This window comes from Notechis scutatus, chromosome 2 (genome assembly GCF_049901735.1).
Source record: "Notechis scutatus isolate UNSWTSFEM ecotype Mainland chromosome 2, rNotScu1.2, whole genome shotgun sequence".
Taxonomy (NCBI): Eukaryota; Metazoa; Chordata; class Lepidosauria; order Squamata; family Elapidae; genus Notechis; species Notechis scutatus.
The window spans coordinates 212,328,364-212,400,452 of record NC_142010.1 but is presented as its reverse complement, the minus strand read 5'-3'; the positions used below and the strand labels follow the sequence as shown (position 1 = coordinate 212,400,452).

General features: G+C 36.9%; 1 protein-coding gene across 2 annotated transcripts; it reads left to right on the top strand.

The window, feature by feature from the left end:
• The first annotated feature begins 18,083 nt into the window (after nt 1-18,083).
• GRAMD2B (GRAM domain containing 2B) lies at nt 18,084-68,014 on the top strand. Of its 2 annotated transcripts, none has more exons than XM_087958000.1 (14): nt 18,084-18,320; nt 45,960-46,082; nt 49,415-49,502; nt 51,733-51,799; nt 52,846-52,949; nt 54,931-55,026; nt 55,542-55,613; nt 56,271-56,351; nt 57,921-58,032; nt 58,781-58,903; nt 59,956-60,043; nt 60,806-60,916; nt 64,333-64,426; nt 65,700-68,014. In XM_087958000.1, the coding sequence occupies exons 1-14, from the start codon at nt 18,193-18,195 to the stop codon at nt 65,739-65,741; spliced, it is 1,329 nt and encodes a 442-aa protein (XP_087814126.1). In that variant the 5' UTR covers nt 18,084-18,192; the 3' UTR covers nt 65,742-68,014. The 2 variants fall into 2 exon arrangements, with proteins under 2 accessions (XP_087814126.1, XP_026529557.2); XM_026673772.2 differs by lacking the exon at nt 18,084-18,320 and adding an exon at nt 33,484-33,785.
• Nucleotides 68,015-72,089: the final 4,075 nt, after the last annotated feature.

The window sequence follows — 72,089 nt, the reverse complement described above, 5'->3', positions numbered from 1 at the left end:
GAAGAGGTAGAACAAGGGAGAGGGGGTTCAGAGGAAGACTACCCTCTCTTCATCCTAGGGCATTCAGGGAAGGACAGAGAAGAGAGCAATGTGGGTTGCATGGCTTATGAGGGAGGAAAGGGCCCTGATCCCTTCAAAAGGCACACCTGGGAAGGGAGTTTAAAGGAGAGGCAGGGCATTTGGGAGAGGCGTTTGTCAGAAATAAACGTTGAATTTATCTCATGTTGGCTGCTATTATGTGAGTTCCTGGCATCCTTCCAGAGGTGGTATTCAGCAGGTTCTGACCAATTCTGGAGAACTGGTAGTGGAAATTTTGAGTAGTTTGGAAAACCAGCAAATACCTCTTCTGACTGCAGATTTCACAGTATCCTTCCTCTGCCACGCCTACCAAGCCATGACCACAGAACCGGTAGTAAAAATATTTGAATCCCACCACTGCATCCTACCAACTGGTTTGATTTACTGCCATGTTACTTCACTTCTGGAATTCCTTATCTTGCCCTGCCAGATTTATTACCTTATTTTGTCTTACTGAATTCATAGTTTAAAGTTCTCTGTTTATAACATTTTGGATTGAAATATCTGTACTCAAAGGCTGTTGCAGGTTCCTGGGAGAGTTTTTCTCCAGACCAGAAGGTAACCGGAACATTGGGGGCAAAGTTGGAGCTAATAAAGAGACCCCTACTTATTATTCTGGCTGTGTTGCCTTTGTGCCATGCCCAGGCCATCACAATTTTTAAAATAGCATTCTGATCTGAAACATAGCTTCACATTTGATATATAATATTTTGAACCATAAATCCTTGTTAGAAACAATTGTGAACAATCAGGTTACACATTTACTTGCCCACAACAGCACATTAGTTGATCTTATTTATTGATCACTGAAGCAATATTGTGGAAAAAGTAAAGAAGTATTTACAGTATTTTGCCAAGTTCATATATCCGACTGTTGGACAGCTAAATAAATATTCTCTGAGACTCTGATCAAAGGCAGGGACTTTCTTTTCTCAATCTTACATTCCCCTTAGTCTCAGGCAAAACTAACCCAGAACACATCCAGTATAAAATTAAACCTCATTTTAATTATCGAGCTGCCTGTTTCCTCAGCTTAATTAACTTTTCTGAGTGCTTTATTCCATCACATAGCAGACTGGATCTATTTTGCCTTATTCAGCATTTCATCCTATTCTCCTTTCTCTTGGTTCCTAGGACAACGAAAGCTTTTTAAAGTCCTAATTGCTATGCCAAAAACAGAGATACGAGATTTGAAAGACAAGTTAGAACAAAAATTGGAGAACTATAGCCATGCATGCTGATGAAAGAACTCTCCTGTTCTGAACAATAATCCCTTCCAGATTGTAAATGAACTGACTTGAAATATTTAATTATCTTGTTAAATAAATTCAGATTACAGAACTCAAATCCCAATCATTACAGGTCATCAGACAGTTTTTGATGATGTACAAACTGATTACTAACAATAGTTATCCAATAAATGTAGACCAAATTACACCAGGTTTATGCACTCCTGTTTTTTATTCCCATAGATCTACTGTGATTTTGAAAGTCATGAATTACATCTTGGAACACCAGATTCATTGAATAAATTAGAAATGCATATAATGCATATATATGCAAGAAAATAGATCTGCATTAACCCTGAATTTCAATGAATTGTAGGTATCTGATGGCTTGTCAGCAAGTCTTTAAAAATATAAGTTAAATTTTATACTGGATGTCTGTGATGAATAAATGTTATGTCAAATCATCATTATGTCAGCAAGATGTTTTGCCATAAAAAAATAGAGTGATAAGTATTTAATACATTTTCTAAACTGTCTTTTAAATTCCACTTTTCCTAAGGTGATCCTGAAGTTTGGTTCAGATATCATACTGAGTTAGGGGTTTGTTTACCAAAATTTTGCTGGTATCTTCAGTTGCATTACTAATGTATTTCATAAGAGAAAAGTCTACGGATGTGAGTGAAGGGGGTTTCAATACTAGAAAATAAAGTAAAGTAGTAAAATGTGTCTCATTACTGAGTAGCAATACATATGGAAAGGATTCTGTATGTGTGTGAGAGAATATATATTTGAGAATGTGTGTTTGGTCTTCATTGCATGTTTGTTGTATGTTTTAATGTAATAATCAACCTGAATAATTAAATAGTACAAATAAGTAGGATTCCCTTTTATGGCAAACACAAATCTAAGTGTTTTCATTATGGTAAAACACATATGTTTTCATTATGGTAAAAAACTAATATTGCATTTACTCTATTACCCAAAAGAAAGGCAAAGGCTTTTCCAAAATAATTTACTTTTAAAATATGTCAGCTTAGCTGAAAGTAACCTAAGAAAGGCAGATAGATTGATGATGATGATGGCTGGTCACACATAGTCAAACATTTAGATTGGATTTGGCATTTGTATCCAACTATCGTAGTAATAGTAGTACTAGCAGTAGTAGTAATCTGCCCTTTGAAATATGGGGAAGGGGTCATGTAAAATTCCAAGCTTTCTTCGTTACTGATAAATATGGTAATGGGTTAGAAAACCCACAATTATTACTTTCTTACTCCACTGTCATTTAGGAATGATATACAGTACTACAAAGGGGCATAAGGATAATTCCTCAGACTGACCACTCTTCTGGTTGGATGGACAGAACTCTGTTTGAAAGAAGAAAAGAGTTGTCACATTTCCTTTCTAAGCAATAACCTTTTTTTTTTGCTTTTTAAACCTTGTAAGTGTCTAGAAAATGACCCACATTTTATTTCACCTCTTATTAATGCTATGCAGTACTCCATTTCCAAGTCAATTATTGGTACTTTCCTGCCCGCCCACTCCCCCCAGCCCCATTGCAGATTGCAAGTCAACACTCTTGCCGAAAAACAATCCATTTCTCTCACACAAAGCGGCAATAGCTGCCTGGCCCGCTGCTTTGTTTGATTACTAGACAATATTAAATTAGCCTCTTGGTATTGTGCATCAATTAGAAGGAGCTATTGACATCACCCGGCAAAAAGTGCCGTGACAGAGTGAAAAGGCAAGTACTTTTGTGTTTTCCTACAGTGACCTCTGTCTGAAATTCCACTAACATCTGGTTATTTACAATTCAATCTGCTTGGAATCATTCTGTTGGCTGCCGAAGCCTTCTCTCAGCATCCCAGAATCAATTAAGGATCCCATAAATAAGAACATCACAGAGCAAAGAGGAGGAACGTTGAATTATTTGTGAGACTTGTCCAGCAGCATTCGATTTGTCCAAAGTAAACATTAACAGCACCAGTACCTAATTGTCTCCAGCTGCCTGAAACAATTCTCTATCCCTGCCAAAAATCGCTATTTGAATAAAATGGAATAAAAATCAAATGGGAGGGGGTGGTATTAAAATACAGAAGGAGGGGCTTTTGATCTTTTTCTCCTTCCCTTTGGAGCTTCTGTAACACCAAGTGGACCATCGCAACTATATCCTTAATCAGCAGAGGAGCAAGCATTATTGAGTGGACTAAATCAGTAAGGATGAACCTCAGCAAAAGCAGCTGTCACAATGTGTGCTTCAGTGCACAGGGTTGCAGATTCACTGGGAAAAGCTCTGATTATCAATTAACTAACAGTTATAAGAAATAAGCCTTGTCAAACTAAGAGATAGAAGGGGGTGGGAAAAGAATAGCCAAGTGTTTTTTAGCCAAGCTGTTTATAAGCATTTTTGAGAGGGAGGATCCATTTGTTCTGACGAATGCAATTAAATGTCATTTAGTTTAAGAACTTCCCAAATAAATTATGAACTTTCTGTGTTTCAGCTGATGTTCAGTGACTGATTTTCTTTTGGGGGGGTAGTTTCCCACATTGACTATAGCCACCTAATAGAAAAATCCATTGAGTTTCCTTTGTCTAAATTCAACAGCATCATCTGCTGATGCTATTAACAGCTTACTGAATATGTTCACTTAAGCCTGCTTTATATCCATTCTGTCCATATTAGCAGTGAAAATACAATAAAACCTCAAAATTTGAGAAAATAAGAAAAAAGCAAAGAGGCTGAGAAAAATAAATCAGTCCTCAAAAACACCTAAATTTGTTTTTTTACTGCTATTAGACAGCTGTGTTCTATTTAGTGAACAATTTTATAGCCAATTTATTTACATTTATACTGTAACATCATGTTCAGTGGGGAATCTGAACTTGCTAATTGTGGAAACATTGGTGCTCTCTGAGCTAAGTTGTTTCCTGCAGAAATTTTGTTACTGACTATAAAAAAGTTCTAGAAGGAAGTGGGTTTGCCCTCTGTTTGTATACAGTAGCTTATCCCACCTGTATTGGGTTTTTTTTAGTGTGTTTTGTGTGTGTGTTTGTAACACTTTGGTACACTTGGGGTATGTACCCAAAAGCAAAGGTAAGCAGGTAGAACTGAATGTTAGAGTGTTCGCCCAGTTATAAATATCTAGTGGTCCTCTAAAATTAGGTGACAAAATTATATATACTGTACATTCGACAACATCAGTGACAAGACCTGCAGTTTTTATTCAGAATAAGTTTAATTCCAAATTTTGGGGACTGTCAAGTACATGTCAATGTTTTTTTTTTAAAGTGCAACAGGTTTCTTCAAAAAACCAACCACCCCTCCCCCCACAGGATGCATAAATACAAAATGGCTGTCATTGTAAGTCAGGTCAAACATTTCATAGAAATACAAAGCGATAAGACAAATGAGTTGCCCAAGAACCTGACTACAAGGCAGAGATATATAGAAGCTGGAGTCATAGCAAAACATGATCACTCTTTGTTAATCACACACATTTTCCCTAACATTCTTTTCTCTGTCTTTCAGGTTTATCTGCCCCCACAGTTTACATCTGAACCCCTTATCCAAGTTTAATTCTCCCAATTTCCTATTTCTGTTGGATTGCCTTCAGGCACTTCCTACCACATTTTTTTTTACAGGGCAGGCAAATGGGAATGTTTAAAAGTGAAACATTGGCCTCTAGTTGCTAACTTTCTGGCATCAGAAGTACTCATTTTTAACACTGGCATTTTTCCCAACAAGCTGAGATGCAATATTCTTTGCCAAAGGACTATGAAATTTAAGAGCTCAGACAGTTTTATAAAGATTAATACGCAGGTGAATTACATGTCTATACCAACAAGCTTGATATAGACAGCAGAGAGGCTGAATCACGAACTAAGCCATTTTACCCGCCTAGTTTTTATTGTTAGTTTTACTATTACTTTTTTTAGCCACTCTCTGCAGACACTGGAAGTTCTATTCCATCAATAATTCACTCAGCTCAGACCCTTTGGGTCTTCAGCAAGGCTCTGAAAATTTGGCTTTTCTCTTTGGCACATGGCCAGGGAGACAAATGAGTTGGTGTGCTGAAATTGTCATTCTGATTTTGTTCCTGTCGATGTTGGTGGTTTTAATTGTAATATTGTTTTTCTTTGGTTTTATTGATGTATGCTGCCCAGGGTCATGATCATTTGAACTGAGCAACTATATACTAAAAAAAATTATTCTAAATAAATAGGTTTGTTCATCTTTTCGAAGATGAATAAAAATAGGAGAATCTCATCTCCATTCTTTCGTTTATTTATTTAGGTATGAATTCGACAATAATATTCTTGACCTTTAGTGGTTAGTATATTTAGAATGATATATGAAGTAAGGAAAAAGCAAATAAAAAGAGAATTGATGTTTGAAGATAATAAGAGAATTTAATAATAACCTGCTTCCATATATAAGATGTGTACAATCAGACTCACTAATAGCAATGGCACTTAGACTTATATACTGCTTCACAGTGCTTTATTGCCCTCTCTAAGCAATTTTACAGAGTCAGCATATTGCCCCCAATAATCTGGGTCCTCATTTTACCAACCTCAGAAGGATGGAAGGCTGAGTCAACCTTGAGCCAGTGAGGATCAAACTGCTGGCACTTGGCATAATTAATCTGCAATACTGTATTTTAACCACTGCACCACCATGGTTCTTATCTAATACATTTTATAGGTACACTTTTCTTAGTAGAGGATAGTCCATGAGTCCTGATCTTGTACAGACACAGAGATACCTATAAACCACTTCAACACCATTTTTAAAGACTCTTTGCCTATCAGATTATTACTCAAATCATACCATCTATGATTGTATCAAATGCCATATAAATGATTTGCCAGTTTTATATAGTAAACCAATATGCATGTTGCACAATGATTATTCCAAAACTTTAAGAATTGTGGTTAAAAATTTTCAGCAATTAGATTATAAAATTAAAACTTCAAAAATTAGACTAACTCTTAAATCCTAGGACTATGTTTATAGACATATTAGGCCTTAAATGTGACCAATTTTAATTCATACATCTTAGGTGTGTATAACATGGATTAACATGGGCACATCTGGACTATTTAGAGCATCTTGTGGTAAAGCTATCATAAAATGTGTTATTAGGCAATTTGCCTATTCAGAAAATGCCAGTTGTCATAACCAATCTTGGTCTCACACATAAACACACATGCACGGACATAGACACATACATAAATAACAAGATAAATACTGGTAGTCCTTGATTTACAACTGGTTGCTTAGCAATTTAGCAACTTACAACTTACAATGGACATTCCCAGAGTTACTTCCTGCCTGGATTCAAAGTTCCAATGGCCACCCCTCCTCCCCTGCCATAGTCACCTGATCATATTTTGGGTACTTGTCCACCAGCCTCTATTTGCAGCATCCTGTAATCATGTGACCATGATTTATGATATATTTTTGTCCATTGCAAACAATAGGTTCACTCAACAGCAATGGTGTTTCACTTAATGACAGCTGCAAAAAAAGGTCGTAAAATCAGGTACCATCTCATGGTGACCCATTTGACAACTGCCACAATTTACAACTGTAATTCCAAGGTCAATTGCAGTCATAAATCAAGGATGACCTGTTGGCTTGCCTCAACCTTAATCCCTGCCCCTGATCTTTGTAGGATCTTGCTTTTTGGGGTAGAAAAAAGCATTGTGTTTTATTTGTTTTATTGTTCCTGGATCTATCTATGGCTCAGAAGTATTTTTGTATATAAAGATGATTCTAGGGACTGATGTTATAGATGAAAAAGTGCCAGTTTTTCATATCCTTTTTTAATTACATGGTACAGAGTAGAAAGCCTGAGATGTGCCAAGGAAAATGTCCATGGACCCCACACTACTTGTTCCTGAAATAAAACAATTTGGAGTATCCATCAGTATAAGCACAACTATTCTAATTAATCTTTTGATTTTAATCAAAATTGGCTGGAATTAAATAATTTATCAGATTAAATGACCCCAAGATTCCTTGTAATTCTATAATCTGCTTTTCTCCCTCAGTTACTGACTTGTCATGCAGATCAATGCTATACTTCATACCTCATATGTAACCAGTTATATGTCACTGAATTAGCTTTCTTTATATACTTACATGATTCCATTCACATCACCTTTTTTCATAGTTCGAGGTATAAAGACTGTTCTTAAATTGATGCTAAGTAAAATTATGGGATTACATAGTAAATGTAGCAGTCCAAATTAAATGTGATTCTTGAAGTAGGACAGTAGATGGCATAATTACCCTGTGGTGCTACAGAAATTTCAGGTGGCTCCCTACTTTCAGCTAGAATCAAAAGAACTTACATTGTCCAGCCAAAGCTAAACAATTTAGAGTTCTAATGGAGAAAAAAATAAGTAGAGCTTTAGCTCTCTTGCCAAAAACTATAAGAGTTAAATAATTTCTGGAGAGTGTGCAATATAGTATTATTTTACTTTTGACTAAAAAAAACCAGGAATCAAAACCTCTGTGAGGATTCTCTGTCATTGAGGTCATAGTTGTCTCAAAGATGCTTTTTCAAAAGGCAACTGGACTGTTTTTTTCCTTGAGGAAGAAGAACAAAATGTTTCATTTCTCATCCAAGAAACTTCATTAGTTGTGATGGCAGGGAAGATGGGAGGGACATGAGGGATCAGAACAATCTGCAGAATTGTGGGAAGTTGCTGTGGTGGTGTGACAAATTCACTACCAGTAAACTACAGGGGCTCAAAGTAGAGTTTAACATTTGAAACAATCAGCTGGATCAGTATTGTTCATCAATGACAGGCAAGCTAAAGAATTAATATAGCAAGGAGAGCTATACACAGATCTACATTATATTCAAAGGGAAGAAGATAATTTGGCCTGCAGAGGGAGGGGGTGTACAATCCACTTGTGGCACTCCTGAAGTCAACTGCATCATTTCCTACGGTAGTTTTGCACACTTGCAACTGCATGAGCCCAGGTTAAAAAAAAAAATCAGCTTTTTAAAGTGCAACATGCAAGTTTTCTTCCACATGGCATAATATTAGGGTATTGCATCAGTAGATGAAAAATATTGCGGGGGGGAGGAGAAACAGCATAAAAATGGTGAAGGGATGTTCAAATGAACAGTTTGATTCTAGGCCTCTTGGAGTCGTATAAAAAATTTGTAGTCTCAGGGTAAATCCTGGCTGAAACTGAAAAGGAGGCTGAGTAAAGTCATGAAATATAAAGGCAATAAAGTTGTAGGAAGTTTTTAAAAATATGTGGATGTTCAATTTGAACCAAAAGGGTTTACATCCTTTCAAAAAATTCATTTGGGGGCAATCTTCAGATTTTAGGAGGAAAGCCCTTGAATAATTAAAAGAGAAATGCCAGCCAGGCCCCTTTCTGGCACCTCATTGAAAAATGAATTTCTCTCATACCTAAGAACACCAGTATTTTTCAGAGAACCTTGTGGCCTCTTGCTTTTATGGGCTGCTTCATTTTTGTAGCTGAGTAAAACAAATAAAACTATTCCTTCAATCAACATTTGTGTATATGGTTTCATACTTCACAAGCAATTTACATATCAAGAAACAGTAAAATCATGTTTGCATTTCCTAAGGGAGGTGGAACTGTTTTCATCTTAGTTGTGAGCTTTTTAGTGCTAAGCTTAAATTGTTTGTGTTCTTCTTAATGTGATTTGGTAAGCAAATCATACTTAAATTATCAGGCTTCATCATAATGTACTAAATGAATCTTTAGCTACTAGGTTTAGAGTGAAAAAATCTGGATTATTGCAGCTTAGATCTTATAGACTGTGTCAAAGACTTGTGTTGGATAACCATGGTTTCAGAATATATGGCATCCCTACCTTATATCAATAATGGTGCCACCTCCTACTGATATGAAGATTTGTTTTTTTTTTAATTATTTGAAAGAAGGGGAAACATTCGTGCTCCCTAATTTTACCCTCCTAGACCAGTGCCTACTTGGTCTTAACCTAGAGCTGAGCCACAGATGCCAAAACTAAAGAATTTTTTTAAAGAAGGATATGAAGGAGGACCTGACTTATATATGCATTAGCTTTCATGGAGTGTACTAATGCCATGTCTTACCTTAAGGATCTGACATAAGCACTTAACAGCAATCAGCTACAGATCTGAACTGGTATATTACATGCAAGTGACATACAGACCAAATGAAATCCATAATAATGAGTTTTTTTCTCCTTTCCTCTACATTGTTACCTTTCATAACCCCCAGAACTTCTGAAGGGCATTCACCAACTTTGGAGAGATGAAAGTCAGTAGAGTGTAGTCATTAATATACTAGGTTAGGAGTTGAAGCAGTCTACCTTTAAGCATGGAAGCTCATTGGGAGCCTTTGATTCAGTCGCTCTCTCCACCCAACATGTCTTATGGTGGTACTGTTGGGGGGAAAAAATAAGAGACAGACGTGCAAGATAAACCAACTCGAGGTTCTAAATCAGAGGTGTCAAACTGATGGCCCATGGGCCAAATGTGTCATATGTAGGACACACCCACCCCAGCTCCGCAAAACATTATGAAACATCATGTGATGGTAATGTGATGCCATAAGTTTGATACCCGTGTCCTAAATGGAAGGCAGGATATAAATGTAGTAAAAGAATATGTTCATATACCTAATTCCAAATGTATCATTCTTTATAAGAAAGAAAAATCCACTAGACATTATTTTAAAGGAAAGAATTAAAAACTATGTAGCATTAGCTATAATGATACAAAGACAATGCATACGTATTCTGCTAAGCCATAATGCAGTTAGTCTGATTTTGACTTAGCTGTAGAGTGTGAACTCAGTCTTTTAGGCTCTTAAATCAATATTTACAGCTTAGCAAATTGCATGAAATAAATCCATTAATGTTTATATAATAATCAATTATTAAGAAAATTACGACTTTAGTTCAAAATGTAAATGTAGTCTAAAACTAGCTTACCTGACCAGCCAAATGGCACTGATTTAAGACATTCAGCAATCTGGATTCAATTTTTCTACAATGCAAATTGAAATTTCATTTATAACATTCTTTCCTCCTCCATACAAATAGTAAAATGGCTGTATTAAAGTGTAATGAATATAAGCCATATAGTATTTGTCAAGATCCATTGCAAAATCCCTTTATTAATTTTTCTGGGACACATCCTTCTCCAAATAGTGCTTGATAACTCTCAGCATGACATAAGCATTAGATCTGATGGATAAATATTGTGCTATGTCAGCTTCTCTTCAACAGTATTCAGTTACCAGGCTGATAGATTGATGCAGGCAGACTGTTCACTTCACACATTCCTTTGCAGTTCAATGGAGACCTTGCCCTCTTATGAAGCATTCTTTGATCTTGGAGACCTTGAAACTGTGCTGATACATTTTCTGTGTCACCATCTCACTTCCAATAGAGACATAAATTTCACAGGTTTTAAGTACTATGAATTCTTCTTGGTGGAAAAAGAGAAAACATTGCATTTTGGAGTTAATTTAGAATATTTATTTCCGAGCTATGCCTACATATTGGAAGATCTTTCTCTATAGGCTGGGAAACCATAATCTGATAAGTTAAATCTTAAAGTTAAAACACAGGACATTTTCTTTCTCATTTTAATTAGATATTTTCACATGAGCAAATGGTAACCATGAAACGACATAAAATAAGATCAAGAGAAAGAAAAGGAGAAAAGAAAAAATACAAAAAGTAGCACAGGTAATCCTTGACTTACAACCTGAATTAAGTCCAAAATTTCTGTTGTTAAGCAAGACATATGTTGTGAATTTTACTATATTTTATGTCCTTTCTTGCCACTGTTGAACACAGTTATTAAGTGAATCTGGTTTTCCCATTGACTTTACTTGTCAGAAGGTCACAAAAAAATATCAAATAATCAGAATAGAGCTGAAAGTGACCTTGAAGATCTTCTAGTTCAGCCCTCTGGTCAAGCAGGAAATCCTATACCATTTCAGACAAGTGGCTATCTTCTTAAAAATCTCCAGTGATGAAGCAGCCACAATGTCTGAAGGCATTGTTCCATTGGTTAATTGTCCTCACTGTTAGGAAGTTCATCCTTAATTCCAGGTTGCTTCTCTCCTTGATCAGTTTCCATCCATTGTTTCTTGTCCTGCCCTCTGGTGCTTTGGAAAATAAATTAATCTCCTCTTCTTTGTGGCAGCCTCTCAAATACTGGAATATTGTTATCATGTTCCCCCCGCCCCCCAGTCCTTCTTTTCTCTAGACTAGCCAAACCCAAATCCTCCAATTGGTCTTCATATATTTTAGCCTCCATACCTTTAATCATCTTAGTTGCTCTTCTTTGGACTTTTTCCAAAGTCTCAACATCTTTTTTGTAATGTGGTGACCAAAACTGGATGCAAATATTCCAGATGTGGAAGGCTTTGTAAAGTGGTACTAATACTTCATGTGATTTTGATTCTATGCCTCTGTTTGTACAACCAAGGATTTGTATTCGCTTTTTTGGCGGTGGTTGCACACTGCTGACTCATGTTTAAGTGATCATCCAAGACTCCAAGGTCCCCCAGGACATTGCAACCCTCATAAATATGAGTCAGTTGCCAAATATCTGAATTCTGATCACTTGACCATGGGGATGCCACAACGGTCGTAAGTGTGCCGTAAAAACGGTAAGGTCACTTTTTCCAGTGCTGTTGTAACTTCAGACAATCACTAAATGAATTATTGTAAGTTAACAACTACCTGTATAGATTGAAAGGAAACAAGTTCCAATCCTGTTAGAGAAGTTAAAATACATGTTATTTATTGCCCAAGAAATCACAACTTTTCAAATAATGATTTTGGGGCGGGGGGGGCATTTGAGGTAATAAGTTGATCTAAAGTATTAATATCACTGTTTGCCTGCGACTTCAAAGAAATCTATTTATCTGCTGTTTTCAGACTGGCATTGTGCCAGTATGTCACTATGTGAATAAGGACCAAGTTATGTTTTGTCTCAACAATGTCCTATTATGCTTTACACCCTTTAATCTAAGAAATACAATGGAAGATTGGCGAAAAACAGAGGCAGAACTCTAGCCTGATGTCAAAAGGCTCACATGGATCTATTTGTGTCCCCAAAGTTTTTTTTAGCATGATCATGCATGTTATTATGATAACACATCCCATACAGAAATTGAAATCATAATATATATCCAATGACAAAACTGAAAGTTAGGGAAATTAAAAATCCCACCATTTTAAGACAGCTATAAGTTAGTTTGAGAAAATCTAGATGTTAATCATTCCGTAATATCATAGTGATCTGTTTAAAATAATGTGTTCATGTGTGTTGGCATGACATATCTCTAAACAAATATACTGATCTTGAAGTTATATTCATGTTTACAAGACTGTTTCTCAAAAAATTTATAAGACTTTTAATCAGTTTATGCCAATTTTAATGTAAGATTTTATAGATAGATAGATAGATAGATAGATAGATAGATAGATAGATAGATAGATAGATAGATAGATCGATCTTTGGTTATTCAGGTTTTCTCCCGTGTAGGATTGGAAGTATCTAGGCAACGTTTCGATGAAATCTCATTCATCATCTTCAGGCTTGTGTCTTCGGCTCTGTGCTTCTCAGAGTGATGTGAGCTTGCAGCTGCTTCTTCCTTTTAACTGCTAGTGGGGGTGTGACTTGATTGGGTGGGGGCTTGGCTGTGTTCTGATTGGGTGGGGGTGTGTTCTCATTGGTTGGGGGTTTGGCTGCATTCTGATTGGTTGGAGGGTTGGCCGTGTTCTGATTGGCTGGAGGCGTGTTCTGTTCAGGTGGGGGCTTGGTTGTGCTCAGGTTAGTCTTAGTTGCTGGGCGATTTGAGCTGGTGAGCTGTGATCCTGCTGTTTGGCTTCGAGTTCGTGGTCGTGCCACATCTTCATGGTGGGTGTCAGTTCGCTTCATGTATGGCTCGAGCAGAACACGACCAACCCCCCAACCAATCAGAACACAGTCAAGCCCCCACCCAATCAAGTCACACCCCCACTAGCAGTTAAAAGGAAGAAGCAGCTGCAAGCTCACATCACTCTGAGAAGCACAGAGCCGAAGACACAAGCCTGAAGATGATGAATGAGACTTCATCGAAACGTTGCCTAGATACTTCCAATCCTACACGGGAGAAAACCCGAATAACCAAAGATCCACATACAAATACCCTCGAGAACCTCAGAATATATATACATACATACATACACATAGATTAAGAATATTCTCTAAATATAACTATTCCAGATACTTAAAATATTCATAAAACAATTATAAATAGAGAAGCCTTAGAAGGTATATGATATTATTTCTACTTAAAGGTAGTTAAATTACCTGAAAATTTTTCAGAATGTTGTTCAACTGTTTGTTATAGAAAATGCATAATGAGACAGTATATATCATTACAGGATACCGTAGCTTAAAATCACAACATAGAAATATAGAACAGGTCAACCTATTCCCATTTGAAAAGTACAGTTGGAGTGGGAAATTAAAAGCATTTTAAAAACTACTTGTTTTAATTTGGTTGATCCCGTGGCAATATTTTTAGCAGCTGAATCATCAAAATTTTCATACCTGCATCCAGAGATCATAATTCTTTTTAGCAACCCAATAGTCTAAAACATAATTAAGGAAGAGAAACTACATATTTCAATGCTGCTGACAGCCACAGATTCCTTCTCCATGATTTAGATCAGAGTTGAGCAATCATTTCATGATCAGGGACTTCCCTTAGTTCTTATTTGTAGGACAAAGGGCAATAGAAGAAGCAAGAGGTGTAGTGTAAACAAGGCATATTGCCCATATGGGTATATATGGAATTTTCCATTTTTTGGAAACGGAGTTCAGGAATAAAAATTAGGCTACTTTGCATTTTTATTTATTTACATACATATACATGGCATTACAATTTTTTTAAAGGAGATTATAGCATTTCATTCATATAGTAGTAAGAAACAACATCTTAGTCAAAGATAGATGCTAGGATGCAAAACATGTGGTGGGGAGTATAAACACATGCAACCCTGGGATTGCAAATATTGTGTGTGTGTCCCCAATTACCAATCCTTTCCAAAGCTATCTGTAAGAGCCAGTTTTAATGGCTCTCCAGAACCCAACTGAATGGGAGCCAACCTTATCTGAGGAGGACTGCTGTTCCAAAGAAAAGGGCAAAGTCTTCTCAAACTTCCAGCTTCACGGATATTGTTATTTTCAGAATTACCCTGGTTTTCAACATAATGAAAATGTTCAATGAGTCTCTCTCTTGTTTCACTGTATGTATCATATGAATGTAGATATTCTACAGTACTCTGCATTTGACAGTTGTCTAGGGCATTTATCTTATCTGAAAAAGATAAAAAGAAAATTCTACAGGAATAACTTCAGCAGAAAACAAAAGATGAGGGAATTACCTGTTCTATGAAAATATACTTCCTCTTCCCAATGTTTCAGCTGGTCTCAGTACACATGGCCCAGTAAAAATTTGACCAATAAAAGAAGTTTCATTTGAACGCATATCCAAGAGCCTACTTTATTTTCCACTGTTAGGCTTAATGCAATTGATTGAAAATTACTTTTGCTTTAAATCTGTATTGATCATTTAGAACTCAGTAGTTTATATGGGACTCTGTCCAAAATGGACGAAGACAATACAGAAGCCAGTTTGACTCTCCTAGCAATGAGAAATTAGATCATTTGCCTATATGTGTTCTACCTATAATCTCCTGATCTCTTCCTCTTGACTCATTATTCAGACATGAATAATAAGCAGCAATTGAGGTTATACAGTTTGTTTAATTGGTGCAAATAAATATTTACTTATCTTGTTAGTTTTTTTTTTCTTGGAGTCCCTGTCAATTTGGCCTGAAGTGCAACTTCACTTTACCTTTATCATACTACCTCTATGTTAAAAATCAAATCAAATTCAGGCCATCTCATTTTCCTACCAGTAAGAGTAGTTCTGCTAGTTCAAGTGGGAGGACACTTTTTCTGCTGGTTCTGATTTTGGAAACTGGGGTCGGGGGAGAGAAATTATCTGATATTCTTTGCAGACCATTTGGAAATTTCTGAGAAAATATCACTTGCTGTGAATGATGTTACTCAAATTGTATTGAGGTAGTTAGTCCACTGCTGCTTCCTCAACATCGAAAGGCAAACAGACACAAGGAAAGCTCTGCTGTTTCTGGCTCCTGACACCATTAGATATGTTGTTACTCCTGTCAGCTATCTTAGCCCGTTGGAGTTAGCAAATCACCGGAAAGCATTTTCACTCGCACAGTGCCATGCGCTTCCATCGGCCATTCTGTATGGCAAGTATAAAAAGATACCATTGACTGAAAGACTCTGTTCCTGTGGCTCAGGAGAGGTGGATACCAGAGGTGGTATTCAGCAGGTTCTGACCAGTTCTGGAGAACTGGTAGCAGAAATTTTGCGTAGTTCGGACAACCGGCAAATACCACCTCTGACTGGACATTTTCCCCTGCCATGCCCACCAAGCCACGCCCACAGAACCGGTAGTAAAAAAAAATTGAATCCCACCACTCGTGGAGACTGTGGGTCTATGTTCCTTTTATACAGAGATTCGGGAAAAACATATTCTGCCAATAATTGCTAGGTATCCTGGCCGTGCCAACACTGCTTATCTCCAGTGGCTGCTTAAGGATGAACAGTGCATAACTACAGCACAGGTGGCTAGATTCTGCACGGCACCACTGGGGATTCATTGGAAACATGTGTCTAATTCCACCATAGTTACGTTATATAACAAATGTGGCAAACCCTTTGCACTACTTATTCCTTTCCTTTTTAGTATTGAATTGACAACGGGCCACACCGTTTATGGATTGTAATTTTAGTATAGTTAGACCATGTATAATTGACAGACTGGATTTTATCATAGATTTTTATTATTTTATACTAGAATGTTTAATTGTATATTTATTGAGTGTTTTTATTTGTTCTGGTCTCTGGTCTATAACTGTGATAAACTGAATGGCTCCTTCCTCAGTTTATATTATTCTAAAGCTGGAGAGTAAATTCCTTACTGGAGAAAATAAGTAAGTATTTGCAATTTGCAACTTTGGAGAGAGTGCTTGAATTTGGAGCATTGGTAAGCTATTGGAAGATACAGAGCCCTACAACTGTAGACCCATTGGGGATACAAGCTACTATGTTTGGGGTGTAACAATACAGATGGTGGTTCTTCAGAAAACTCAAAACTGTTTGATATTTTATTTATTTATTTATTTGATTTGATTTGTCAATCGCTTACAAGATAATAGATATAAGTATAAACATGAGTAAGAATCCAGGAAATAGGTACGAATAAATGGGGACAATAGGACAGGGAGGGTAGGCACGATGGTGCACTTATACACGCCCCTTACAGACCTCTTAGGAATGGGGTGAGGTCAATAGTGGTTAGTTTAAAGTTGAAGGAGTAGGGGTTAGAGGATGTAACAACAGAGTCTGGTAGTGCATTCCAGACATTGACCACTCTGTTGCTGAAGTCGTACTTTCTGCAATCAAGTTTGAAGCGGTTTACATTGAATTTGTATCTGTTGTGTGCTCTTGTATTGTTGTGGTTGAAGCTGAAGTAGTTATTGACTGGTAGGACATTGTAGCAGATAATTTTGTGTGCTAAGTCTAACTGTAGGCAGCGTAGTTCAAGGTTGTCCAAGCCCAAAATCTCAAGCCTGGTGATATGGGGTATTCTGCTGCGAGCAGAGGAGTGTAGTACTCTTCTCGTGAAATACTTCTAGGACTCGCTTGATTGTATTAATGTCTGATATGCAGTGCGGATTCCAGACTGATGAGCTGTATTCGAGTATTTGTCTGGCAAAAGTTTTATATGCTCTAGTTAGCAATTCAATATTTCCGGAGGAGATATCATAGTGACACATAATGCCTCTCCATATACTTATATAGCTCAGATATGATCATCCTACCAATGTTTGGAAAATCTGACCACCCTCTCCTGCTGCCAATTATGATGCATTGGTTGGGAAGCAGTCAGTCTCCCTAGTTGAAAACTAGAGGGCACCTTCCTCTTTCAGTAGAGGTGTAGAGGAGTGGAGGAAATCTCTTTCTCTGTGCTTTTGGAGCAACCTGTGCTGTGCTACCACTATATGCTATCAGAGGTCTCAGGATATAACCTGGGCAGAGGTGTAATTTCCCCCAAGTTTAATAGCCTTTTATCTTGCCCTACTCTAACCAGGCATAATCATAGGTTTCATCATTATAATTAAGAAAAATACTGAAACAATAGGATATTCCACCCACCAATCTCATTACCTTATCAATTCTCTTCCTTAGTTCTAGAAATTTTCTGAAGCCAAAATGATATTTTTCTCCTATCCTAGGCAAATATGATAAGTAAGAAATATCTGCCCTGCTGTATAGCTTTGATCCCACTGAAATCAATGAGTTTTGCAGTGTCCAGTATTAAATAAAACTTACTATTGCTTAAAACAAAACTGAGACATCATTTAGTGGCTAAGGGCTACATGTTTAATCTTTTGGAGAACCGATGACTACAAAGTGGGTGCAAAATTTTGTCCTAAATTCATTAATATCTTGATGCTAAAATGAATCTTAGTATTAAAGGTGACAAAACTATGTACTTTGCACCTATTAAGACAGGTGAATAAAGAATTTACCAATGAGAAAGTAAAATGCAGGTGACATCATTTTTATAAATAACTCATTAACTTAGAAACTCTGGCTTGAACTAGATTGAGAATTTTAAAAAACCAAGCCAGATAGCAACAGCTGGTTGTTCTATAGAAGCTGCTTGTTAAAGGAAAGGCAAGCCATACCAATTCATTTTTTTCAGCACTAATCTCACTTTGTTAAAATGGTGAGGAGAAAGCATTCTTCTGGTGACTTGGATTTTCATTACAAGATTCAACTCAGCGTCTGCAAATCAAGTGATGAAGTACGTTGCCTTAGCCCTCTTGACATCACTGGATCAGTGTTCATAAGGTATGTTTAGAAAAATTGCTTTTATTCCTTTTTCTGAATATTTTGACGAGATAGTTTATTATGATGGACTTATCACATTGTAGCTTGTAAGCAGGGCTCATAGCTTGCCCACTTTACAGAAGAATATTGTGAAATGATGATTCTGCACTGGGAAGCAGACTAACAAATTTTAAATGTATTTGTTTGCTATTTGTAAACTGATACCATTTAATACCAGTAGCTATATTCAAAACTCATTTATAATGCCTCAAACTATGTAAATATGCTAAAAGAACTAATGAAAATGAATCAAGAGGAAAGGCAGAAAAAAACCTACTTTTCTATCATTTCAAAATAATAGTTTAGCATATTTAATTTTTAAATAAGGAATTAAAGTTAGATTGCATGAAATCATTTTATTTAATCTTGCATCTCTGCTGATTCTAAGTTAACACAAAGGCTAACAGTTGTCATAATATATTAAACAAGTATAATAACAAGTATAAAGAACATTTGTCTATGATTTACCATTACTCTATGGTAGCCAAACTAAATTTCCAAACTAAGATCAATTTAGCTACTCTGTGCACCAGTTAAAGTGAACTATGGTTCACAAAAACATATGCCCTTTAATAAAATGTGATCGTTTGAGAAGTTGCTATCAGACTCCTGATTTTGGTCTAAATTTGCAAAATTTAGTACAATTTTCTACATGAGTAATTCCATATCCTATAATAAGCATATCGGTAAAGTTGCATAAAATGTGATTTTTCTAAATTATTGCTTATTTTAGAATCACACTGAAGAAGGAAATGGGAAATCATTTCTATATGGAATATTGCACCATTAATTAAAATATATAAATGGGTCAGTGAAGTCATAAGGAGTTGACTCAAACATATTTCATATTCTATATTCACTTTAAATGTTGTGTATCTGTTTCTGTATGTACATATCAAGTTTTAGTGACAGAAAGAACCCCGTAGGCCTACTGTAACAGCTTCCAGAGCCCCATTTTGAGAGTTGCCACTTTTAATGGGACAAATTGGTAAGATTGTTGTTATCCCTATATACCAATAATTATTAACCACATTATATAAGTTTAATTAATTTAGTCAGTTTTGAGTTCTTCCATTTGGGGGGCTTGGCATCATCTATTCTTTGTAGTGTAGACCAGTAAACATTATATAAATTCTTAGTGTGAAACACAGCTTCAGACATCATCATGAATTGGATCCATGCTGACTGCAAAGTATATTTAAACCTCATCACAATGTCAAGATAAGGTGAATTAAACAGTGTCACCTTTAGTATTTGTCTGTTAGGCAGGGGAGGAGATTGAAACTTACTCAAGCCAGGAATGGAAATATAATAAATAACATCTGAGACAGGAAAGAGCAAATTACAACCTTCAAGTCTCTTTCAGCCCACATCCCTATTATCGTGATTCCAAGAGTCAGTTTAGTAAGGAGATTAAGGCACCAGGCCAGAAACTTAGAGATTGTGTTCTAGTTGGGCCTTAAGCACAGAAACCAATGGGGTGACCTAGAGGCAGTTTCACACTCTCAGCCTGAGGAAGAAGACAAGGGCAAAATGTTACTGAAATCTTGCCAAGACAATTGCAGGGACTTGTCTTGGCAGACACCAGGATTCAACATTGACCTGAAGGCACAAAGAAAGAAAGAACAATTGCTCCACCACCAAAATTCATCAAAAACGAAGGGATGATCTACCTTTCTTCCTTCCTTCCTTATTTGCTTACTTCCCTCTCATTCCCTCTTATAGCCTTTTTTTTAATTAATAGCATTCATTCTTCCCTCCAATGGCTTCTGTTCTAACCCAGTTTGTTAACACTGTTTGGAGGAAAGTTTTCAGGCAGAAATTTCCAAACCCCTGTCTACAGATGCCAGAAATTAAACTTAAAATTTCCTGTATCTGTTCCACCTTCCACTGAAACAAGGAAAATAAGAATCAGGATTTTTTTCCTATCCCACCTAGGTTCTTTGGTATCATATGTAAAGTGAGAATAGCAGTGCAATGGGAATAATGACCCTTTGCCCACCTAAGGATGACAGAAGTTGCGTGAACAAACAATTTTCTAGAATCAGCTCCTGATACCTGAACAGAAACAGAGATCAAATTTCAGGAAATGTTTTATTCATGCTTAACTTTCCAGACAGTATTAGAAACCTGTCTTTACACTGCCATCTGAAATATACCTTTGGGGATCATATTGTATCTGACATCAGAAAATGGCTGTCAGGCTGTCAGCATTTGTTCACAATCTATATTTTATTTCAAAATGCAGTAGATTTTACACTGCTGCTTTGACTTCACCAAAGGAAGTTTTTAGCAATGGTACAATCATTTATACAAGTACACACCTTGACATGTCTCTGTAATGATGAAGTACGTGTAACTTGGGGAAGTAACCTGAATCAATCTAAAAATATAGTGATGTAACAAGCAATATTGGTCTGGATCATGTCCAGCTGACCTACATGTGGTATCAAAATGGATATTGCCTTGGTATGGTTTAATGAACATGCTACAATGTCATTGGACTTATCCTGTTGGAACGACTTTAAAAAAAAATGTTTTCCACCAGGAAAACACTCTTATTACACTGGTTTTAAAATATATAAATGTCCCCAAAATTTATAGTTTGATTCAAAAAGATATTATTTCCCAAAATCTGTTTGACATTTTGTCCCTATAACAAGTTATAATTTCATTTATTGAATTTCTTCACATGCAACTAAATGTTTCTTACCAAAATATAGCTGAAACTCCCACATAGTAGAAGAGAAAAGACACAGGGACTGTCACACTGTAAAATGCCGTTGATCCTTTTTAGAAGTTTCTTATCTCAGTAAATAGTTGATGAGAATGATATATTCTTAAATTCACTTCAAAGCATATTTAGATTTAAAAAAAGATGTTATGGGGCAGTTTTGAAAAGATGGTACAACTGTATGTATCTTAATATGTCTTTTTCTCACCAAAATGAGCATGGTACCTGCAAATATCACAATTGCCTTATGTTAATTGTGATCCAGATTGATCAATTAATAAACAAAAAGATTCTATTTCTTAAAGGCACACAATCTGGCAGAAGTTTACTATAAAAGCAATCTTTCACCTCTTGTTCCCCTTTCCATCCTCCAGCCATCAACATTAGAGGTTCATGTCATGCCACAAGATTAACTAAGCCTCCTAGAGCAGATTTTTAGAAACACGGGGGTTAAGGAAGATAGAGAAATCATGAAGATGAATGCCGCATTCCTTCTTTTAGAACAAGCTAATCCACTTACTACATCTGCTTAACATGTGTTAGCATGCCTGAACCCATTATCTACATTTGTTTACGACTATGAGCAAACATATCCTAAATTAGCAGTGCGTCTCCATCAAGGATATAAAATATTTCTGGCACAGGTTCTTTTGAAATGATCTGTTTTCTTGATACTTCATGTGATACCAACTCTAGCATCAGATGGTTCATCCTTATGTCTAATTAGTTAAATGACAGTATGTCATTTAAGCAAAGAAAAAAGAAAATGGCATGGAAAAGTAGGGTAGGGTAAGGTGGTAGATAAGACTATGGATGACTATACAAAGAATGCTAATTTAAGGTGAGCAACTTGAGGTTCATTGATTTTTCATGGACTTTGGTAAAACTACATAGTTGTTATATCTACAAGAGAAGCGAATTATTAAGGATGGCATTATCTCATGACCACATCTAAGATGGATAAAAAATTGATTTGACTATTTTTGACTATTTTTCAGTGCATAGTCCAGAAACAGTAAAAATCAATAAAAAGAAACATAATTATTCTTTGAATAAATGGAGTTCACTATGGTGTGTATTATTTGCAAAAAGTGTTTATTTGCATAAAATGTTTTCTCTAATCAGGTATCCAAAAGCTTGGACACTGAAGGATGTTTTTAATATTAATCAAACAATAAATAAAGATATTTGGATAAACATTTTAAATAAGAAAAATCATAGGAAAAAAATCCATCTAGCTATGAAAACACTTTGTATTGATGCAAGTAGATGAAGGGACATGGTGAGCTAAGAAGAGATCTCAATTGTTTGCATAATTGATAACTGAAAGAATTCTATCTTAACAGAAAGATTACAAGAAGATGTAGATTCCAAATGTTTCTATAAGCAGCTGGCTAAGCATTGATGACAAACTACTATCAGGTGCTAGAATAGACCTCACATTGCTAAAACTGAAGAAGCATTTAAGTAATAAGTGAACACGCATTAAATATATGTAGCCAGGCAATCAGGCTTCTAAAAAAAGTCATGCAAATATAGTAAGTGAAACTGGACTGTAACATTGAGGCAAAGCAGACATATGAGTGAGTCTTTTCTTATATTTATCATCTATTTTTCTTATAAAGTGCTTATAAAATCCCCTTTTTTACCTTCACAAGGTCACACCCATGAGATTGTTTGAAGTAAGAGAAAGCTGTGGTCCAAAGTCTCATCCTAAGAGTTCCATGATTCTAGATTTAAATCTTAGTTTTCCCATTTCCGCACAGTGGTTAGAATGCAATATTACAGGTTAACTCTGCATTCCCACTGCCAGAAGTTCATTCCTGACCAGCAGTTCAAGGTTGACTTGGCCTTCCAACCTTCTGAAGTCATTAAATGAAGACGCAGATTGTTGGGGGCAATATGCTGACTTTGTAAACCACTTAGAGAAGTCTGAAAAGCATTATGAAGCAGTATATAAGTCTAAGTGCTATTGCTATTTCCAATCCAATATCCTTATCACTACACCCAAAGGGTGAAATAACCTAGATCGAATCAAAAGACATATTCTTGGAAACCTAGAGGGTGATCACAAATTATCGGCTTTTTTTAAAGGTAAGTAGCAGGACAAACATTAATGGTTGATCCTACTAGCAATTCTAAAATATTAAGGATGAAGAAATATACTTGTTCTTAGTACATTTCAGTGTTGTGCATATTCATTCATAAGTTTATTTCATTCAATTTCTTCCTTTGTCTATCTTTTAAAAAATTCTTTGATGTCATGTTTCTTGAGCAATGATGGATTGGAACTACAGTAGTGACTTTTATTCATCTCTATGGACAGCACTTCTGGTAGTAGATCAGAATTAGAATGTCACACTAACGGCAAAATGCAATTTTGTTAATCGTCTAGATGGGCCTTTCGGGTATAGATAGCTGGAATGAATAGCTGTGTTACATTTGCTTTTCAGGGATATGTTTTACTGCATCCATAATACATAGGCTATTAAGACTACATAATAATACAGCTACTATTGATTCTCATACTTGCGTAACAGGATCTTTTTACAGAATAAAAGCTCACAGTTTGAGATTGTCCATTCACTGCTCAATTTCCTATTTATCTTTAATAAGATTCTGTAAGCTTGAAACATAAGGTCACATCAAACCATTAATGTTTTAACAGAAATTAAATGGGAATGGTGCAGTTCACCACTCCAAAATCTAGAGAATTTTTTTCTTTAAAATGTTTCATAGCTCCATTAATTCTTCTGTGTCATTACTTGTTCCTTTTTTTTTTCCCTTTAGGATTTGCATAAGAGGAAGTTAATGCTGGTTTTATATATTTAAGAATTACAATTTATGCACCACCTTGAACTGGAAAAATTAGTTTGGCAGCAGAAAGCTACTTCTGTACCAAACATTTTAATGTGAGAGAAGGGAAAATTTATTATAGGCATGAGAAATGTATATACTACTCATCCACTATGTATGCATAAAAAAATAAAGTTTCCATTAGTCCTGTGGAATTTAAATTTCTATGGCATTCAGACCAGTTTTATTCACAAAGTTGTGGCCATTGCAACATCCTTGGGGCCACATGATCACAATTTCCAATTCTCGCTGCCAGCTTCCCACATGCAAAATCAATGGGGAAGTTGGCAGAAAGTTGGTAATCACTGCCACCCCCACTGCTTTGTTCTGCAGCCGTGGTCATTCTGCCTATCTGTTTTGGTAAGTAAATGTTGACTTATTGAAGTTTGTTTGCCACTACAATTAGTTTTCTGTTTATATAGTCTTCTTAGATTAATCACAGGATCCTTGAGCACTGGAGTGAAAAAATATTTAGTTGGCCTAAAATTTAATGTTCATTCTGGTCACATTAGAATGTCTCAAAGGGGGAGTTCCGGTTTGAGTCTCTTCGCGGACAGATGAAACCGTGATCGTGCGCGGTTTCAATCCGTCTCGCCGCTGGAGTGCCCCGAGCCAGCTGGTTTTGGGGCTAAGCCACCCTGTAGAGGTTGTGAAGAGGGGGCAAACTGCCAGCAGGATTGAGGAGATCTGCATCTCTCCTTCTCAGCTGGCCATTACTCCCTTTCCCGAAGGTGGTTGCAGCGGTGGTCAGAAATGGCCACCTCAAAGAAGAACTCAACCAGAAAAGAATGTGCAGGAGGAAGATAAGAAGAGAAAGTTTTGGTTGACTGGGTTAAACTGCAAAAGCAACAATTAAGGTACCCTGGAATTTAAACTATAAAAAAAATAACATTGTTCCCAAAGAAGACTTTGAAGCAGCAAAGGAGAGAGAAAAGGGAAAGGATTTGGTTTTTTTTTCTTCTCTTCCTTTCCCTATACTGACAGCTAAGAGACTTAAGCAAGAAATTGAAAAAAAAATCCACTTTGACATCAATAGGCATTTAAGCTGAAAATAAAATGTCAAAGGGATAATAAAGATTTCTGGATACTTAAAAGCTTTTGAAAGCAGGAAAGCAGAGAAAAAGAATAAAAGGGCAGGATATGGAAAAATGGGAGTAGACTGCCTGGAATTAAAAGGAATTTACAGTAAAACCTCAACAAGACTTCTAAAAGATACATTTTAACTGAAACTTGGCAACAAAATAGTAGAACCCCAGGAAGAGAAAGTGAAAAAAAAAAGCAAAAAGAAACAGCTTGCATGTATTTGGATTACTTGGTGATCTTTGGATTCTTGGTTATTGCATTTGAATGACTAAAATTAATCAGGTGGTTGTTTAAAAATTTATACAATGGCACTACTTCTGGATGAATTGAAAATGGAACTTAAAAAGTACAAAGAAGATGCACAAGAAGGGAGGGGTTCTTTTGGCTTCGTATTTCAACTCTTAGAAATGGAGATTTGGAACTATGAGAAACAACAAGAAACGCCTGCAGAACAAGAAGATCGGGACAAAGAAGAAGCCATCTTTAATGAACAAGTAATTTTATGTGGGGGGAAAAAGGAAAGGGGAGAAAGATAATGAAAAGTTTAAGATTTGAAAAAACAACCAAAAAAAAGAGTAGTTTGAAAAATAAGTATAATATTAGAAAGCAACAGAAGAGAGGAACAAAGAAGAGAGAATTAGAAGTAGAGAGACAAGGGGGTAAAAAGGGGAGGGAGAAGAAGAGAGGGAAGAAGGAAAGGAAAAGAAGTTATAAATGACAGAAACAAGATATAGAGAAACAGGGCCTATTTAGAGATAATGGGTGAAAATTTAATTGAAAAAGGGATCCTGCAAAGGTACATAAGATAGTATTGTTATATTAGAAATAGAAATAATTTCAGAAAATATGAAACAATGTATGATTAAAATGATGGATAAAATAGTTATCATAATCTAGTGGAATGTTTGTTAATAAATAAATGAAATAAAACGAATGAGAGAATTGAATTAGAAAAGGATGGGAACATTTTAATTATTTAATGATTTATAAAATATAAGTGAAGAGAAATAGGGGAAAAAATTAATTATGGAAAGTTTGTAAGTGTTCCCAAGGAAGTATGATATTTAATTGAAAAGAAATGTTAAAGATGTTAAGATTTTAATGAATATTAATGATAGAACTGAATTGGAATGGAATGAGTGTTTTAATTACATATATTTATAATCTTTTTAAAAGAATATAGTGTGTATTTTAAGAATGTACCAAGCAGAATTCGATTGGAAGTTATGTATTATATTGAATGTTATAACCTTAAGGTATACATTGAAGCTTAAATCAGAGTTGAATGGATAAAATTAAAAGATATAAAGGTGTCATACTCCAATTAGTAACTACAGGAGAAAATTTGTTTAATGAGAAAAGATAATATGAAATTGAAACAGGACAGACAATAGTATAAATATAATGATTTGAATTGAGATGAGATAATCAAAATAAAATTGAGAAAATTAAAAGAGGGGAAAAACTATGTAGAAAATGTAAAACGGTAATAAGATATGGAATAGAGCACAAAAATGAGCATGAAATTGAGTTTGTGTCTGTATGAAGAAGTGTAACCCGGGACCATGCTATTTTCAAAAAAAGATGTTTCATTTGTATTATGTGTTGTTGTTTTTTTGGGTGAAAACCCAAATAAAACTTTCAAAAAAAAGAATGTCTCAAAGGATGGCCCAACAGGTGATGGTGTCTCTTCCCCCTTGGTAAACTCTCAGAAATCATGACTAGATGAGTGGATTTCACTTTATTATGAGGCTAAGTAAACAACCTCTTGCAAGCTAAAATTACACACTTCCCATTACCACTATTAACTCCTTGATCCATTAGGACAGGTCCTTCCTAAGTTTCCTTCTCAGACAATTAAGCCACTGGGAGCTACTACCTCTCTTGTCTGCTTGTTTCCTAGGCAACATTTATTCCCCACTTCCCCAAGATCATCCACACATTCCATCACCCAGGGACGTCTAGCAATCATATATTATGCACAGTCAATTTAATGTAGTAGTTAATTTAATCATAGTTAGTTTGATTTTCCTAAATAATATCAGTAGCTTGCCCAAAACCACTTTTTAAAATGCAATGTTCAACCTACTCAAAGCAAAGAACGATGTTCAGTCTCAAAAACTCATTCACTCCAGTTTGGACAAATGGTTAACCAGTTGTTGCTCCCTTACACAGCACTTCCTTCTTCATCTCTATAACATAATACACAGTAGATTTTCTAGAAGACTTTAATATAAATAAGTTGCAGGAGCTAAGTACTGTAATTCTCATATATATGGTACATCTGCTCCGGGAAGATGTTTTACTTCATTGGGCCAGGCAATTTTAATATGGAGTAAATTCTGTAGTTATCGCAGAATACCAATAAATATGTAAATGCAGTCCTTACACGTGGTTACATGATGTGAAACAGGCTTTGGGACTGCATGCACCTCTTCTGAAATCTTTTTAAAAATCTTAAATGAAAACTTGCTTGGCCTTAACTCGTGATTACGTCGGTGAGGTATTGCACAGCAGAAAAGTCAATTCACTCAAAAAATAGATATGGCATGCTGGCAAAAGGCAAGCAGCCTGATTCGATAGGCCAGAAAGATAGTAATACATTGGACAACATCTACCTCTATTATACTGATGCGTAATTAATATAATGAACATTATTTCAAGCCAGAATATGAATGCACACTCTTCCACCTCCAAAATCTAAATTCATTTTTGTCTTTTTAAGGAATTTCACATTTGCAGATTCTAGATAACTGTAAGCTAAATAAATTACTGTTTTTCACACATTATATACTTTTGCCAGCTCCCAATTACACTATAGGAAACATTGACTGTCTGCACGCTTGACTTCACGGAGGGGATCTTAAGGATTGTTGTAAATCTGCTGCTCATAATGTTCAACTTCCTAAAGGAAGATACATATTTAGATGGAATTCATTGAACACAGTAAATCATTCATAACAGATAATAAAGATAACTCCACTCAGACTGTTTTATTGAACTGACAGTAGGGAACTGAGTACTTTTTTCCAGCTTCCCAGTTCTTTAGTAAGCAAAAAGTAAAGCAAACACACAAAGGATAAAATGATAACATGATAGTTCCAAGTCCAATCAAAGAATGATTAAAATGTGGAATGATCAATCTTCAATACGTTTAGATTGGGCAATATAGAAGATAATAAGTTTCCTATAGAAATGTTTATGCCAAAAGTTCTTGTAGCTTTTGGGGGAGGGGGGAATACAACAGAAGAACAAGCTACAAAAAATGCAAGTTAAGATTTATAACTCATACTGTTTTTCCTTTAGTAAAATTATGTTAGTGAATTAAATAGCTTAAGTTGTCTTTCACAACAATGTATTTTATCTGGCAATCATACTTTTTAAAAATTAGTTCCTTTAATGATTTAATAAGGTATCCATTGTTTACATTTGTTGATTATAATTTGTCTATTAATTTGATGAAATGAGCATGACAATTATTTGTATTAGTCAGCAGGATAGCACATTTTTGCCATAAATAACTAATTGACAAACTGGCAATCTGCTTCTGCCAAGCTCCCTATTCTCTTTGCCTTAAAAAAAATTTAATTAAAAGAAATTAAATGTGAAACTGGCATGTCACACACACACAACGCCTCAATTTTTCAGCTTTATTTCCAAAAATACATCTGGCCCAGTGGTGGCATTTTAAAAAGTTTACTACTGGTTCTGTGGATGTGTCTTGATGGGCATGGCGTGGCTTTGTGGGTGTGACAGGAGGATACTGTAAAATCTCCATTCCCTCCCCATTCCTGGGGGAAGGATACTGCAAAATCTCCATTCCTTCCCCACCCTACTAACCTGCTTTCCAGCTCCGTTCTCCTGTGCAGGGCAACAAAAGAAGACGCAGCCGATCAACTGGGACTCGGGAGGCAGAGAATAGATGGGGGCGGGGCCAGTCAGAGGTGGTATTTGCCGGTTCTCTGAACTACTCAAAATTTCCACTACCGGTTCTCCAGAACTGATCAGAACCTGCTGAATACCACCTCTGATCCGGCCCTGACACAGATCATGTAAGTATCCTAGAAAAATAAATATGGTGAATGTCTGGAGCCTGATGCTTGACCTAAATACCCTCCTACTGAGGAAAAAAGATAAATTTAAGACAAAGTGGTACTTAGAACTCTCAATAGTTTGTCCTTTAATAAATTGATTTATTAAAGAAAAACTAATGATCCCTTCATGAATAGGCCCAGCCCCTCATGGCAGCTATTTTTCGAGACTACTAATATAGTTTTATTTCTTCCTTTCATTAACTGGTTTATATTTTGGGCAAAGCAGAGTGCATTGCATTTTCCTTCATCCCCCCCCCCCCCAAGGTCTAGTATGACTTTAGACCAATCACTGTCTTTCAGTCCAACCTAACTTGTAGAGGGGCAATTGTGAGGGGGGGGGAATCATTGCACCACACTGGTTCTTCACAAAATTGACCGTGTATTCAGTGGCCAGAAAATAAACATTGTCTTGGGAACTTAAATTTGGAGAATATGCAGCAATGGCAAAAAGAATAGTGTACACACATAATAGAATAATTACATTTAAACAACAATATATTCTATTACTGTAATATGTGTGTGTGTGTGTGTGTGTGTATGTAGTATGTATGTATATGTGTGTATGTGTATATATGTGTATGTGTGTGTATCACACAGCAAAACAAATATAAACTTTTGGAGTGTGGTATTTAAAACACTTTTAGAGTGTGGTATTTATAAACACTATAAATCAGAATGCAAAGAAGAGGAAAGACAGAAACCAAATACTTACATATACTATTTTTAGTAGATTATTTTTTCTGCTTAATTTTTTTCTTTTTGGATTTATAAATAACAACATAGTAGAAAGTTTGGTACTGATCTAAAGATTTATGTTCTTTTTCACATCATAAAAATAACTTTATGCTCTTTGCCTGATACGGTCAATCTTTATTAACCTTATACTAAGCACTAGTTGTATAACCTCAGACATTTTCTTTGCCTACGTATTGAAATATTTTTTGAGATTATATCTTTATTTTAAAATACATATTGCATACTCTTACTTTTGAATAAAAATAATTTGTTTTAAAATACAATTTGATCTAATCTAGTTTAGTTAATGCCATGTCACTATGAATGTTTTTTAATAAATTAATTTGATAATATAATACAAATAGTGCCATTGATTCTGATTCAGTTGCAAGTATTGGTAATTGTATTTGCTAGAACAAAATGATTTAAATAGTTATATCCAATTTGTATCTCAATTTTAATATTGTGCTCTATCTTGCAATTATGATTCATCCTAGAAAGTGGTGAATCACTATATTTAGAAAATACAGTTTCACAAGTGGGTATAGTAATTCCTTCCACCCTCTTTCTGCATTAATTTTAATTTGCATGAAAATTTAGACTTAAATGTGTAAAATATATGTCAAGTGTACTTTCACCCATTTTTAAATTTATTTTGATATGTTTTAAGCCAGGAAATGTCAGGCCAATCAGAACTGACAGAGCTGCAAGATTTCCAAGTTGTATGTTAGTCTGGGAAACACAGATCAGATCAGTCCATATACAGCAGGGGTGTCAAACTCGCAATGTCACAGCAGCATCATGTGATGTATCAGGACTTTTTCCCCCTTCACTAAACCGGGCGGGGCGGAGCCAGTGCATGACATTCTGGCCTGTGGGCCACGAGTTTGATCTGATATACAGTATGAATTTAGTGTGATTGGATTCATGTTATAACTAGCAATAGAGGGGAGATGAGCCCAAGGGGGTCTATACTGCCCTCAGAATCTCAAAACTGTAGGGATTTCTTAGTATGATGAGAATCATGAGCACAACCGACTGCAAAATGTTGTGTCTAAGTACTCAACTCCAGGAGATTCAGATCATATCAGAATGCTAACCTGAATTCCAGTAGCATTTGACAACTTTTAAACTGCATTTCACAGCTTTACTTTCATAAAGTGGCCTAGAGGTAAGAAAAGGGGACAGCTACTCTAAATGACATAATCCTTACAGGAAGCATACAAAAGATTTGAAATTGCTTAACAGTTACACAAAAAAGAAGTGAGGTCCAGAACAACATCATCAATGTGGTCATTTTGTGAAGAAATCTGGCTGAATGTTTTGAAAGTCATTGCAGGTTAAGTGACCCTTGGGGAAAGAGCATGTCAATTCACTAAAGAGGTAACACAAAGAGTAATTTGTGTTGATTCCTCAAAAAGTTTTCATTGCTAAGGAGGCCTTGTCATTTTTAACAGATTCTAAAAGAATAAGGCAGGACAAATGATGAGCTCCCTGGTTAAAAATGCAAAGAAACCCCTGTCCTGTTCTTTTTTTCTTTTTTTAGTGCTCCCCGGGCAGCTAGAAAAAGATGACATAGAACGTCAACTTTGGTGACTTTAAGATGTATGGACTTCAATTCCCATAATTCCCCATCCCCTTGGCTAGGAGATTCTGGGGGTTGAAGTCCACACATCCTAAAAGTTGTTAAAACTGAGAAACCCTGACATAGTACTAATAACAATCTATGCATTGTTTTACTATCTCAAGACAATAGCTCAAATCCAGTTGTTGTTTTTTTTCCACCCTGGTGCCCTACTCTCAGAATGTTTGGACTTCATACTCTCAGAATGCTCAATTTACTTGGCCAATCATTCTGGAACATTTAATCATTCGTTCAGTGACCATTTGAAGCTACAATGGCACTGAAAAAAGTGACCTGACCATTTTTCACACAACAATTGCAGCCCATGGACACATGATCAAAATTCAGGCACTTGGTAACTGCCATGTATGTATGACAGTTGCACTGTCCCGGAGTTATTTGTAACCTTCCCATTGTTAAGCCAAGTCAATGTGGGAAGCTGCAATCATTTAACAACCATGGAATTCACAACTGCAGTGATTTGCTTAGAAATGTCAAAAAGATAGTAAAATGGGGTGACCGTGAAACTCACTTAACTCACTTGCTTAGCAGCAGAAATTTTGGATTCAATTGTACTCGTAAGACCAGGACTACTGTAGAGTTACATAGCTTAGGGTTGAACTTTTGGGTTCTTTATATTCCCTGAGCCTTGTCCTCTGAATACCTCAGGTTCAGGGACCACAGAAGCCCAGCTGCCAGGAGGTTTCCAGTCAGAGAAAGCCACCTGAAACAATACTATCGTATCTGCCAAGCAAGGCCAGATTCCTACCCTACCAGTATGGGAGAAGTGAGTGGGTTCTCCATGCTTGAAACCTGTAGGTTACCTGCCTCAAGCCCTTTCACACTGGGGAACTGAATAGCTCCCCACCTATTCTTCAAATCAGCAGAAAACTTGCCCAACCTGAAATTTCCTGTCCCCACTGCCAATCCCCATGCAGCTCTCTGCCATTTTTTTCAAGCCAAGCAGTCAGGAGAGGCCTCAGGTGAAATCAAGGACCAAAGGGCCTTTTCGCTTCTCCTCTTATTGCTATTCCCACATGAAACATTCAGGAGGTCCTTTTGTATCCATAAGCCACAGAGTGACAATAGCTGAGCAGGTCATATCCAGCTGTGAATCATCTAAGCTCTGTAATAAGCCTTAGAGTTACCTAAGTTTTTATTATTTATTTATTTGGTTTGCCAATTATTTACAAGATAATAAGTATAAGTGTATACATAGTTGTGAATACATGAAATGGGTACATATAAGAAAAATAAAAGAATAAGAGAAACAATAGGACAGGGACGGTAGGCACGTTGGTGCGCTTATGCACGCCCCCTACAGACCTCTTAGGAAAGGGGTGAGGTCAATAGTAGACAGTCTAAGGTTAAAGTTTTTGGGGTTTGGGGAAGAGACTACAGAGTCGGGTAGAGTATTCCAGACATTGACCACTCTATTGCTGAAGTCGTATTTCCTGCAATCAAGTTTTGGTGCGGTTAACTTTGAGTTTGTATCTATTGTGTGCTCTTGTGTTGTTATGGTTGAAGCTGAAGTATTCATTGACAGGTAGGACATTTGCCTTGAACAGAGTCCCCTCAAGTTGCCTTGAACAGAGTCCCCTCAAGAGCTTAGGATCAGGCCAAATGACCTTCCAACTTTTTTTTTTCTCCACTCCCACGTTTCACCTTGGGCAGGCTTTTAATACAAATTTCATTGCTTCAGTCCTCTCAGCGCCACCATGATCTCCATCTTCTCTCGATATATATATATTCTTAAACCCCTTCTCATCCGACTTTTTCAAAGCTGCTGAGTTGTAAAAGGCGCTGTCGTTTCCGCACTTGAGTAATCGGTTGAATCTCTGACGAGCTGGTGGGACTGGTTTTTTCCTTTTCCTTCCAGAGTTCGTGGGTCGAGGAGAAGAGGGCCGGCTCCCTCCCGGACTTTCCTTCTCTCCTCCCTCTGTGCATCAGCCTATAAGGCTGGGCGGACAACCATACCAGTTCAAACTCGCTCAGGTTAGTTGGGGACTAAGGAAGAAAAAAGAAAGGGGGGAAGAAAAAACCCGCGCTCGGTCACATTTTGTGCTTTGAGCTTTCAAAGTAGCGTAATGTGATAGGAAGGAGGAAAAGCTAGAAATGCTCGGAGGGAGTCCTAGTTGAATGTTATCAGCAGGGAGAAGGGGGAGTAGAGCCAGAGGAGACGACAGATCAGAGGCGAACTTTTGCGTCTCGATGGTGCTCATGATTGATCTTCAGCCCGACGGGGACGAACTAAAGCCCGTCAGAGTGGCCAGTAAAAAGGAAAAAGCGGCTTTAACCCAGTAAGTATACTGCCTAGCCGTGTATTGCAAAGAATAGTTTTAGGGGCTCCTCGGAACCAGCAACAAAGCCGCCTCTTTATGTCCTGTTGTTTCTTTTTATTTTTCTTATATGTATCCATTTCATGTATTCATAACTATGTTTATACTTATACTTGTTATCTTATAATCGCTTGACAAAATAAAATAAAATAAAAAGACGTGGGAAGTTTTCCAGCCGATTGCTTGCCTAAACTTTAAAAAGAAAGCCCCGCCTCTCAAGAGCGACTGAGGGGAGTTTGTTGGATCTGGAGTAACTTAAAGAGTCTTGGGTAAGGGATCAGAACATGGCTCGGGATCGGGAGTGCTGGTTTAAATGGCTACAAGCGAGAGGCAGTGTGGTTACTATCCGTCAGTAAAATATAACAGGTTACAAAATCGGAGAAGGTCCCAATAAATAAGGGATCCTTGGTGCTCTCTGAGCTTGCTTTTCTTGCAGACGTTCCATTTCCCTAACTGGGTAACACCAGTACTGTAAAGGAATGCTGTTTGCTGTCAGTTTATATTCTGTCTTGCCTGTCTGTGTGTGTGGGGGGGGGGGTGTCACAAGTTTGATGGTTTATAATAATGTAATAAAATGCTACAGATTTTCCGGATTTGGTTGTGGGAAAATGAATTAAGCTACGACCGGTTTTCAGTGTAATTTGGTCTCTTGTGTTAGGGGTTAATCAGAAACTTTTCACTTGATGTTTATTGATTTCTGCATTTGAGTGCCTTAGAAGTACTGAGTGATGGGAGAAATACTTGATTTTGGATGTCTCTTTGCTATGGGCAGGTCTTAACTGTGATGATGATGAGCCAATTATATGGTCAGCCTTGTTGCCCACTTTGTAGAGTGGAAGCTTGGATTCAGCTCTAGAGTCTAGTAGGATTCATCACATTATAGAGATTTTTTTTTTTTTTCAGACTCCATGGCAGCGCAAGTTGGCAAGGCTGTCCAGGTCTTCTGATGGAAGGTTTGGTTTAGACAGGGATGACTTTTGGCCACTGTTTGCAGGGCTGTTGTTGTTTTATAAGTTTTCAGAAGTGTTTTGCCATTGCCTTCTTTCTAGAGTTGTTGGCCCAAGGACACCCAGCTTGCTTGTCCTTAAGATAGGACTAGAATGCACAGTCACCAGGATTCTAGCCAAGTGCTTTAACCACTATACTAAACTGGTTTATTCTCATAGCTTTATTCCAATATTATTAATTGGATTGATGAAACTGGTTAGCTCGCAATACTTCTTCCACACACTCCTAAGACTTGATATAATCTGGTAGGAAAAGAAAATCCTATATGAATCTGTCAGATATTATTACAGTTTCCTAATTCACAAGAATTAATATGCCAACTGCGTTATCTGTAGGATTCATATGATTGTATTTCTGTTTAATTATGCAGGACAGGGAAGGGGCTTAATTTGAAGGATGACAAGATTTAGGAATGCACCTGGAAAATGTGTCTTCAATTTGTTAGCTTTCTCTTCCATCAGCTCCTTTGAGTTCTTTTCAGCCATGAAAGAAAAGGCATTCAAAGCATGGAAGGCCCTGATAACTTCACCTTTCTTGGCAGGGTGCCAATGATGAAAATAGTACCTGGTTTTGGGCTCTGGTTTTAAGTAGGCTAGCTTTTTGCCTGCTCACAGAAACCAGTATCTACTGTTTTTCTTTTTAAATATATGTTTTATTAATACATTTTTTAAAATACACATAAAAAAACTCAGTTTCTACCTGAACAACATGTTATCTGGGTACAGTTAGTTTTGAATAAAGATACAACAAAAATCATAATAATCATATATGTCAACATTAGTCACATAGTCATAATACAATTGGTTTATCCATCTTGAAGAATTTTCAGTATAAAATTATCTTTTTAATCTTTTTGGTTTCTAACTTCTGTTCCCGTTAGCTAGCCATTGGTAAAACAAGTCCCATGTTAAGTATTATGTTTTTTCCCTTTTCCCTACTGTTTTTCTTGAGAAGGAAAACTTAGAAGGCCTGTATACTCCCATTCTGGGAATGCAAAGGTCGGTTTCTTAGCTCATAGTTGTAGCTGACACACAGCTTTAGAAAGACATAAAAGAAACCTGTGGAAAGCAAGAGTGAAAGGTCTGCTTTGAGAAAAGCATTTGGATTTTGTTGTGCTTGAGAAGGGGGCTAGAAGAAGGGTGTTTGGTGGTGGGTTTTGTTTTGTTTTTGGATGGAACTCACATTTTTCATTTTGGAATTGGTATACAGCATTATGTTCCATTGTTAGTTTTTGGCATTGGTCTTGCATAGACAGACTAAATAACAGTTGGAAGGACCTTGGAAGTGTTCTAGTCCAAACCACTGCTCAAGCAGGCGACCTTATACCTTTCTGGACAAATCTCCAATCTCTTCTTAAAAGTCTGCAGCAGCACCCACAACTTCTGAAGGCAAGACATTCCACTGATTAATTCTTCTCACTGTTAAGAAACAAGTGATCTTTATAATTGGCATGAACAATCTCTATTTACATTGGTTCATTGTTCTGTCATGCTAGCCGATAGAATTTCTTTTTCAATTACGTAATTCCCATCAGTAGCGGTTACTTTCAAACCAGTGATTTTTGAAATAGAAAAAGGTAAAACAAGTGCAAAGCTCAAGATTGCAAATGGATATATTTAATATGCCACTTTGTTAAGAATTGAATAAAGTTGTATTCAGAATCCATTTTTCTTTCATTTCTCCCATTTTCCCATTTGAATGGAGATAAACAGAATATTAGAGTTGGGAGGGGCCTTGGAGGTCTTCTAGTCCAACCCCCCTCTAGTCCAAGCCCAAGCAGAAGACCCTATACCATTCTGAATAAATGTCTATCCAATCTCTTCTTAAAATAGACTACACATAGCTTCAGAAGACTGATTAATTCTTCTCACTGTCAAGTATTAAATATTTTTATACTTGGCATGACCAAGCTCTATTTATATTTGGTAAGTTTATGTAAGTAGAACTTGATCCAGGCCTTGTTAGTTCTCGTAGACATCATCAGCATCTAGTCCAAATTCCTGAATTGAATCCATGAACTTCCATTTATGGGAGGGCATAGGCCCAATCCAACATTAGTTAAATCCCAATGAATTAGAAAAGATGGATTTCAAAAGAAGTGCTCTATCTCCCTTATTCTTCAGTAACTGAAGTGATAGTGCATTTCAATAAATAACTGGCAAAGCAATAAATAAAAAGACAGAGCAGTAAAAAGGACTTTATTATTACATTCTTGTTGCTTTTAACCCTTGTACACTGACCAGAGTTACTTTGGGGGTTGTGTGGCTTTATCAATTGTTTATGTAATTTTTTAAAAAAAATACTATTTGTTACTGTCTGATAAATGGCTTTCCAGATAGACACATTGGCCAAAGTGAGGTAGGGGCAAGTCAATTATTTTCTAAAAATAAAGAGGGCTATCAGAAAAATTAGGTGGTATAGACATCTGCTAAAGAGGTAGGAAATTAAATACTTAATATGATGTTGCAACAAACATCTCTTAGATACTTGCACTGTTACACGCAAGTACAAAAGGAGGAAACACACATTTCATCATTTTGGTATCCATATGTTTAAGAATGCATGCCTGTGATAGGAAAGCTGATTTATCCATTTGAATATCCTTTTTGAAGTCAATCGCTTCTGTATTTTGACTTAAGAAATTTCAAAGGGGAAAGGGTCACAAATGCCAGTTTCTATCCTGGATTTTACCAGTTTTCTCTCCTACTTTACTCTTTTTAAAAACCCACATAGATAACAGTAGTGATGTTGCTATGTTGAGCAACAGCAAGTCAGGATTTTCATGGCGTACTTCTCCAATTTTGCCTTAGCTTTGTTAAGATAAAATTCATTATCCGGAAAGCCATCACTTGTTTGAAAAAGAGAATGAATGCCTAATGGAGTAAAGTTTGCATTAATTTATTGGGTAAAATCCTGTAAGAGGGAGGTCAAATTATCTATGAGGACATTAAAAAAACCTGCATTAGTTCTTGTGTATTTAGTTGCCCTGTTCTTTTAAATTATTTGCTCCACTGCTGTGAAAATTTTAATCAATCATGTTCGATTACTAGTTTTGCACCTAGTCCAATTGAAATCACTATCTCAAGTAAGCAAAGCAACATTTTGTACTCTAGAGCAAATCATACCTTTTTGTTCCAAAGATTGCCAGTTTAATTTCAGATGTCATCTGAAGTGGCAAATGCTTTCTCACTTTCGTTTTTCCTCTTATATTTTTCCTGACAGGTTGCATGAAGACCTAAACAGATAGTTAAGCTTTCATATCGCTTAACTGTCTGTTACAGATGTATGCATTTTTCATATGGAAAAATGCATGCACCTGTACACTTTGAATCTCTTTTAGAGTAGGATATATTTTGATCAACAGGTTTTTACTGAAATTCAGTTCAGACCTGTTGTTTGAAACACAATTGATACACAACTCAGGATGAAACTACATTTAAAGAAAACGTCAGCAGGGAAGTAATTTCTACCATAATCGTAACAGTTAAGAGTCAATAGATTGTGGTGGGACATGGGTGAATTGAATAAATAAATGAACAATATAGACCTCTATACTGAGGCTGCATGTTATACTTACATAAGAATAAACTATATAAAATTCAGGACGACTTACCTGTTTTCTTGTAGGGACTGCCAGATTCAATACTGCAATCCCAAAAATGTTTATGCAGTATAAAGCCAATTCTCAGTTGCAGTAAGAGATTAGTAACATGGTATCTTTGTCCTATGTGAGGTTGATGGCCTGTTTTTAAGTATTAAAGGATGGCTTCCTTCATAGATGTTTTCACAAATTAAATTAAGTTCAAATTATAAATGGTAGGTGCAGTGCAGTCAGCATTATGTTTTCAGATACATCCATTTGCCTTTAAAAAGGCAGAACTAAGCTGATATTATGAAAAACCTGTGGACGACAAAAACATATGGGGAAAGAGTAGTCTCTTCAGTTCACTACCGGTAAATGAGTCAAAGTGATTCCAGAAAATCTAAGGTCATCGTTACTTCCCTTAAAGACGTAATCATTTTTTTAAACCTATTTACACTAAACATTTAAATGGCATATGTTTTTTCTTTCATTTAATCCTATCTGATCCTCAGAGACTTCGCGGATAAGGCCCTGCAGTTTTCTTGGCAAGGTTTTTCAGAAGTGGTTTGCCATTGCCTGCTTCCTAAAACTGAGAGAGAGTCTAGCTTTGTGTTTTTGGTGGGCCTAAGGCTCAGACTCCTAGTCTGTATTTTCAGGGGTCTTTAGTAGAGGAAGTCTGAATCCAAAGACAAAATAAAATGCCATGCCTTAGCATTAATATGAAGTACAACAGGCAATATAAACAAAAATATATTTATTTAACAGTAAATCTCACTTGTAGGGATTTTTTTCCAGGTACCGGTAAGTATCTGTATGATTGCATCCAGTCTGTACATACTTAAGGGTGCTTAATTCTGAATAGACATGTCAAATTGAGCAGTATATTTTTTCACCTGTTAAGCAATAAGCTGAGCACAATTTGCTCAACCAAACAACAGTAACTTTTCTGCTGAATGCATTTCCTCAAATGTTGCTTCACTCAACATTGCATCTTTCTGCTTTAGAAGTATGACTGTTCGTGTCATCTTGTTTTGAGGATGCTTGAGTAAAATTGTGGTTTAACCCAGTGGTGGGATTAAATTTTTTTTTACTACCTGTTCTGTGGACATGGCTTGGTGGGCATGGCAGGGGGAGGATACTGTAAAATCTCCAGTCAGAAGTGGTATTTGCTGGTTCTTTGAACTACTCAAAATTTCCGCTACCGATTCTCCAGAACTGGTCAGAACATGCTGAATACCATTTCTGGTTTAACCTTGTCCAGCCTAGTGCTTCTCATGTGTTGGGTCGTCCTGGTATTACATATTTCAGTGAAAACAAGAAACACATTGAGACATCAAATTCATCAACATTAAAATGATGTGTTTTTCTTGGCATTGGTTGTTAACGTTTTGTTAAGAATTATTCTCAAATCCTCTCTTAATCAGGAGCTAATGAATTAAAGCTCATTTGGGCTTTAATGCATATCTTTTATGATGTGAGAAAACATCAGCCTTCAAGAAAAAAAACACATGGATTTTAGTTTATCTATTTAAGGTTCCCTGCGAAGCAGAATTTTATCTATCCACCTGTCTGCCTCTCTATTGCCTTGAGATTCTTAAATATCCACTTCCGTACATATAGATGAGAGTAATGCATTAGCAAAACTTTTAACAACTGACAAAGGTTACTAGATTTGACTGATTCTATTTTCCATTATAAAATTTTTCAGTGCCTTTTGATAATTTTTTTCAGCTAAAGCAGTTTCTAAAGTTTTTAAACTCCACCAGATTCAGTGAATTATGTGTCTTAAGGTATTTAAGGATTGTGAACCTTACAGCTCACAATTAAATAATAATTTTCTTTCCTGGATCATTCTATATATATTAGGCAATTTAGACAGTATAGGAGATTCAGAATTCATTATAAATCTTCATTCAGCTTTTTTTTATTTATATTTTCTGAAAACGCTAACCAGGTATTGACTAAAAGCACTAATTAACTGAATATTATTGTTAAATACATATACACACAGACACATACATACATACATACATACATATATACATACATACATACATACCGTGTTTCTCCAACAATACGGCCTCCACCAATAGGAAGGCCCAGCATGTTTTATTGGCATAAAATCAAATTAAGCCCCTCCCCCCAAATTAAGGCCTATATTAAACATGCAAAATGGGGGGGAATGGCGGGGGGGCTTGCCGTTAGGAAGTACTTTTGTTGCATACCCAGATATGGTGCTGCCTGCGTTGGTGGGGCACTTCGTATCGGGAGACCTTCCGCCACCTTTGCTTTCCCTTCTCCCTTGCTGCCGCGGCGTTTAGAGCATTGCCGCGGCGTTTGGCACAGCAATGCGCGGCCAGCCAGGGCTCCTCCCTGCAACCGGAGCCCTGTGGAGACACTTGGCTTCAGGCGCTCCTGTCGCCGCCTTCCCTTTGCCTTTGAAGGTAAAGCCAATTCTTTTAAAAACGACGCCCTACTACAACAAAGCCTCCCCTGCCCGAGAGGGCAGCTCAACCCCACGTGGGGAGGCGAATCTCCCGGGGCCGCAGCACAGGATCGTGGGGATGGGGACGGGCTGGGTGAGGGGTGGAAAGGATGGGCGGCTTGGGCTCTCTCCGCCGGCCAGGGAAGCAGCACTGCCATCACCTCACCTCCCTGTCCAGAGACGGGTGGGCGCTATCACTGCCTCGGGCAGCCTCTCCTGGTGGCACCTTTGGGTTCATGCTGGAGGCACTTGGGAAGGAAGCCAAGCTCAGGTCGGCCTGGCTCTTTTGCTTGGCAGGCGGGCGCACACCTGCGGCTCACTTTCCTGGCTCTGCCCAGCCCGCACAGCTCTGGCACGGCCCTGGCGGGATGAGTAGAGGGTCCGGAGGGGAGGCGCTCGCTGCCTTGGTGACAGCTCTGCCACCGGGCAGGAGGGCCCGCCTGTCAGCTGCGCTGGGCACCCCAGGCAAAGCTCTTCGCGCTCTGCCTGGCGCCAGGCAGGGATGGCGGCTGGGTGCTTCTCCCGGGGTGGGCCGATCCTGCGCTGCGGCCCCGGGAGATTCGCCTCCCCACGTGGGGTTGAGCTGCCCTCTTGGGCAGGGGAGGCTTTGTTGGAGTAGGGCGTCGTTTTTTAAAGAATTGGCTTTTCCTTTGAAGGCAAAGGGAAGGCGGCGACAGGAGTGCCTGAAGCCAAGTGTCTCCGCAGGGCTCCGGTTGCAGGGAGAATCCCTGGCTGGCTGCGCATGGCTACGCCAAACACCGCGGCGTTGCTCTAAACGCCACGACAGCAAGGGAGAAGGGAAAGCAACGGTGGCGGAAGGTCTCCCGATACGAAGTGCCCCACCAACGCCGAGGTCAACATCCAAGCTGTCGCCACCCGCCCACCCGAGGATGCAAGGGGGGGGAATTAAGTCACCCCCGAAAAGACGGCCTAGCCATTTTTTCAGGGGTCAAAAAAAAAAATAAGGCCCGGCCTTATTTTGTGAGAAACATGGTACATATTGTAGGAAGAAAAATCCACCAGGTTCAGTTCCAAGTAGGGAGAAAGGCTCTGGAAATATAATGGAGGCTAGTTGCTTAGGAAAGGAGGTCCATTTATTGATGAACAGAATCACAGTGTACAGTTCTGGGACAGCTGACAAATTAGCTTGATGAGTGCAAGGATTTTTATACAGTTTCTGAAATGCTGCTGGGGTGGTGCAATGTAGTGAGCTCTGTGTCTTTTGCTATTCTAAAGGTGGTGGCTTAATCCTATTATGTCCTAAAGGTCATGTCATCTGCTTAGAATTTGAGTGAAGAAGGATGAAAATTGTAATCCCATCACTGGAGATGAAAATATTTTGTTTGTGAATAGGCTGGCCCAGGATTTCTTAATGGGCATCTGCTGTAGGCTATTAAGAAATACTGAGGGCAGCTTTCTACCTTTAAGAACATGTTTCTCCATTTCTCCTTTGGGAAAATATAATATTCTACCTCTTTTAATATTCCCCAAAATATTTTATTCTTGGGGCGGGAGCTTAGCACAATACATACATACAGTAATTCTGTTTTCACTCTAGCTAGCACTATCTACAGAAGCTGCAATTTATATTTTACTAACAGATTCTGCCTTTTGGAAGAAGTTACATAGAAAGATTTTTCAGTAGGTGTGGAAGGACTTATTTCCCAATGATCTAAAAGTGCCAATTATGAAATTTAAACTGCTAAAATACAGAAAGTTTGGAGTACCCCTGCAGCCAGATTTTGTGTAAGTTAATCATTTCTGCAATCAACTAATCAGCTCAATATGTTCCCAAAGGCAACCTGTCATTATATTCCAATTTAAATATATTTTGCATATCCAGTAGCCCTGTTCTGGGATTTCAAACTCTGCCTGTTATGTTCTGGGTGAAGAATGGAGGCAAGGCAAGAGAGATTTCTAACAACTGTTTACTCAATACTGCCTGTGTAGACAACTGAACTCCCTGGATGACACAGCTCCTTTTATAAGGAAACTGATCAGCCAAACAACCAATCAGGAGAGAGTATTTTCATGCTCCAACAGAGGGCCAGAATGAGAACTTCAACTGACAACGATATACAATACATAACACTGTCTATGCTATTGCAAACTGGAAAAAAAAACATTCTGCAAAATATTGCTAGGGCAGCAGGTCTGCACCAGCTCTGTGAGGTATGAATAAAAGGGAATCATACCCCAAAAGCTAAGGCTATAGGTATCTGGTAGGATCCAGAATGATATCATACATACTCTGATATCATCATGCAAGTGATAAAGATTATGTAATTTATGTCACATCGGGACCCATGAGATCATTTTCTCTCTAGAGATATCCATGCTTGTAGGTTTATCATTTATATGGCCATTTCTTCCAAACTAATCAAATCATTCAAAATTGACTGATCTTTCTACCTAGAAAATATTTTAACAGAAACAATGAAATCAGAAATATTCTCAGATAGCAGTAGTAATAGATTTCATAATTTGCAATTTTCCTCACTTTCCCCTGCCATGCATAACTTAAGATTATGAATCCCTTGGATAAAAGACAGTTTATGTCAGTATTAAAGACTTACTATCTCAGGGGATCAGAAAAAAAAAAACCATGGAAGGAAAAGCTTTTTCAATGAGACATCCTGGGGTGGGATTCTACCGGTTCGGACCGGTTCTATAGAACTGGTTGTTATGATTCTGTGCAGTTCAGAGAACTGGCAAATCATGCCCCTGGCTGGCCCCGCCCCTCTCTGCCCACCCCTCCCCTCCCTACCCAGTCAGTCCTTATTGTGCATGCGCAACATTGCGTGCATGCCCAACATCGCTGACTGTGTTCTTCCCCGCCCAGTCACTCCTTAAAGATATTTTCCCCTCCTGACTGTTCTTATGATCAGCTGTGCCAGGATTCCCCTCGCTTACTGCTTTGCACAGCTCCCCTGCCCCACTCCATTTTTTGCCTTCCTGGGCTTCAGGGAAGCTTCCTTGGAGCAAAAACGCCCCCCCTCAGCAGGCTTCCCTAAGGCCCAGAACGCCCCAAAACGGAGCGCAGAGGGGTGCTACATGACCCCCTATGCTCCATTTTTTTCTTTCCTGAGCCCAGGAAAGCCTTTTGGGAGCAAAAACACCCCCCAGGAGGCTTCCCTGAGGCCTAGGAATTCCCAAAAATGGGGGTGGGGGTTTTGCTGCAAAAAAAAACACCAAGAAGCCACGCCCACCCAGTCACATGGCCATGCCCACAGATCCAGTTGTTACAAAATATGATCCCACTTTGAGACATCTTATTCCAAACTGTTGAGCTTTGTTTCCAGGAGATATAAGAAACAACAGGTAAGCAGACTGTCAAAAATCTAAGTGTCACGTTGCATTATTCTGACATTTTTATGGTGTGGAATATAAGAAGAAAGAATTCTCCATTTTCAGCAATTTCTGTTAAAGGAAAATTAATTCCAATTAACTAATGAAAGCCCCAGGAGCAGCAGGGAAGTACAAGCAAGAAAGCGTATTTTAAACAACAATTTAAGTTTCATCTTACAGCAGTAATGAAAGATGCCACTGTAAACATGCTTATCTCAAATTGGTGAAGGATTACTTCTATGTGAATGGATTCAAGTGTGGGCACAGTGTCTCTCACACTTGAATGTTCATTTAAAATACTGACAGTCTTGATTCCCTATCATCCTTGAGCTACACACACACACACACACACACACACACACAGTATTGGAAATGAGAAATAGGGCACAAGTGCAACAAAATCATTTGATTTCAAACCTCTCTCTGATAGTTCTTGTTTTGTTTGCCTCTGTGCATTGCATTTATATTCTGCTTGTTGTCTGAGAATTCAAGATGGTTTTTTGTCTCTTCCCCTCCTCCCATGTGTGGTTGCCTTTAAATCTATCTTTGACTCCTAAACAAGTCCATGCAATCTAAGGCTGTGTTTCCTGATTTTTTTTAAAGAACAATAATCTTGAGAGCTAAATCAATCCAAAGACTGACCCAAAGCCAGTGAGCTATCTGTTTGAATGAGGTTTGAAATCTAGGTTATTTTAGTCCTATTCCAGCACTGATAGATATAGAGAGTAGTTTCTGAGTAGGGTGTATGCTTTTTGTTTTCCTCTGTCGTGTTATAGATATCTACACTATAGGAAGTACCCAGGTGACTAGCTTGATTTGAGGTAATTTTAATTTAGTAGTGGAAAAAAGTCCACTTTGCCACATTTCAGCATTTATTGGGGGGGGGAAACCCATTTCATTGTGCACACATTTGTCCTGCTGTGCCCTACCTGGCAGAAATGGGTTTCTTTGAATCATGATTTTTTGCACTTGGGAGATCACCAACCCTTGTACACATCTTAGAAAACCTACCATCACCATGTGCTTTCTAAAACTGGGACCAGTCTCACAATACAAGCTAGTTGACTGAGCAGTGTATTTACTGAGATTATTTTGTTTAATTTTCTTAGGTATGTTATTAACTTAGCTCAAGTAATGACTCCAAAAAGTCAAAGGGTCAGGTCCTTTAGCATGCATGGGATGCATGTTAAGACCATTTCACTAATAATCCAGGATGTTGAAGCCATGACTTGACCATGAGAACTAAGCAGCTAGGAATATAATTTGATTTCCCCCTCCTTGAATAATGAAAGAAAAAAAATACGAATGGCACCAATGAAATTAGAAAAAAATAGGCTTGATGTAATAAGTAATATAGTCAGCATAGAAGTACAACGGACTCTATGTGGCTTTATGGTGATATTCTCTGCATTTGCTCTTAGCTTCCACCTCACTTCATGATGGTATGATTCATTTGGTCCTATCGCAAGAGCTTGTGGGTGCAGGGAGAAACTAGCTCCATTTTGAATGTTTTAGATACATGTAAGAAAATCCAGAGCTTCTGGTTCTTCACTCATAATATAATTAATAGTAAAAAATCTTTAGTTCTTCAAATGCCTCCATTCAAAACATAAGCTATAAGGCATGTGGTTGGAATTGGCAACTGTAATTGAAGCTTTGATCTACTGCTTTATATTTTGTAGCCCTAACGAATAATATTACTTTATTATAGTTTGGAAAATGAAAATGGAACAGAAGAAAAGAAGAAATTGGGAAAACCAGGCTTTGGGGTGCCACAAATATCATTTAATGAGGCTGACAGCTTTGAAGACCAGAAAAAAGTTGCAATTGCACGGTAATGAACTAGATTTGTCTAGAACCAACTAGATGAAACTTTTAGATTAGATAAATTGTTACATCTCTATTCCAAATCATAACTATGTCAAAACCATATATTTGTGAATGTTGGAGATCTTTGAATTCATTGACATAAGTTTCTACATTATCTCTGATCAGGATAAAGTTTGAACCTCTTCTGTAAGATCTGGGCTTTCCCTTTTATATTAGTCTCTCCCAGTGGCTCGGTTCCCAGCTCAATAGAGTGGGAACAAGAACATCTGTGCAAATCCAACCACCACATCTCTGTGTGTACCTGACTAATTTGCAGATGCCAAGCACTGCATTTGAAAGTATAGAAGGGCTGGAAGTAAGTTAATGTGGATGCAATTACACATTTCTCCTAATTGTTCACAGGTTCTTGCTCTTCTTATTTCTACAACAGGGATGTCAAACTCAAGGCCTGTGGGGTGCTTAGATCTGGCCCACGGGGCTGCCCTGGAAATAGCAAAAGACCAGCCCGCGGTGCCTCTGCCAACAAAAACGGAGCTCTGTTTTCAGTCACGACAGCCTCCTGCAACCTTCTGCCAGCAAAAACAGAGCTCGGGAGGGCTGCGCACAGCCCTCCTGAGCTCCATTTCTCTGGCAGAGGACTTCAGGAGGATCCCCCTGTTAGGAATAACATAGGTTACCTAACGTAGTTTGGGTAAAATAATATATATAGACTATGATTGTGAATTTAAGTGTGTGTCACTTTAAACTGCAAAGCATGTAATTTTGGGTGCGGCTGTAAAACCACCATAAGAGGGAGCAAGAGAACTGTATTGCTAGCTTACTGATTTGCTTGCTGACGATGATGGATTGATGGTGTGTTAACTGCTTGTTCTTTGCTGTTGCTGAAGGAAGAAAGGAGGTTTGATTTCTTCATATCTCTAACTGCGAAGAGATATATTACTGGACTGATATTTGTAAGTTTACTGACCTCTTTTTCGACACTGGACTTTGCAACTGATTAATCCCCGAACGGACTGAACTTAGTGTACGATATATGGACTGTTTGACTATGCATATAAATCTTACTGGAATAAACTATTTAACTAGCACATTGTATCTGTTTTACTGAGTGTAAACTACAACAACGTTTATCTCACATATTTTGCCTGCCTGCCTGACTGCCGTGCAGGTTCTGCTAGGGTGTATATCCCTAACACCCCCCAACCCCATCCAGGCCATCACAGGTGTCCCTGACTTGAATAATGTTGAGCTGGCCACACCCACCCTGGCCATGCCCACCCGGCCCCCTGAGGTCAATCACAAGCCTGATGCAGCCCTCAATGAAATCGAGTTTGACATCCCTGTTCTAGACACCTCTGGTTTTAATTCTTTGGATGGCATATATTTGGAATTGTGAATAGTCCTGTGTATAAGTGCACCGATTCCTCTTCTCTTTCTTAGAGCAGCAAAACTAACATGACTGTTGGAAAATGAAATATTGCCATTTGAAAGTAGTATAAACATATTGTGCAATTTAGGGCATGTCAATTTTTCAACTTTCAATTTCTAAACATAAGGAGTGCTCAAAAGTTGTGACATGCTTTGAGACTGTAAAGATATTTTGCTTACTTTCATATAATTTAGGTGTGCTTTGTAAGTAACTATATAAATATCATAACTTTTTAACATTTTGTTTGTTTCATTCCACTAAGTATTTGTATTGCATTTTGTTTGCCTATATATAACAGTGCAGTTTATATTCCATTCCTTTTTCCTATGTTTCTGTATATCTTTATAGTTATCCCTTTGAGAGTGATGTGCATTTTTTTCTTCTCTGTTGGACAGAAGTACCCAACTGTGCTTTGGGGGCAGAGCTGACGTTTTTGCCATTGTAAAAACTTGAAAAGAAGGGACTATTTCCACTAATTAGAGGTCAGGGAAGGATTTAGTCAAATGAAATGAGAAGAATGTTGCCTGTGAGAAGGGTGGACTCTTCAGTCACATTCTTGGCTATGTCAAAACGTTCAGTATACTCAAGATACTTTGCAGTATTAGGCTTCAAGTTTCAAAGTTTCAAAGAGGTGCTTTGCTGTGTTGAAGATTCATTCAAAGCACAGAGCTTCAAAGCAGTGGGATCTCCTCACTTGTGAAAGCAAAGAGATGGAGTTGCTTCCCTTCTGCTGCTCCAAAGTCTCTTTGACAACCTTTTTGTGACTCTTCCAGTAGCCAGAAAAGCTTTGTGAATTCATAGTATACTGAAAGCTGTAAGATGATGCAGAACTCTTCAAAAAGGAAATTGTATCATGACCCCTATTTATAAGTTAAATTGCATTGGTCTATAATGCACAGCACCTTACTGGGACAAATTTGAACACTCAAATTTTCTTAACCTCCAAACATGTGATATTTAGCTACCAGAATTGTCAGTAATGGCCAAACTGGAGGGGAATGCAAGGAACTGAAGTTCAGGAAATGCCAATATAGGCATCATTATACTACCATATGGATTGTTTCCAACATATAAGATACATGACTAAGTAGACAGATCTGTTAATACTAAGCATCTAGTTTAAGTCCTCAGTTACAACCACATTTGGGACCAGAATTTCCATCACAAGTCATTATGGTTGTAACTTGAGTTGAACCCAATTTTATAACAATTTTTACAGTGGTTGTTAAGCAAATCTCCATAGTCATTAAGAGAATCACGTGGTAGTTAAGTGAATCCAGCTTCCCCAATTTTTTTTTGCCAGAAATTGGCCCAAAAACATTGTTACAAATTATCATCATGTGACACTGCAACCTGTCATAAATATGAGCCAAGTGCCAAGTCCCCGAATTGCAATCATTTAACCGAGAAAGTGGTACATCTGTTGGACATGTAAGTACAGATCATGCCAAGGCCATCATAACTGGATTATTGTTAAATGAATGCTCATAAATTGAGGACTACCTGTATTTTAAAGAATAGAAGTTTTGATGAAAGGCTTAACCAACAGATCTATTGCAATTTTCTTCATTAGAGGTAAAAGGTGACCCATTTTCCTCAATGAAATACACTACATCACCTTGCAGCCTGCTTGTTGTTTCTTTCTTGCTTTTCTCGAGTATTTGCAAGAGCTGAAAGAGGCTTTTGATCCTATATAGCCAGAGAAGGCTGTAGAGCATTGAAGTAGCAAAGCTATGAAAGTCATTCTCTTTACAAGCAGAAGCAAGAAATTCACATTGTTTCATAAGTATCTTTAAGGGTATGCTTTACTCAGAAATTCATCCAACTTGGCTACATTTTTTAATGTGAAAAATCTATCTTTATAAAATGAGAATAATGTAACAGCACTATAATGTGATTTCCTTTAGGTCGAAGACAATTGTGGATAATAGTTTCTTGATGTTAGATGGCAAGAATGACTCAAAGGCTGAAAGGAAGAAGCATAGCTCAAACCAGGTACTGAGAAATACTCATCTGTTTAATATCTGAAATGTCAAAGACCCTGGTTGTGGCAGAACAACAAAAGGACTGCACACAACATCAGGCTGAAATAGCACGTCGGTGTTAAAATACCAGATGGTTGAAATACCATCTACCCCATAACTCTGGTTTATAAATAAGGGGTCATATTTGGAATCTGTAAGAGCTGATCCTTAGATGCACTTTATCCTCTGAATTAGTTCACGTATTAAGCTAAAGTGTGTTTTCTTTAACAATTAAATCAATAGCTTTAGACAAGTCTAACCTGCTTGCTCTGGTTCACATGGACCAGTTTTTAAATGCAAATCTACCCAACCTTCCTTCCTCTTCTCTCATTCTCCCTTTGTGTCCTACATTCTCCATCTTGATTCTAGGCTAGAGTACACTGTGTGATGCTAAATCAAGACAGCTGTCCCCATGGTGAAAGAAAGAGCAGCAGCAGCAGCTGCTGTTCACTTGGCTTTTGATGGGGTGTCATTGAGCAGGCATGCTGGATGTGGGAAAAGATTGTGCTATGTAAGCAAGGAGAAGAACAACTGGGCTCTTCATCCTGCTCCTATGCATTTCACAAAAGCTATGTCAAGGATTTGCACTGGTTTAATAGAGACCAACATGGATCTTGTTCAGATTTTCCATGCCACCTGATAATGGCAATTATATATCTCAAGATATTTGACTCTATGTGTTGATGCTGTTGGAAGAATGGTGATGAAAGATGCAGGCCATTTTCATACTCTTTATTAAAGTTAGGATAAAACAAGGCTCTGTTTCTCATTAACAGCTGCATTAGTATTAACATTTGAGCTTTGGTAGCCATTGGTGCTACATGGCTTTGCATAATTAAAGTGTTGTCTAGATTACCTGTGACATGGACATTGAGCATAATACAAACAGTGGCTTGTAATGCAGTCTGGATAGGCTGGGTCAACACTGCTGAATTGTTTAAGAGACGACTACAGGCAGGTTGTATGTGCTTACAACCAAAAACAAGCCAAGAGATTTGCTGCTGTCCCACTGTTTAAGTAAAATATGTTTTTGAATCAGCATACTGTGTGAAGCCAACCAGCCATTACAGTTCATACTCCATCATTTTTGTTTGTTTGTTTGTTTAAATATGTAATCCTAAGCAAGGCTGGTTTGTTAGGCAAACTATGGCTTGCAACAGTCAGAGGGTGGTGATAGGGATTCAAAAAAGAGAGACAGTCGGGCACAAATGTATTCAGCATAATACCTTTCCCCAAGTATTACTTGCAATGTAAAGAGCTGCTTATGGCATGAAACTATGGGGCCTGAGGTTTGGGGCAACCTATAGCTCTTGAAGGAAGGAATGCATATCTACAAACATATATCAGACAAGCCTACATGACTCCTAAAGAGTCAGTATGCATACAGTAAAGGCTCTATTCATGATTTATCAAAACAAAGTTATGCCTAATTTTGATATATCTGGATTTATCTTCACTGAATACACCTCAGTTGACTAGGTTTACTCAAGTCTTTAACCATGGCTAATAAAACACAATGACTGGTTTACCGATATGCTAACCAAAAGCGAAATAAATTCATCTGATGTTGATTGTATCCACATATAACTAAGCCCAGAATCATCAAATAATTAAAGTAGTTAATTATTGTATTGATTCTGATCCTCTTGGAATAATGAACCACTTGAGGAACTACAGCAGTGTGACTTATTGTGCTTTCTTATCTTAGCAGATAAGAAAGACTAAGACATCTTATTCCCTTAGACAAAGTTTGTTGTGTGTGTAAGTTTTATGTATAAACACTGTGCCAACCCTGGAAAATACTTGTGATCAAAATAATTCTATCTAGTAACATACAGAGGTGAATTTCTTTTGAGTGTATAAATTCTGTTTCCAGCCTGGAACAGGAACAAACTTACCTTTCCAGAATATCAGATTCTGATTCTGATTGGTGGAGGCAGGAAGTAAAAAAAAATCAAGATGGCAACTGCAAATACACCATCTAAGTCCTGCACTTTTTTATGTGTCTCATGTTCCTACAAATTTGTTCATTCTGTTTTTGAGAAGTATGTGCAATATAATACAGTTCCAGTCCTTTCCATCTGCTGATTAAAACAGTATTCCCAGGATTTAATAATAAACTAGGCAAACAAGGGTGGGGACCATTAAAATAATATAGCAGTAATCAATCCAAATTTGTTTGTTTGTTGGTTTTGCTTTAGTTCAAGGCAAATGCTCATTTTCACAAGCTGTTTCTAGATGTCCCAATTGATGAACCTTTGAGGCAAAGTAAGTGGAATGCCATTTTTATCTGTTATGTTGCATTTTTATAAGTCATGTTTTCTACAGGTAATCCTTGTTTGGTAATTGCTTTGGATAGCAACCATTCACAAATACAACAGTAATAAAAAAAATCATTTTCCAACCAAGGCAGCATTTAGGACAACAAAAAGCCTTCAGTGTAAAATTGATTAAGGTCTGGTCAGTTTCAGGCAGGGGCTGCCAATCTGCAGGAATTTCTAATCCACTAATTAAGGCCACAGATCTGAGTTTATTAACTTACCTTAGTATATTGGGGGACATGCTCTTCTGCAGAGAAAAGCAACTCAATAAGGAATAGCTTGTTTAAACAAACTTTTCCAGATGGCAAAAAGAGAAGAAAAAGATGGATCATGCACAGGACACAGTAATAAGAGGATCTACATAAGAAGGCAGCAACCAATAATATTCGCAGCATCTTGATATTAGGGTTATGGAGAGTTTCACTTATGCCTGGCTTCCTTTTTCTGGCACACACATACACACAATACAGTTCTGGTTCATAGCACATTCTAATTGTGAGCTTGCTTTCCCATGTAAAATCTCAGTACAGGTGGTACTCATTTAGTGACTGACTCATTTAGCAACTATTCACAGTTACAACAGTGATGGAAAAAGTAATTTTGTGACAAATCCTCACATGTATGACTTTTACAGGTATGTAAAGCAAAAGAAAATTATAGTAAGAGCATAAATATTCATGGCTGCACAGTGACAGCTTTGCTTAACGTCCAAATTGCTGGTCCCAATCGCACTCATTAAATGAGACTACTATTTCATATTGAACAGCTCTTTCTACTCAATATTCATGTATCAAGATGTAGATTTTGAGACAACTAGAATATTTTTCCAGACTTTTTAATCTTCGCAGAGGGTTTTCCCCTCTCAGAAATACCTTTGAAATTGCAATATTTGTTTTAAGAAAATTATCTTAGATATATAGTGTGTTAGATACATTGCCTGGTCAGGCTGTACATATTCCCAGTTAGATAACATTACTCATGTGATCTTTGTAGATTTCACCTGTGCCTTACAGAAAGAAATCATGTATCAAGGGAAGCTATATGTATCAGAGAACTGGATTTGCTTCCATTCCAAAGTCTTTGGAAAAGATATCAAGGTAAACAAATATAAATAAATATAGTATATTGAAATAAATAAAACATAAACATAATATATTGGCCATGCAGGTACAAAGATAGCCAGGGAAATGATTGAAGCCCGGGAAACGGGCCCCTCTTTAGTTAACAGGAGTGCTGAATTACCACCAGCTTATCAAATAGTTAGGAGCTGTGTTCTTGGCAGCACAAGAAAATGACAGGCGATTGCCAGCCATCAACACACCATTCAGCCAATAAGAAGGCACCACATAAGCATGACTCACAGAATAGCCCAGAGCACATATTCCAGTAGAGAGAAATTCCCTGAAGATGGGCTACAGCATGAGTAAATTGGAAGAGTAAATCTCTGGTCCTGGTGACCAACCCAAATTCGATCTTACATCATTATCCAGGGACACATATATTTGCCTTCATTCGTAAATAGATATAGCTTATGGTGTGCTAAAGAGCCTCAGTGGTGCAGTGGTTAGAGTGCTGTACTTGCAAGCTACTTCTGCTGCAGCCAGTGCCTGCAAAAATGGCAGATCAAATCTCACTAGGCTCAAGGTCAACTCAGCTTTCCATCCTTCTGAAGTGGATAAAAATGAGGATCCAGATTGTTGGGGACAATATGCTGACTTTGTAAAAACTGCTTAGAGGGGGCTGTCAAGCATTATTGCTAAAATCCATTATGCAGGCCTAATTTTTATTTAATAAGCAACCAAATGCTAATGCTATATGGCAGGGATCCCCAATGCCAGGCTACGGTCCAGTGTCAGGCCACAGCTCATTGGGAACCAGGCCTGTGGAAATGGTAGGCAAGTGCACGTGCATGTGCACACAAAGCTGCATTAATTAAAGATGGTTGTGCACACATGTACAAAACCATCCCCTCTCTTCCCCAGCCACCACTCCACCGGTCTCTGAGCTGAAAAAACTGAGGACCAATGCTATCTATCATATGCACTATATAAGTAGAAAATCAGACAACTTTGTAGCATGTGAGCAATTTAAAGGATTACAGTGAAATTGTTTCTATTGGTTATTTGACCAATAATTTCAAAGGTAAATTCTCACTTTGTAAAAGCAAAACCGTAAGAAAGCAGCAGGCTTTACTTCATTCATAAGTTGAATTTCACTAGCCCTGGAACAGGATACAATTTGAGATGTTCAGCCTGAACTCCCAACTATAATGTGTGTTTCTTGCTTCGTAGCAAACTATAGTTAGATTCTGCCTTAGCATTATGTGAAGATTCAATTTGTATCTTTACTTGTAAGTTTCTCCAGTGTGGTTTTATTCTCAGAGAAGTGCTCAGCTAATTGCATTTTTAAAAATCTTTTCCTTCACAGCAAGTTTTTGAACTATTTATTTGGTTATAACATTGTCGGGAAGAAAACAAATACATGGAGTGCTTCCCAGCTGGATATAATAGAAATGAAATTTAGCTGAATATTTTGCAGTATTAGAAAACTGCTTAATTATAAAGAATTTTGCCAACCATTCCTTTTTATGACATTTTTAATCAATCTGCCTCCATTTCCTAATGATTAGCATTGTAACTGTATTTTTGGATGAAATAGAGGTCAAAACACAATGTAGTAGAACTGCATATGTTAAAAATATTTTTGGAATATTTTTAAATGATAAATACAAAAATGGGCAATGCATATCAAAAGTAGCTTTCAAGCCTCTTGCATTCATCACAGATGGAAACGTAATAATTTTAAGCCCCCTGAAAATAACATCCATCTATTTTACATGTTTTATTATTTTTGTTATAACAAAATGTAGGCATCAAATTGGCACTCAAATTAGCTTAAATCTAAAAAAAAAAAAAACCTGTCTAGCTTTATCTGAAAGTATCTAGGTATCCACAAAGCAGAAATTTCCTTATAAAAACCAGTATTCACTTCTTTGCATAGGTTCTGCTGCATAACCATTAATATTGTTGGTTAAGTTGACGTCTTCATCTTGTAACAATTATTATGCTTTCATTTTAGATTACTATACCTGTGTTATCTGTAACACTAATAAAGAAGACTAAAACGGCCCTTTTAGTGCCAAATGCTCTCATTATAACTACAGTCTCAGATAGGGTAAGTTCTCATTTTATTTACCACATTATTTTGTTATGGTGGTTGTTTCTATTTCTGTACCCCTACTTTGGGAGTATAATTGGGAATAAAAATTGAGAACTATATGAATTAGAAATCATATATTTCTGTTTTACAATTATTTTCTTATATTCTGTGCTCTTTAGTAATATCATTCCCAAAAAATGGGAAGTGGCACCAAATGTGATTACATAATAAATAAAGATAAAGCATTCTTAATATATCATGTTGAAGCTGATCTTGCTCAGGCAGAAATGTGCTAACTTGATGAAAGCCTTGGCCCAAAGTAACGGTGCAGAGAGCATCTCATAATCTTCAATTATGAAAGGCAGATGATTAAAAGTCAATTGAGTACATGGGATTGCATGTGGTATGTAGATGCCTCAGATCCTTAAGTAATAATTAATAGGGCATACTTTAGTAAGAATAATAGGAAAGGCAAACTCTACTAGTCTTTCCTGGTTTTAAATAATATTTGTTGGTGGTTTTCTTTACAGTACATGTTCGTCTCTTTTCTGTCCAGAGACACTGTTTACAAACTGTTAAAATCTATTTGCAGTCATCTAGAGGTAAGTAAAACTTTCTTCAGCCGTATGTGTAAGGACAAGTCATTGGGATGGGATGGGATGGGATGGGATGGGATGGGAGGTTCTGAGGGTATGGCTTGGTGGACATGGCAGGGGAAGAATACTGTAAAATCTCCAGTCAGAGGTGGTATTCCAGTCAGAGGTGGTAGTTCGGTTCTCCGAACTACTCAAAATTCCTGCTACCAGTTCTCCAGAATTGGTGAGAACCTGCTGAATACCACCTCTGGATGGGATGGAATAGGAATAGGAATAGGAATAGGAATAGGAATAAGAATAAGAATAAGAATAAGAATAAGAATAAGAATAGAATAGAATAGAATAGAATAGAATAGAATAGAATAGAATAGAATAGAATAGAATAGAACAGAATAGAATATTCTTTATTGGCCAAGTGTGATTGGACACACAAGGAATTTGCATAAAATATACATGAAAGCAACAAAGTTACATAATCATAAGATACCAATAGGAGTAGGTAATAGGAAAAATGGTTACTTTTTCAGCACCATGTCATAACCTTGAACAGTTGCTAAGCAGGGCAATGGTTAAGCAAGTTCTACCTGTATATATCTGGCTATTTCTAATATTACTTTGTTAATCCTAGTCCAACTGTGTAATTTTTAAAATTGCACATTTCAGAATGCGAGTGTTGGCAACAGTCCTAATCCTTCTCCCCTAGAAAGTAGTTTCAGAGCTGATTGTCCTACAACATTACCTCTGGTAAGTTTATTTTTGAAGAGAAAAACATTTATAGTTGAGAGTTACATTAGAAATAGCCTTTTTATAAAATAAAAGAAAATATTTATTAATTTTATTTATGTACTAGAATTTCTATAGTTTCTGATAGCTCTGAGTGGCTTATGTCCAGCAATAGCAATTTAATTCCTATCAAAAAATGTCAGCAGACATCTAGTAGATGTCTTATTCAGAACAAGTAGGTTCATTTTCATTGTCCCCAAACATTTCCTGAATATCCATATCTTCAAACTCTTTGGAAGTACAACAGAGATGAAGTGGCATGGATGTCCAAAGGCAAGCTATCCTACCGAAAGAGACCACGAGTGAGACATCTCAGTTAGTGGATCCCTATAGACAACATTTAATGGAGGGACCCTTAGTAAAATTTCTCTCTCAGTTATTATTGCATGGGCACATTCAACCTGAGAATGTGGTGGTTTCAAAGGTAGCCAAGTGTTGAGCCATGAAGAGCATATTACAATATTCAGCCATGAGATGACAAAAGCATGAATTATTTTTACGTTTTATTGATTAGACTTCTATGCTGCCCATCTCATCAAGGTGTACAATTATCTATTATAATGTACAATACCTCCTCATACAGAAAAGGGCACAACTGATATACATGATGTAATTCTGCAAAGATCCTCCTAAGATATACTAGAACTAAAGTCTACTTTACCAGGGGCATGAAATTTAGCCTATATCATCTGTATGCATACATACATTCACACATATAAATATATAGTTGAAAGCCCCCCCAAAAAAAGTGACACATGATGATTCTTGCAAACTAAGTTCTTTATTGTTTGCATACCTATAGACAGAATCTTGTCAGACTAAACACTATTATCAACATCTACCATACATTCAGAGAACTATTTGGGAAAGACTATTTTCACCTGCTTTCTCTCAAACAAAATGTCTGGATTGAGTTGTCCCGTATTCCTCTAGAATGCACCCTCTGCCACCTGGGAACCCAGCCTGTTGCATTTCATCACCGAAACAATAAGACTAAGTAACATCTGCATAACTCTTCAAGCTCTAATGTTCCTTCCCATCAATTTCAAAGATGTAAAAGAAATAATATTATCTGCAAACTAAATCATTTGAAGTCGCAGGGCTTGATGAAAATCAATTGGTGATGTTTATGCACCTGGAAGCGTAATCTTCCATCTACAGTCTTACTGTTCCACCCATTAGGCTGCCTATGCTTTCCACCTGTTGTCTATTCCATTTGCACAACAGCATGTGAAATTGATTGTCAATCTGTGTTGCTACCTAAGTGGACAGATTGATTTCACAGAAGTGTGATTGACTTGGAGTTCCATTGTGTTGTTTAAGTATTCCCTTTATTTATTTTTTGAGCAGTATATATACTGTATGTAACTACCAGCAAGACTCACTGTGTTTTATGGAATATGTGGAAGTAGACATAAGTAGGTCTGTACTGAGATCATTTTTATTGTCATTGTTTTCAACTTTGAGGGAAGAAAGGAAAATAACAAACTGATATTTAACTGGCATTTCTGATACATTGTCCCTTTCCAGGATTTCAGTCATGATTTCTCTGAACTGGATGGCATCATACAGAGACGTAGAAAGGAGATGGAAGAGTCCAGTAGCACTGGATCTCAAACCCCGGAATTGGAACACTTTCAAGGTTTCCATTTAAACAATTGTTTCTCGACTATCCTAAAACACCACCTTTTAGCCCGGACATCTGGAACACTTAAGCAAAGAATGGGGAGTACAAACATTGTTTAGATGTATTGTGATGACCCAGGGTGGGATACAAAACAAACACAGTCATAGAAAATAGGTGAAGCCCCTTTTATCCATTCAGTTTGCTTCCAAGCATTGAATATCTTTGACGGAAGACAAAAAAACTCCCACACAGTTACACGAAGAAGGAGAAAAAGCAACACAAACCAGGCAAGATAAGGGCTGGAGGATGTCCACAGATAACACACTTTGGGAATGATGCCAAACTCAGAGAGGAACTATAAACTAGAGATATTTACACGATTTGTTTCCAGCGTTTGCCAATACACAGGTCCAAACTCTTATTCAGTTGTCACACCTGCAGCCCATGAAGAGGATCAAGGCCCTCTCCTCCCGGGGAGACCACGTCTCTCCCTTATCCTCTCCTCCCTGCGTGCCCTAGGATGGATAGGGGATGGGCCTGAGTCCTCCTCTGACTGCTCAACCGGTCTCTGCCCTTTCCCAGGCTCCTCCACAACCTCTGGAACCACATTTCCACTCCCTGTTGGCTGTTCCTCCTCTCCCTCAGAGTCAGTCTCCACCAGAGGCATGGCATGTATCAAAGTACTTCATCGGCATTTATTGGTCTCAAAACTGTTCAAATGGCCCACGCCTGCTTTTAGTATATGTTTTTTCTTCTCCAACAGATTATCACAAGACTGATAACCAGTCTCATTTTAAAAGTTCCAAGACAGACACAAAAGATGCCCATAAAGATGTACAGTCTAAATGTAGGTGTGATGATCAAATCAGGAATGTTTCAGGAAACAGTAAGTAAATCTTGTTGTATTTCTTTGGGTTGACCCATAACTGTGGCCAGAATTGTATAGTTTCTTCTTTGTCAGATGTTGATTGGCTCACTGCAATCTCTCTGTTAATGGATTGGCAGAAATGTTTCTTATTTGATTAAAATTGGAGATTCTGCCTATAGGATACAATTCAAATTCCGTATCTGCTGATCTTCTTGGCAATAGCTGTTATTTATTGCTTTATTATTTCCAGTGCTTCCTTGATCTTCCTTGTTTCTAGGTGACATTTCTTAATAAGGAACACTTTGGCGGTCTTATTCTTCATTTTGTTTTCTTTTTTTCATCTGTTCCAGCCTGCTTGCATCTGATCTTAACATACTGATTTTATTTTCCAATCTAATATTTATTTGTTATTGGGGTTGTGTCATGTTGTTATTTCAATCAGTTTTGAAGTACAGTTCTCTAGATTGAAATAAAATGATAAGGTATGTGGATTTATATGGAAAATGTAGGATAAAAGCAAGAATGAGAGACACTGGGGGAAGAAGGAGGCCTAATTTATAGCTGTGAGAACAACATAAAAGGACTGTGACTTCCTATGTAGTATCCCAATTTCCTTTAATTTATATCAGGGAGTCTACATATGCTTGCAGATCAATTTCTTAACCACAGATTGTAGCCTTGAGTATTTTTGGAATTCCTTGCCTTGCCTTGTTATTCTGAACATATTTCCATTCAGATCAGTTTACATCTTAGAATGCATCTCCCATATGGTGAGAGAACCTAATCTGGCTGAAATAATAATCATATATTTAAGCTATAAATTTTAATCAAAGCTTTTTGAGATATTTTACCATCTTCATGTTAACTAGACAAAGCTAGTTCACCTTAAATAAGCAATATTAAACTACAACTTACATTAACATACTTATTTAATATATTTCATAGCTGAGAAGAAAAAGAACTGTCAATTTGAATCTCCTTGTTATTTTGCATTTCTAGTGTCCCACTATTGTATGTGTTTAGCCATAGTCTTTTCAAAGGCTAAGTTAATTTTTCCTTTTATCTCATAGTTTCTTCAGGAATCCTCGGATCTTTTGACAGAACGAATTTTCAATTATTTTTATCGGTGACACACGTACTCATTGTTTATGCAATTCTGTAAGTATGTAGAACCATTTCCTCAAATTACAAAACCAAGCATAAGGCTGAGAGCATCTTTCCTGGGATATATTGTGAAAGTTAGACATGCAGTGGCTAAATAAATGGTTTCTGAATTTCTTTTTCTTACTTGCTGCACACAAATAAAGATCTGAATATGTTCCACTGTAACATTTCCACTGGGGGAAATGGAGAGAGAAAAATGTGATCTGTCTAAATTACTCTGAATTGTGTTATATGGATAACAAGCTTATGTCATTTCCAAAAGCATTTTGCTAGACTCCTGGAGGTAACAGAAAAGAAGATTGATGGATTATTTTCGAGGTTTATGGGCAAAGCAGAGCAGCAACACTGTAAATCAAGTAGCAGATAAGGGGATTGATAAAGAAGAGCAAATTTCTGAGGAAACTGTTGAATAGGGCAAGAATATGGGTCAAGCCATTCACTGCTGGAGCAGACAAGAGCCCAACTCAGTAACATTTGCTTTCCTTGTTGGTCTCACAAGGACCTTTCTCTTTCCCTATTCAAGCTGTCTTAAGGAACAATATCTTCAACCTCCTTCTGAATATCTGTTTACACAGATGAGCTGAGGTAAAATTAAAGCACATCAGCACAGGATTTGACAAAGCATAGTTAATGTTACCTAATTTAGTATAACAGGAGCTTTGATATTGTAATAGGTTTTCTATATTACAGATGAGTTTATCTTACATGGGCAGTCACCTGTTCATGTTCTTTTCTTCTTCTACATCTCTCTTGCAGTGTTTTTATCCTCATTTGTTCCACATTCTATATGCGATATAAAGTTAATCGTTTGGAAGAGCAACTTGTATCTATGGCTTCTACTGTGGATCCACATAAGGATGAGTACAGGTACTCTTTATTGAAATGCAGCGCTCTTTGTATTCTTTTGTATTGATTGTTCTTCACCATCCTTCCTGGGTGCAGGGAATCAGGGATCATATTATAGAAACTCTACCCACGCTTTTTTTTTTTTTCAAAACAAGAAAGATGACATGGTCTACCTGAGAATCTGACTAGTCCAATATCCACTTCTCACACTGGCCAAATACAAGCAGGACATAAAAACTTAAGAAATAGATTGCTTATGATTCTAGAGATAAATCATCTGAGTAATACATTTTCCAAGAAATCCTTGGGGAGAGACTTTATCAAAAGTCTGAAAGTCCAAGCATGTAACATCTCATTGATCAACTATATCGACATTCTTGCTGTCATTCTGACTTTTTCTGGTGCCACATTTATTCTTCTTTAATCAGGCTTTTGCTCTTTTTTTAATGTTTGTTTTTTATATTTGACTTACATAGCCACCCATCTCACATAGATTACTCTTATGGTAAAATAGATTTTAAAAATACATAATATAAAAACACACAGCTGCCAAGAATAAAAGCATAATTATTAACAAATTCAAGAGTTGAGCTATATCACACAGGGCCCATAGCCTGCCTAGCTAGTTTTCTGTTTTTTTGTACACATTTATTATTTTTGTTTTTAATTGCAAAACAACTAAAATATGCTGCTCAGACCATTTTTACACCTTACACCATATTTTTCATTTCTTTTATATGAAATTGACTGTTTGTTTATCCAACATTTTTATTTTTTAAATAAGTATTTTTCCATATACAAGTAGTTTTCAACTTATGACTGGTTGCTAAGAGACACTGGTTGCTTTAAGTTATAAGAGACACCACCACCCCAAAGGTATTTATGACCCAGATTTGAAGTTTCAACAACCCATGATCCCACATTTGGAGCACTCGCAATCAGCCTACATTTATGACCGTTTGCAACATCCCGTGGTCATAATTTGTGATTTTTTTTTTGCCAGAAACCAGTGTTTACTTCCACTTTCTGGCAAAAAAACCCATCCATTACAAACAATGGGTTCCCTTTCTGGGGTTCATTTAATGATCGTCATGTTCACTTCACAATCTGTAGACAACAGTTAGAACCATAATTAAAATTAAATGCAAAAGAGGCATCAGGACTAACTAGAGGCTTCATGCCAACTGAAATAATACAGTTTTAATATGCTCCCTGAATGTGAAAAGGGATGGACCCATCCTCATTTCTGGGATAAGGTCTTTCAGGCAATAGGATCCACCACTGAAAAGCCCTAGCCCTCATCCCACAGACCTTAGAGAATAGGGGACCCTTGGTAAATGATTGTCCTAACCTGGCAGATTATATCTTGCCTATTATAATATAACACAACTCTGTACATGTTGTAGATGGACTTTTTATCTTTACATTAGTGGTTTTAATAGTCATGTCATTATAGACTCTCAATGGGGTTGCACTTCCACATTCAAGACTTTGTCCAAGATACTTTGTCCTCATGGGCAAACAGCAGGTCGTAGCTGAGGTCATAAGGCAGGGGTCTTCAAACTTGACTGCTTTAAGACTTGTGGACTTCAACTCCCAGAATTCCTTCTCCAGTCATGTTAGCTCAGGAATTCTGGGTGTCGAAGTTCACAAGTCTTAAACTTGCCAAGTTTGAAGACGCTTGGCATAAGGCATTTGCACATGTACATCTAATATGTCAGTTGCTCCCTTTTCTAAATTTGGAGGCCATTCAGACTCATGCCCGACCACGTTACAATTGGATTACTGTATTGTAAAAATAATTAGCAGGTGAATACTTTTCTAGCATGAAGACAGACACTCTTTAGTGAATTTCTGCAAAAATGTCTGCTACTGAAGTTATAGGACCAGAGTTAGATTTTATGTGTGTAAAGAATCTAATTGTAACCCAACTGTACAAACCCTTATACCGTGTGATGCTTTACACAGTGTTTTCATGCTTTAGTGGAATGCTAACAAACCCTATGCAAGAAAAACACAACTTATAATAACCAAAGTAAACGTACGTTCAATTTCCATTTCTTCAGAGTGCCATTTCCATCCAAAAGCTTCAATGTGCTTATACAGTAAATGAATATTCTCATTCTTATAAAAGACACATTCAAGCAATTATTTTTAAGCTACACTCTCAACAGCCCTAGTGTATTCCTAAAAAGATAAGCTTGAACCTTTATCGTAATCACAGACGAAAATACAATGGAACAGCTCTATAAAACCCATAATTTACTACAAAATCACTATTAAAAAGAACTTTAATATCCACCCTAATACCCTATTCTTTAAACTGGTGCCTAGAGTAATAAGTAGAATAGAAAAACTTGGCAGTGGACTTGGATGTTTAGGTCTTGCTTATCCAGACTTGGATGTTTAGGTCTTGCTTATCCAAAAAATAATAAGCATAGAATTTACAGGGTATCCAGACATAATAGGTTCTTACAATTACATTTCTAAAAGTTACAATAAAATAGGGCATATGCTAGAATTTCAGCAGCATCTCAAACCAGAATGACAGGTTCTGTTGTTATAGAAGATGTTTGTGAATCTGCCTTCCACTTCTTGTTAAAGAAAGAACATTAAGTTGGTGAGTGTGAACAGTCTGTGATATTTAGAGAGAGTTTGCTGCTCAAAGTACTTTGTTGGCTTAGAACTAGAGTCAAGATTGCTGTCCACAATTTTTGTAAGGCTGATACATAACTGTCCAACTTTTAACATCTATTGCTTACTTATAGCCAGTTCTTTGAACATCTTTACATTTCCAAGATGATATAAAAGTGTCAGTGAGTATTAAGGCAGTGAGATCCTGTGAAAGAAAAGTCAACTATTAATTTGTGGCCTATATCTGCTTCAGTAAGCAACTTCTTATGAAAGACCATGCTGAAGATACAGTTAAAGATACAACAAATTTGGACCAGATAGTCTCATAGATAGTTGATTGCACCTGCATCACATAACACCTGAGTTATGGGTTTAACAATAAACATATTAATAAGGATGTAATTGATATTTTTGGCTTTGAAAAATGGCATGATAGCTGCAATGCACTTTTGGCCATTTCAAATAGAATAAGCAATGTGCTTATTTTTATGCTAATCTGTTGAATAAAAAATCATATCCAGTTGTTTAAACCACTTGCTCTACAAATGCTGTTTATTAACTGGACACATGAGTTATATTTTATTTTTTAGAGAAAATCATAATCTTTGTTTTACCAATTCACATGAACATATATTGTTGATATGAGTCTTGTATCAAGTTGCTATGCTCAATGCATATCAGCATAAAGGAATAAACTTGTCTTTTCTGCTGTGTTCCAGTTACGTTATTTAGTTAGATTTTTAATTTATTCCATCTGTAATCATACGTTGTCTCACTTTCTCAACCCATATTCTCTATTTCAGATATCCAATACAAGGTGGTTTGGGATATCACCAAAAATTTAATGTTGATGGTCTGTATGCAGAGCTAACAGCTAATCTTATCAAACTGGAAAAGGTAACTGGAAAGAATTGCTGAACTACAGAAAGCAAAAATAGTGGAGAGACTTCATGAACATAAAGATGGAATTAAGATTTATTGGGGTGAAAAGATGGTTAAATATCTCTTAACTGGGTAGGAACAAAAGAGGTCAGATGGCTGAAATCTTTCATAGCTCTGTAGAAGATATTTTAATAGGGATAGCTTGCCTAAGCAGCCACATAATGAAGAATGCTAATAAAACTTTTGAATATAAATTCTATAAAATTTAAGAAAATTTTCTAGAAGATTCTCCTCCCCCCGTTGTCTAAATTAGGCAAAAATCTATTCACAAAATATAATTCTTTAACATTTTGTCTGTCCCCATACTGTATACCAGTGATGGTGAACCAATGCCATGTGTGTGTACATTCCCCAACACACTACTTTTCAAAGCAGCCCTGTTATTATTTAATTTTCAGAGGCTGTGGAGGCCATATAAGAATGGAATATACCTCTCTTGGTTTTTCTCTTTTGTTTTTTTTGGGGGGGAAGGGGGGTGACATTACAACAGAGTCAAATTAGATATTTGTGCCATCACTGCTGAATACCAATAAAATTCTGAACCTGGAAATAGTAATTCTTCTTCACAGCCTTGAAAATACTCATTTAAAGCAGTTTAGGCCTCTTCAGTTAATCTACTTTTCAGGTCAGTTCATATATAGACTTACTTGTGTAATATCCCTTCCTATGCTATAGACTTATGTGAGCATCTACTGAGAAGCCAGTCCTTCAATTCATAGAATTTTTTTTTTGTAATGATAAAGTCACTTTTCTAAATGTTGCAATAAGTCACCTTGTTCTCTAGACCAGCAGCCCCTAACCTTTTGGGCACCAGGGACTGGTTTCATGGAGAGAGGTTTTTCTGTGGACCAGAGTGGGTGTGGTTTCGTGTGCTGCCTGCATCCCATGGATGGACCTTCACTTGTTTGCACGGCCCAGTTTCTGGCATGCTGCGGACCAGTGCCGGTTCATGGACCAGAGATTGGGGACCCCTACTCTAAACACATATTGTACTAAGACAAGACAGGGAGGAGTAAAGGCTGTTGGTCTAAATCACTGCTGTAGAATTAATAGGCTAGACATAATAGTTTTAAAATGTAATCTTCAATGTTATGAATTTACCTGGATTGAGTCATAATAAAAGAAAGTATTCCACTTTAGGTATGATTCCAATTGAACAATTCATCTCTTATCCATGTAGCAGCTAGTTTTATCTATATAATGTGTTCTGTATTTTATTTTCTCCAAGATACAAAGCAATTTACAGAAGCTACTTGAAGACAATAAGTGAACTGCCTGTTGCCTTTCAATTACTTCATTCGCACCTCATTTTTTCTCTGGATAAGCAACTCTGAAGATAATATCAGGCTTAGCCAATCAAGTTATGTGTACTTGAGCTCAGTTCGGATTCACAGTTCTCATGCAATAGCATCTGTTTTCTTAGAGGACAATCCATTTCTTTGTCTACTCTGTATATGATGAATAACTGAGGGAATCCATCTCAGGCATTATTATTATGATCCTGACTGGCTCAGGTTTGACTAAATCTTCCATCCTTCCGAGGTCGGTAAAATGAGGACCTAGATTGTTAGGGGCAATATGCTGACTCTGTAAACTGCTTAGAGAGGGTTGTAAAGCACTGTGAAGCGGTATATTGGTCTAAGTGCTGTTGTTATTGCTATTATATTGCTTAAACTTACCATAATTCCATTCTGTTCTACTGTTTTTTAGGCAACCAATATGAGCATATGCAATTTGCTGTGGAATTATGCCTGAAAAACTTTATAGCTTGTATATGCTTATATTTGAAACATTCTAATTTTCTTTTTTTCTCTCTACCTGGACAAGAAGGAAAGTCTGAACATATTCAGAATGTCATTAACTGGACTCTATAAACTTAATTTTGTGACTACGTTAGCATTTTGATTTGATCGAGTTCTTTCCAGTTGGATCTGGCATGTTCCTACAAAGTTGCCAAATAGAATCTGGGCTGCATGCTCAACTGCAATTAAGTATATTTTCCTGTTTTACACAGGATCATGAATGCACACATACATGTACACCTATATTCACCAAAGCCTTCATTGGTAAAGTTTTCTATCATGTCTAGGTAAAGCATATCCAAGGACTCTTGTAATCAAAGTTTGACAATCCTAATTCCATAGAGTTGGCTCAGACCAAATTAGTAACATGTTGAGTCAGGTGAAATGTGCGTGTGTGTGTGTTTCAGTGATTGTTGACTCCTGTCAACTACCAGGACTGTCCCTGCAGTTTTCTTGGCAAAGTTTCTGTAGTGGTTTGACTTTGCTCCCTTCCTAGGAGAGATTGTTCCATGGTCTTCCAGCTGGCTTTGTGCCTAAAGTGGGACTAGAACTCTCCTGGCTTCTAGCCCAGTGTCTTAACCGCTATACCGAACTGCCTGTCTGTAGGCCTTAGTTAGACATTATTTTAGAATTACATTGGTCTTAGTGGTTCACTAATACAGTCATTTGTATAAGTTATAGCCCTAATTTCTACTGGAGTTTAAATATGTCATCAATATTTAGCCCAATAAATGGGTTGATTTAGATGGCCTGAAATCTGTGCATTCCTATTCCAATTATGCAATTGGTATAATGTTTTTAAATAAAACAGCAAATCATCTACAAAATTAGAGTGGACGATCAGATAAAGACTTTATAACAGGAATCTGGATTATTTCAACTGAACCAATTGATAAACTTGTAAATTTGACATACTTTAAGTTAATTATAAGCCAAGGTTTGGGGGATTTTTACTTTATCAAACTCCTTATTTTTCCTTTTATTTTTGATATACTATAAATGTTACTGTATTTGAGTATTGCAATCTGTCATATTTGTATTAGAATTTTCATTTCATTCATTCTTATGGAAAGATGGCTAATTCATGAGTTCAGCATCTCAAAACAAGTGATGAAGTAATGTGCAATATTAGTCCATAGCATTTTAATATAAAGCCATGATTTTTCCATTAGAATATCCTTAACTTCTGCTATACAGACAGTCCTTGATTAAATGATCACAACTGAGCCCAAAATTTATGTTGCTAAATGAGACATTTGTTAAATGAGTTTGGCCCCATTTAATGACCTTTCTTGCCAGTTGAGTGAATCATTGCAGTTTTTAAGTTAGTAACATAGTTGTTAAGTGATGGTCACAAAAGGTGATCACATGTCCGTAAGGACACTACAACCATCATAAATATGAATCATTTGCCAAGCGTCCAAATTTTGATGACATGACCCTGGGGATCTTGCAACAGATATGTGAAAAATGGTCATAAGTCACTTTTTCCAGTACCGTTGTAACTTTGAACAGTCACTAAATGAATTGTTGCAAGTCAAGGACTACTTCTACAGTGTAAGAGAAGTATCTTACTGTTGATTTGACTCTTCAGCTCTCAAATGAGTTAGATCATATTAAAGCTATTCAAAATATGTATGTCTGTAAATAGCCAGCTTTCTGTTTATATAGCAGAAATGTTAATTGTGTCATTTCTATGAAATGTAATTTATATATTTAAAATAAACTATTTCTGAATGTACAGTGAATTCATTTTTGTTGAAATGCACCTTAATCAGAAGTCAGTTTTGTATAGTGGGATTCAAAGGGACAGTTTCAATACAGCAGTTTCAATAAGAACTATGAAACAAGCTTATAAAACACATGCTAAACTATGGTTTGAAAGAGAACAGCTCTCTTTCAAACCATAGTTTGACATGTGTTTTATAAGCTTGTTTCATAGTTTTACAAATAGTATACAACTCCATCAATAATTGCCCAAGTACATAAATCATAAAGTAATAATTGTTGGAAATGCCACAAAAAAGAAACATATCTGGTGGACATTCAAAAAAAAACAACTGGAAAAATGTACATAGTTACCCAGAGAATTTTGGAATGAAATTTAAAGTGGAACCACTATTTCTTTTATTAGGTATAATTCCAGAACCTATCAAAAAGGCATACCATAATTTATTAAGACACTTGTTCATGATTGTGAAGATTAACTTTGCACAAGGAAGGGGGAGGTCAGAAATTAAATACCTTTATTAATTTTAGGGTTGTTTTATTATTAGTTTAAACATTTATAAATAATAATATAGTGGAGCTTTTGACATTAAACTTGAATTCATACTTTTTGATATTGTAAAAGTAATATATCCTGCTTGGAACCCTTATTAATGTCATATTGATAATATTTGCACAACTTGAATAATTAATAGATATCTTTTTGAAAGTATATCTTTGTTTTAAATAATTGTAACAAGAGTAAATTTTAATAATAATAATAATAATAATTAATAATTAATAATAATAATAATAGAACTGGTGATATACTTTTTAGGAGAGGGAATGAGGTCTTCGTGTATCTAGATTTGTATAACTTTATTCACAACTTCATTGTTAAATAAAGTTTTTTCTAATAGAAAAACAAGGAAAGGAAAGGAAAAAATGTGCAAAGGGGCTAGACAACTTTGCCCACTCCACTCCAGAGAAAACAGGTGGGGATGGTGCAGGTTCTTTAAGCAATCTCTGTGCCCTGCTAGGGGATAAAAAGGAGGAACACTGTGTGAGAAAAATTTATCTGAATGAGGCAGCAGCAACCAGTGATTTTTGAAGCACTTTCTCTCAAGTCATGTGGTTCGCTTAGCAAACCAAACCAAATGAGGTCACTAAACAAGGACTACCTTTATTTCTTTGCATTTCAACCTATATGTCCATGTCATCAACTTCAGAGTCAATGGCCCAGTGGCTAGCCATCTATGTACAACCTAGAGTGAAAAATATCACTCGATTTAATAGCAATATAAAATACATCAAACTTTGAATGAGGTCTTTTCCATGTGAGGAACCAGGCACAATTGCCATGGGCATCATAACTATCACTGTAAAAAATATGCTTAGAGCATTAAGATTCTTGCATTACTTTAAAAAATGTCTAACTGTCGGAGTAGCTTTGATTTTATCTTGTCATGCTTGGTATAATCTTAGAAGCTTGAAGCATGACTGCTAAACAATTTCTAGTAGCATCAGATGTTGTTCATTTTGTTCCCTATTACCAGCCAAAGTGGAATTAAGCTGGACAGAGCAGAGCTGAGTTTATTTAATTTGAGTACTTGTGTCAGAATTTAACTTTTCTTGGCATATTAAGATTTTTAAAAACAAGTTGAATCATAGAAACATAAGTAAAGAATGAACAGCTTTTTGCATCTTAGCAATTCAATACGCCTTTCACTTGATCAAGCTTTATTAAGCAGATACAAGTTGACCGACCAGCCCTTGAATTCTTTGTAGATTTCCACTATGCCTATTACACATTCAAAAGGAAATCAAGGCTCAGAGAATAAATCATTCCCTTTCTCCTACATGGCAGGATTCCAATAAAGCAAAACTGAAATGGAAGCAAACAGATTAGGTAAGACTGGATTTGCAAAATGTGTACATTGTCACTATCATTATACACTTAACATATAGGCGTTGCATATAAAGAATTTCAGAGCTTTAGCCAAAGCAGACACACCCTCCTATAAGCCTTCTCTATCCTAAGATTTACCAGGTGATTTATACTATAATAAGTCTTGAGGTTCCCAGCCAACATTAGCTCTTGATGATTCTTCTTGAAATTCTCTTTGGTGAACATACCGCTTTACCACCCATGCTTGTCACCACAATATTGCTTCTTGATTGCCTACCAACCCACTGCCTCATCTCCTATTCAGAGTTCTCACTGTTCATGACCTGTTAGATCAATCTTAATTATCCCAATTTCATATGATTCTGAAACCCAAATTCCAATACTACGTTTGTCTGCTGAGGTTAATATACAGGGTTTTTTTTTATTACACCCATGCAAACTATGTCAATATTTAATCTCAAGTATATTTTTAGTTCAAGCACATTATGCTCAGTTTCATTTTGACATTTATTAAATTATAACCTATTTTCTATCATACATTCAAGGAAGCAGCCAAATTGACTGGTTATTATTGGTTACAAACAACTTTTTTTGGGTTACAACATTCTGAATCCAAATACAAATAGCAGATTGTTAATGCAAAAAAAAACATAAGACAGAACAATAAGAAATTGTTCTGTAGAGCTTTTATGTGGAATTCATATAAATGTAAATATAGAAGAATGCTGCAAAGATGCAGTATTCAAATCAGTATTTGATTGCAGTATTCAAATTCACTGCAAAGATGCAGTCAAAGCATCAAAGGAATACTGATCTTTTGGTTACTTTATGATGTCTGGAATTTCTTACCCTCTGCATGGCAAATTGTTATCTCTTTGCTATTTCAGAGTGGTATCAGGAAAATTAAATACAGATATGTTTATTTTGGCCTTTGCCCCGAGACATGAAATATAATCTCCAAACAACCTTGTTAGTTTGTGATAACAAAGATTTTCAGGATTACTGAGGACCAAAGTACTTGTGACTATTTTTTAAAAATAACTATAGAAGCATTGTCCGTGGCCAATATGAGGATTGATCAGGATTATTATACATGAGCTTCCCTGCAGTCCAGAGAAATAAAAATGCCACTCACTTTTTTATGGATTTCAAGTACAGGTAATCCTTACAATCACAATTGAGCCCAAAATTTATGTTGCTAAGGGAGAAATTTATTAAGTGAGTTTTGTCCTATTTTATGACTTTTCTTGCCACATCTGTTAAGTGAATCACTGCAGTTGTTAAGTTAGTAACATTATTGCTAAGTGAATCTGGCTTCCCCATTGACTTTGCTTGTCAGAAGTTCACAAAAGAAAAGCACATGACCCTGGGACACTGCAACTATCATCAATATGGACCAGTTGTCAAACATCCAAATGTAAATCATGTGGTCATGAGGATGCTGCAACAGTTATAAGTCTGAAAGATGCTCACACCTCATTTTTTTCAATGCTGTTGTAACTTTGAACAGTCATTCAGAAAACTCTTGTAAGTCGAGGACTGCCTGTACTGAATCCTAGCCCACAACGCGACAGTATTTGGTCCCCCAAATTATTGTACAATATATTCACCCAGAAGATTGCAACCAAATAATGAAGGCTCAGTGTAACTTTCAGGGAGGCACCTCCCTCTAATCTTTTCACAGAAGAAAACAAAAAATTATTCATTCATTTTCCATTCAATTTTGATAATCGAGCAAGGTAGCCAGGGAGCAATTCTTCACTACTTAAAGCAAACATGTCTTTTGGGGCTAGCAACATTATGCAAACTCTGCATAAAGGGAATAAGAAGATAACAAAATTTATTAGCCTGAGGTGTACAAAAAAAGGAAATGTATCTATATCTCATTTACATCAGTAGCAGTTGCTTTAGCTTCCCATAACTTTATATCTCTGCAAAACATCTCTACTACAGTTGTATAGTGCTTTCTATATTGTATTTTGTTCTTTAGTTCATATAATACTAATTATACGTGTTTTATCCCTATCCATGTCAGTTAACAATAGTACCAGAGCAGGGGTGTCAAACTCAGTTTCATCAGGGTTGTATTTGACCTCAGGGGGCCAGGGTGGGCATAGCTGAGGTGAGCGTGGCCAGCTCAATGTCACTCATATTGGGGGCACCTTTGGTGGCCAAGTGTTAAGGCAGGACTTCCCTCAGA

Bases quoted from the DNA above. Each gene is read 5' to 3' on its own strand.
- GRAMD2B (XM_026673772.2), top strand. From the start codon at position 33,625: ATGTTATCAGCAGGGAGAAGGGGGAGTAGAGCCAGAGGAGACGACAGA. The intron at 60,044-60,805 runs GTAAGTATGTAG...TCTCTCTTGCAG, and splicing joins CTCATTGTTTATGCAATTCT to TGTTTTTATCCTCATTTGTT. The intron at 64,427-65,699 runs GTAACTGGAAAG...ATTTTCTCCAAG, and splicing joins ATCTTATCAAACTGGAAAAG to ATACAAAGCAATTTACAGAA.